At 37.3% G+C, this 70,584-nt stretch overlaps 6 protein-coding genes, 1 long non-coding RNA gene and 1 pseudogene across 8 annotated transcripts; 4 read left to right on the top strand and 4 right to left on the bottom strand.

Annotated features, from left to right (window-relative positions):
• Positions 1-4,978: 4,978 nt before the first annotated feature.
• Positions 4,979-11,858, bottom strand: LOC137739756 (plastidic glucose transporter 4). 2 transcript variants are annotated; one of them, XM_068479452.2, is made up of 14 exons: positions 11,544-11,858; positions 11,004-11,280; positions 9,727-9,841; positions 9,427-9,494; positions 8,943-9,075; positions 8,759-8,858; positions 8,553-8,665; positions 7,741-7,834; positions 7,415-7,568; positions 7,193-7,339; positions 7,006-7,079; positions 6,352-6,440; positions 6,138-6,252; positions 4,979-5,430 (listed from the first exon to the last, which is right to left on the bottom strand). In XM_068479452.2, exons 2-14 carry the CDS (start codon positions 11,272-11,274, stop codon positions 5,248-5,250), a joined length of 1,656 nt encoding a protein of 551 aa, XP_068335553.2. In that variant the 5' UTR covers positions 11,275-11,280; positions 11,544-11,858; the 3' UTR covers positions 4,979-5,247. The 2 variants fall into 2 exon arrangements, with proteins under 2 accessions (XP_068335553.2, XP_068335554.2); XM_068479453.2 differs by having other exon boundaries at positions 11,484-11,741.
• Positions 11,562-17,109, top strand: LOC137740732 (tryptophan synthase alpha chain-like; annotated as a pseudogene).
• A 2,776-nt stretch (positions 17,110-19,885) lies between these two features.
• LOC137741019 (loganic acid O-methyltransferase-like) lies at positions 19,886-21,776 on the bottom strand. Its single transcript, XM_068480828.2, has 3 exons — positions 21,550-21,776; positions 20,670-21,311; positions 19,886-20,410 (listed from the first exon to the last, which is right to left on the bottom strand). Exons 1-3 carry the CDS (start codon positions 21,634-21,636, stop codon positions 20,087-20,089), a joined length of 1,053 nt encoding a protein of 350 aa, XP_068336929.2. The 5' UTR covers positions 21,637-21,776; the 3' UTR covers positions 19,886-20,086.
• Positions 21,777-37,330: 15,554 nt separating this feature from the next.
• On the top strand, positions 37,331-40,232 carry LOC148694457 (uncharacterized). The gene is made up of 3 exons (XR_015967062.1): positions 37,331-38,275; positions 38,399-39,092; positions 39,533-40,232. It is a non-coding gene; the product is annotated as an uncharacterized LOC148694457 (long non-coding RNA).
• Positions 38,683-41,616, bottom strand: LOC137740731 (loganic acid O-methyltransferase). The gene is made up of 3 exons (XM_088700769.1): positions 40,401-41,616; positions 39,552-40,184; positions 38,683-39,216 (listed from the first exon to the last, which is right to left on the bottom strand). Exons 1-3 carry the CDS (start codon positions 40,485-40,487, stop codon positions 38,866-38,868), a joined length of 1,071 nt encoding a protein of 356 aa, XP_088556895.1. The 5' UTR covers positions 40,488-41,616; the 3' UTR covers positions 38,683-38,865.
• Positions 41,617-52,844: 11,228 nt separating this feature from the next.
• Positions 52,845-54,988, top strand: LOC148694456 (Peptidyl-tRNA hydrolase family protein). The gene is made up of 5 exons (XM_088700523.1): positions 52,845-53,001; positions 53,736-54,061; positions 54,165-54,284; positions 54,413-54,489; positions 54,667-54,988. The coding sequence occupies exons 2-5, from the start codon at positions 53,995-53,997 to the stop codon at positions 54,739-54,741; spliced, it is 339 nt and encodes a 112-aa protein (XP_088556649.1). The 5' UTR covers positions 52,845-53,001; positions 53,736-53,994; the 3' UTR covers positions 54,742-54,988.
• A 637-nt stretch (positions 54,989-55,625) lies between these two features.
• On the top strand, positions 55,626-56,649 carry LOC137738697 (uncharacterized). The gene has a single exon (XM_068478172.2). It carries the CDS (start codon positions 55,789-55,791, stop codon positions 56,467-56,469), a length of 681 nt encoding a protein of 226 aa, XP_068334273.1. The 5' UTR covers positions 55,626-55,788; the 3' UTR covers positions 56,470-56,649.
• A 1,227-nt stretch (positions 56,650-57,876) lies between these two features.
• LOC137740210 (uncharacterized) lies at positions 57,877-64,142 on the bottom strand. Its single transcript, XM_068480046.2, has 5 exons — positions 63,242-64,142; positions 63,063-63,127; positions 61,158-62,948; positions 58,912-59,023; positions 57,877-58,755 (listed from the first exon to the last, which is right to left on the bottom strand). The coding sequence occupies exons 1-5, from the start codon at positions 63,396-63,398 to the stop codon at positions 58,025-58,027; spliced, it is 2,856 nt and encodes a 951-aa protein (XP_068336147.2). The 5' UTR covers positions 63,399-64,142; the 3' UTR covers positions 57,877-58,024.
• Positions 64,143-70,584: the final 6,442 nt, after the last annotated feature.

The raw sequence follows: 70,584 nt of genomic DNA, 5'->3' as shown, positions 1-70,584 counted from the left end.
TCTTAAGTAAAAAGCTAGTATGTAATATCGTACTTGAAGGGCAGCTTGGAATTATGAAGAAAGATTGAGAGAAACCTTTGTTCTTCATTTGGAAAAGAAACGAACAAAAAAGAAGAAAATATTATTGAGAGCAACACTTGATTATAGCACAAGAAGTTTTTTAGTTAACAATTAGTTAGTCATATAAACCGAGAGTATTTGTGTCTATTTAAGTGGAATTTTAGATATATTTGAAAATTTTTATAAAAACTGATATTTTTGAAATTAAAGGTTAATTTTTTGTTATATTTGATAAATTTTTGTTTTTTTTTTAAGCTTCACAATGAGCTAGCAATAATATGGTTCAAATTCGTTTTTGACGAAAATCGAACCTAAAACCTCTAACTTACAAGTGAACAGGAATACTACTAGACCATAGTACTAAAAGACTATTCATAGATTTTATTTTGAGGTATTTGTTGGTTTGCCCCTGAACTTGTAGAGAGGTCAATTTCCCATAAAATTTTATAAATAACAAATCCCCCCCCCCCCCCAGCGTTAGATTTTAAAATTTTCATCCAATTTTCATCCATCCAATTTTTCATTTTTTTTACCCCATATAGTTGTCATGCGTTGTATGCGTGATCAAAATGGATGAAAAATTGGATGGATTTTTTTTAAATCTAACGTCAAGGGAAGAATTGGCTATTTATAAAAGTTCAGGTGTGAAATATCATCTATGGATTTCACTATTTAAAATTACATATTTCATATTCTTTGTTTCTACGCGTTTACAATTATGGCATATAGTTTTTTTTTTCAATAAGTAAAAGGACAAAAACGCCTTTAATGAATTAAACAGACTTTTCGAGGACATATTTAATTCCTATATGTTTTGTCACTTTTATTTACATATGTAGATAAAGTTCAACCTCACGAGTGCGTAGGCGAAAACAGTTCGATAAACGGAGCTATAACGAATGAGATATCAACGAGTAAAGATAGAGGCGAAATGGTCATTTAACCATTATCTGGAAGGCTCCAGATTTGCTGGAGCACTGATTTGGTGCCACATATGTGGCTAGGATGGATAGATGAGGAGAGAAATGAGGGAAATGAGGGAGAGAATGGCCAATCAGGAAATAAGGAAAGGAGGGAAGAGAGAATGAGGAGAACCAGCGGGATCCCCTTGACCCGATTTCCCTCTACGACCCAACCCGACTCCTACTCTTATTCTGATGCCTTTTTAGGTAGTTTTTCCTACGATTCACAGCCATCCACTACCTGGAAACAACTCAACATCAACCCCTCTTCCATATTCAACCAAAAATCGAAGAGATGGGCCTCGGTTGCATGATGAACCGCACTGGAGGGGTGCGGTGGTTCGTCATCGGCAATCCACCATTACTGAAGGTGATTCCTTCAATCATCACCACCAAAATACTCCTTTTGAGCCCATGAACAATCCCTAAACAAGTTTAGGGGCACGCGGAGCACCAGAGAGTACGAATTGAAATGTATCCATTTCAAGGGTTTCCAATGAATTAAGGAGATTTTAGGCGTTTTCCCGGCCAAATTGGACATTTACCCAGGTATCAAACTTATTCCTCTCTTCACGATCCTTATTTTGGTATAATTTGAGAATTTTTGGAGTTAGGTGAACTTTCCAGTAAGTTGGGGCGGCCAGCCGCCGCTTGTGGAGCCGCTGGCCCGAGGACCCACTTGACCCTTCTAGGCTAAATTTGATACCTCAATTCCATATGTGACATCCTATGGATGAAATCCCATCATTCAAACATAGTTTTGTTAAGGTTTGCCTCTTGATCATTATAACCATCAACGATTTGACCGTTCGATCGTCACCAAACTTTAATGTGTTATAGCACGTAATATTTGAGGACATTAGAAATTGACGGATTGGAAATCCATGGGTGGATGTTCCAGATCGAATTATGTAGGGTTGTGGACCTCATCGTTAACCAAGAGTTGACTTTTGGTCAACATGTTTCGAATCGTTCTTAAATACTAAAATTAGTACTATTGGGGACTAAGTGAAGTCTAGTGGGCCTACATTGGTTAGTGAATGGCTATAATATATGTGATGTGGTTATTACCTTGATTTCATATTTAGTATCCATGTGGATATTACTTGATTTTATAAATGTGATTTCTATTGAAATGTGATTTGTATATTTAGCCATCTATCTATGTTCATTAAATGTGATTTGACTTATGTGATGAAGATGTTTGTGAAATGTGATTTGAAGTGCTTATTGAATTGTTTGATGAAATGTGAGGGTTAGTAGTGAACCTTTAACCCTTTGTCATTGGGTTTGTTGCTTCGAAGCTTGTTACATATCTCGTTCCATTGTTTCATTTCTTGTATCGTTGAGTCATTCTAAATTGAGTAACTTGATTCATGTCTGGTTTCTTTGAGTTGTCGATATGTTTCTTGGACATCCGCTCAGTTCCGTTGAGTGGTCCGAAATTGGGTTCTGCTGGGGTTCCGTTGAGTGGTCCGGTTCCCCGCTCCTTCTGGATTCCGTTGAGTGGTCCGGAATCCCTCGTGCTTTGCGATTCCGTTGAGTGGTTCAGAATCATATCTTGCTTTGGATTTCATTGAGTGGTCCAATATCCATTGTACTCCGCGATTCCGTTGAGTGGTCTGGAATCGTATCCATTTGGATTCCGTTGAGAGGTCCAAAATCCCTTCTACTTTACGATTCCGTTAAGTGGTCCAGAATCGTATCCTGGTTTGGATTCCGTTGAGTGGTCCGAAATCCCAATTGGTATTTTGGTTCCATTGAGTGGTCTGGAACCTGATGTTGTTAGATTTCGTTGAGTGCTCCGAAATCACATAATTGACTTCGTTGATTCGTTGGATTCAGTCTAAATTGAGAAAAGCTTCAAAGATGTAGGTTTCGGCCAAACTGTGTTGTTCTAGCCCTGGATTTTGGTGTATTGTATGTGTTATTGACTAACATGATTGTGGAATGATGTTGGAAAACACATGTGTGTGTGAATGACAAGATGACAACTCTTGTTTGGCTTATGGTTGATGTGTAGTGTGGTACTCTATGTTTTCTGCTAGAAAGTGTTTTACGAAAAGTTCAGAGTTTAACAAATGGTGAACAACAAATGGCTTGATCCGTATTTAGGGTATATAGGCAGTCTAATGAGGAGGTTAGATGCAATCATAAAGTAAATGAAAAATTACTACATAATTGGACCTTGAGTGGTGTTTTGTCCATGTCTCAGAGGCGGGGCATGATAGATATATTGGTACATGGTGAAGTCATGTGTCAATCTTGGAAGTATGTCGGGATTGTGGCTTAACATCAGGGGGTAATCGGCTAAAATTAAAGTTCAAGGAGAAATTGGCTAATTATAAAAGCTCAAGAGGGTAATCGGCTAAAATTAAAATTTAAAGGAGAAATTGACAGCTTTTTACAAGTTTGAGGGGTAAACTGACAAATATGCCTTTTTGTTTTGTTATTTATTTATGTTTGGATTTTTTTTTAATTAATTTTTTATACAGCCATATATTTAAACTAAGCAAATAAATTGAAATCAAGCTTGTCATTCGTAAAATTCAAACATACCTCTCACTTACAAATGAATAATAATACAACTAGACCCTAATATTAAGTGACATGTTTTCAAATTGTTATTAGCAATCAAAATATAACAAATTTGCAGGTCTGGAAGATCGGATCACTCGACGGTCTTGATACAAAACTAGTTCACCCAATACACTCATGCTCGTATTTTGGCCCATCATTCACCCCCTAGACCCACCTTATGTGTCTTTAACCGAATAGTCACTTGGTCCGGTCGTTCTAAGTTTAAAGTATGTCCTCAAAGTAGTCTTCATTGTACGAACATCTACACCTTTATCGTCTAGGATTATCTTAGGTTGAATAACTTATTAGATTTTGTGAATCTTGAATGAAAAAAAATTAATGATAACTTACACATTGAATCACAAAATAAACTTATCCCTCGTCATTCAATACTAAGGGTCAGTTTGGGATTGTTGTGTTTTTATTTTTTAAGGTTATTTCTGCTGTACTTTAAGAATAATCATCGGAAAAATAAAACAGTTGAACGTTTGGTAAACTATATTTTTAAAAGTGATGTAATTTTATATAATGAAAAAATGGATATGGTAGTCAAGAGTGGTCGCAAATTTGGCAATGACAGCGGTGGTGAGGGTGGTGGTGGTGATGGTGGCAGCGACAGCAGCGGTGATGCATCGACAAAGGTGGGGGTGCGGTGGTGGTGTCAATAGTGGGGTGTGGTGGTTGGGGTGTAAAGGTAACAATGGTGGTAAGGGCAACTACAACGGTACTGGGAGTTGTAGTTGTGGTTGTGGTGGTGGCGGTTGCGGTTATGGTGGTGGTGGTGGTGGCGGTGGCGGTGGCGGCAATGATGGCGGTGGAGGTGGTAAAAAATGATGGCGGCGGCGGTAGTGGCAATGGTGGTGGTGCGGTTATGATGGTGGTGATGGTAGCAGTAGTGTTAGATTAGCTTTGTAATGGTAGATCATGGCGGTCATTTCGTTTACCAATGGGTAAAATGTGCGTAGAAGGTTACATAATGTCATTTAAAAAAATTAATGGGTGTATTACATGAATTGAAAATATTCGTTGAAGCCTCTGCTACTCTTGTTATGAAACCATGTTGCTTTTAAACTGGAGGTCATTGCTTTTAAAATAAACAAGATATTTTATTTTTATCCAACACTTTTTTATTGTTTAACTTTGAAGTGAAGCAATTTTTGGTAAAAAAATAAAAATTCCATATGGCCTCTCCTCATCCGATACGAAGACAAGCATTTCTATTACATGTTTTAAAGGTATGGGGTAAGGCTCTCCACAAACTTTTTTTTACTTCCCACATACTCACTCAATTTTTGACCGTCAGATCGAATGAATTGAAGAAAATCGAAGGACAAAAATTAAGAAGGATCTAAAAAATTGACAATTACGAACAAGAGTGTCAAAATTCCTGGTAGAAACTAACATATATTATTCACAATTTCACATAGCCCTCATCACCGAGGTGGTAGTGCATTACAGCTATGGAAATCCATGGACGCAACATTTTATCTGGTTACAATCAAGGTTCAGTCTCTAAATACAAGACTTCGAGGGGTGGGAATGAACTAGTCCGCATAGCATGAGAAGGAGGCGATGGTGTCTTTGTTTAGGCCAAAATCCGAAGCTGCTGGAGATTTTTTCTTGTCCGGTTTGAATCATATCATAATCAAGTGACAACGCTAAGAGCACGCTCTATTTCCTCCAGTGAACGCCCTTTTGTTTCAACGATATTACCAGCTATGTACACGACAGCCAGAAGACAGACGCCAGCGAATCCAAAATACACTCTGCCGATTCCAAACTTAGTTACAAAGCTCAAGAAATAGAGGCCTATGGCGAAGTTTGAAATCTGATGAAACATATAGACACTCAGTTAATATATGGGACAAGAGAGGTGAATCTATGAAGAATAAAAAGCACATCCAACATATTCTTGCGCAAACAAAATAATCAATGTGAGCATGATATACATCTTTTTATTTTTATTTTTTATTTTTTTATTTTTTTATTTTCGGTTGCATGATATCAGTTTCTTCATTCATTTTCATTCCGCTGAAAACACGTAAACGTTTACACACATGCAGATATGTACCTAGTATCTACACACAGATAGGCACAGATATATACATTCCCAATGAAGGTCTAGACAATAATAGTCATTTAAAAGCGAAGTCAGTATCCCTTTGCAATCAAGTTCTTTTGGTTTGGACAATTTAATTATCCAATAATTTGTCTTGCTTTCTCCATCTAAGTTATAAATAAAAGGCATGATGAGGTAATTAATTGAAAATCGTAGTCCATAGGGAATCAACTATTGCCAATAAGGTGTTGAAATAAACAAACAAACAAGACTTTCTTAATACCACTAAAAAAAAGGCGACCATAAGCCAACAAGGCTCCCCGCTTTGCAAGGGTCGCCCGCGGGCGTTTGGAACGTCCATCGTAATAACATATTTCCTAACACCAATGTATACACGAAAATTCCTATAGCCAATGAAACAAGAACACGTGTACAAAATAGTATTAAGTGAAATTTCAGTGTCTACAACCACTTACCCAGTGCATGCCCAATGACAAAGAAACTGCTTTTGCTCTGATTCTTGAAGCAAAAATCTCTGGTAGAAGAAGAGCAGGCACAGGGCCAGCGCCAAGTGCAAAGGACAACACATAGCTGGTAATACAAAATGAAAACCATGGTTAGATAGGAAATTAAATTTTAAACGGGAAAAGAGTACGGAGATCTATCTATTAGTGGAAGCCTTTAACTTACAGAAAAGTTCCAGTGACAGAAAGGGGGGCAGAATATGGATCCAGGGCCTTCCATGTAAAGGACAATGAAAGCAGCAACATCGAAGCAGCCTTAACAAATAAAAAATGAGTTCTCGGTATACATAAGAGAGAAACAAGGAACGTAATACCATTCATCATAGTTCAGTTAAAGCAGCATAGTAAAAGTGTTTTCTGAATATATTTGGACCATGAAAATCATTTTGTTGCAAACACCACCTACTGATGAAGCCACTTAAGTTCAGTTTAACAGGACATAGAGGAAAAATCACTTGTCCCATTTTCCCGTGAATTTTCCAAGTAAATAAAATTTCAAGGCCTCATGACATAACAGTGTGATCTCATTGCTATGTATGCAGACAATGAACGTGAAACTGAAGGGTACACACGTAGTGCACTTGGGTTAGTGCAGATTGCAGACAAAATACATATAATCATTTAAAAGTGATGCAATCAATGTGCTCTAATTGCAATCCTTCTACTTATCCGAATACAGAACCCTACAAGCCCCAGATACGTTCATAGCTTTCTTGCAGCCACTAGTCTCAAATTGCTAAAATGGTCTGGCTAGCCAACCCGCAATGTACCATTCATTTACGTCAAACAAAGAGAGAGACTGGTAATGAAATAACCCTACCATCCCACCGAAGCTTCCGAGTAGAAGACTTTTCCTGCCCTGTTTGTCCATCAATGAGGATGCAATAGCTGTGCCTGAAATGAGACAATTTTTGGTTCTTTGTCCGTCAAACAAAGAGAGAACATACCATGGCAAAAAATATATTTCTTTTTCCGAACTTCAAGAACAAAGATAGTAAGAGCCAAACCCAAGACATTTGCTATTCCAACCAGAGCACTTGCTGCAACGTCAGATGTAATGCCAGCACTGCGGAAGACAGAAGTAGAATAATAGACCGCAGCATTTATCCCAGCCATCTGTTGTAAGAAGAAAAGTGACACGCCCACACGAACAACTGCATAAAGACATGTCAGCAGAGAAAAAGAACGCATCACATCTCAAGCATCACTCCTGTGAAATTTAGGCAAACCTTTCCAATAGCGGCTACTAAACAAATCAAACCAGCCCGCTTCAGGTTCAACAGAACCTTGGGTTGCTGATCTCAAGTCATCCATGACCTCGGTAACTCTTTCTTTTCCAAATAGCGTTTTTATAGCTTTTTCAGCTTCAGAAAATTTTCCTTGCTGCAAAAAAAAAAAAAAAAAAAAAAAAAAAAAAAAAAAAAAAGATTAGCGTAGCATTTTCATTGACAATAATCATGAAAGGAAAATCAAATCAAACTAACAGCTAAAGAGAATGCAATGAAAAAGCAGTTATAAAATCTGTGCTGATGTTTGATCAAACTGTGTTGAAAACCTGGAAAAGCCATCTTGGACTTTCTGGTGAAACGACCATTCCTAATGCCAAAAGAACAGATGGTACTACTGCAATACCAAACATCGTTCTCCACCTGATAAAATAAATAACAGAGTATAAAGAGAAAGAAAGAGAGAGAGAGAGAGAGAGAGAGAGAGAACTGACATTTAAAGATCAAGAAGACTTATACTACTGCTCCCCATCAAAGAACAGTACTACCAAAGTTCATAAACAGGGTTTTATATATTCACTTTTTGCCAGTTGAAGGAACAATGATTTAGTATACACTGAAGATATTCGTCCTCTGCCAGGAGAATATCCTTCTGAGATCACAAGATTCTGAAAATGGAGTAAAGTAACTCAGATTGTGTCTAGAAAATTGCTGGATCAATCTGGCGAGGAAGTTATATTAGCCCCAGAAACATAAGATCAGAGTTGCCAACCAAATTTAAAAAATCCAACACGTTAGACTTTTATTTTAGCCCATTTGAATAAGAAGAATTTCCTATTTCTCTACTGGTTTCTGGCTTCAGCAAAGGGGCTCTTTACCAGAAAATTATATATCAGACTCAAATAACAGAGGATAAGTATCCAAATCTGAGCCTAATTAGCCAAGTTATCACCTAAGATTTGTACTGCCTCTCTTTCTTGATAATGTCAAATTTCATTCGGATATGAGCGACGTTTACGAATACATGTGCTTTAGCGTGAACATGCACGCGTGCGCACACAAACAACACATCCACATATGTCTGTGCCCACACATAAACAAAACCGCTAAAAAGAAAAGAAAAGATGCAATGATGAAATACCATAAGGGATTTGCTGCTAATGGTAATCCAGCCACCATTGCTACAAGAATCCCAATACATATAAAAAGCTGATTTATAGATCCAAGTGTACCACGAATTTCAGTTGGAGAGATCTGAACATTTAGAAAATATGGTTGGTAAGTGGTACATTTACAATGCCAAATGCCAACAGATTGAGGGTGGGAATATATAAACAAAAATAGTACCTCAGATATATAAAGTGGAACAATAGCAGATGTGATGCCAATTCCAATGCCAGCAAGTAAGCGGCCAACTATCATCGTTTGTACACTCTGGGCTGTGGCACTGAAATATTTAAGAAGTCTATTTATTAATTTCTAATATTCATATCACTGATCACAGCCTTATACTCGTTGGCAGTAGACAGACCACAAAAATGCTCCAATTGCTAGCGGAATTGCATTTAGTTGAAAAGTCTTAGTTCTGCCGAACTTGTCAGCCAATGATCCACCAGTTAATGATCCAACTGTGGCACCTGCTAGAAGTGTGCTAACCACCCACCCTGCAAAAAAAGATGTATATTGGTGTAACAATGAACTAAATAATCATGACAGAAAATAGCATAAGCAAAACAATCCCGAAATCTGTAGTTGAGGCGACATTATATGTGTTGCACTTAAGTTAATGCACCGAGTCTATAGCATAGCTAAAACAATTCATTTACAAAATGATGATAATACTAGATAACATATTCCTTTCTTAATTTGGAAATGTAGTCCTCAAGCAATAGGAAAATGTTGCAAATTTGTTTCGTGACACACTAAGATTTGATGACAAACAAGGAAACAAAAAGGTACCATTACTTGATTCAAGCTGTTATTCACATATTTAAACGACCAAATAGTGGACTTGCCTTGCAATACCGCATTTTCCGCAATACCAAGATCAATTGATAGGTACTCAAGAGCACCATTTACCACCCTGCAGAAAATACAGACAGATGCCACACTAAGCCTCAGACACTATCAAGTTATACGCTGATTTGCGGAACTACTGTAGAAAGAGAAATAACAAGACCTCCCAGGACTTGCAGATCATGTGACCGACTGAAAAACAATATCTTTACTTGATACAACCTAAATGACTCAGTAAGAATAGAGAAGTCCAGAACAAATCAAGGAATATGTCTTTTAGCAATCAAGTTAAACCGTACCCCAGATGATAACCAAACAAAATGGCTCCAAGACAAGCAACACCAACATACGGCAATACTGTTCCAGAAGACTTCCCCTGAGGCTTAGAGTGTATAAGATTCTCAACGTCCCCATCTGCATTTTATAATACTAGTAAGAACAATATAAATCAAATTTCAAAGCATACTGGCCGAGTTAGGTATTGGATCCGGTTATTGACCCCTAGAAAACTGATACATTCCAGGGATAATGCTAAAAATCCTAATTAAACATCATCAAAGAAGCATCCAGATTGACTAAATAATATTAGTTACATAGAGACAGTTCTATGATGTGGAAAATGAATTTTTCATGGAATGAGCATAAGCAATAGAACTACAGATTTAGAACTCAGTTTTTTTTATATAACTTTAGTAGACCAATCTCACGTAAATATATTAACCCAAGTGGCCAAAAATTTTATCCCTAGATTATTAAAGAATGAATTTAGACTATCTTTTTTAAAATTAATTTAAAAAAAAATAATTATGTAGACTATCCTAAATTAATTTTATGAACATTTTAACCAAAAAATATTTAAATTCCGATAAACATTGAAAAATCACTAAACCAACACATGAAACTCATGAAATACTATAGAAAAATATGAAACACATGATAGACATGTATAACACACAAGACACATGAGCAAACACATGGTTTTGGAAGATGGTAGAAAGAAAAATTGGAAGAATTGTAGGAGAAAATGAGTTTTGGGTGGATGTTTCAACAAATATATAGGTAATTATAGAGTTTTTTTTAGTGAATTTTGAGTTAAATAATGTTTTATAATTATTTTAACCTTTGAATTTAAATATGGGCTATTAGATCCTTTTTTTACTGTTAGATTTGATCATATTCAATCTCAATCTTTGAATTCAATAAATTTATAAATATAAAACAAAAATATTAACTAAATTAAATGTGGATTGTTGGATAACCAACATCTCATTTGAATGTGAGCCATTGATCAATCAAAAGAGTCGTTGAACTCAATTTTATTGGCAGACAAGTGGGAGACACATTCATGTGGGTGGGAGCTCCACCACTAATCTTGACCTAAATCCTAGCCTAAATTTGACCTTTTTTTTTTAGGTTTTAGGTTTTAATTAATGGTTTTTTTTGGGTTGATTGTGTTGGGTGAGTTTTACGCCTTGGGTTGGAGTTCGTCTCAAAAGATAGCATATACGCTAAAATGGTGATCAAAAGCAAAAACAATGCACATAAAAGCGAGAACGAATAAGCATGATTGACAAACCAGAAGCCTGAGCCTGGACTGATCTGGCTTTCAAAGTGGCCACGGAAATTCCATCAGACCCCATTGTAAGACCTGCAATCTTGGCTCCCGTCACCTGTGCCGCGGAAGGGAGGCTCAATCCACCACAGCAAGTTCTCCTCTCTGCAATAAACAGATTCCTCCGCCCTGTTCTTGTTCGGTTTCTCAATTCTCCAAAACCCAATACCCTTTTTTGGTTTTGCACGTCAAACCCCAACTTCCCATTTACTGAACCATAGGTTGACGCTTGCATTTTTACCTGGTAAATCGTGAGTGATTAATTACCCCATTGCCAAAAAGTCAATATAACCAATGCCCATTAAAATTTTACAGCAAAACACTCAAAATCCATATCAAATAACCTATTTCAGGGCAGAAATTATCAAAAGTACGCCAAAGTCATTGAAGAACAAGTAGAACAGAGCATAAAAAAAAAATTCAAGAAATCGATCAGAAACTAACCAATATTGCTGGTAAATGAATTGTACCAATGCCATTATTTGAATGATCTGTAATAATTACCAGATTGAAATCGAGCGTATGATGAGCAAAACCCAGAAAGCGATCGACGAATCTGTGATGCTCTGCTTTGAAACTGGGTTCTTTGTGAGAGAGTAGCGTGAAGTCGGCACACGGTGAATTGTAAAAAGGTGGTGGCACTATTTACGTACTAAGCAGTTTGCCACCAAAAACAACAAAGCGGGTGAAGAATTCAACACCGTTACACTACTTTCCCATTTCTGATATTTATTTATTTATTTTTTGTCTTTTCCCCTCAAATTTGGCAAGCTATTTCTTTTCAGTTCATAGTTGCTGAACTGATATTTTTTAGTATGTGGTTTGTATTTGTTGTCAGTATTTAATTGATATTGATCAATACATTGTTGATAATTGATTTTGACCTATTCAACGATTAAAATTTAATTTTAGATCGCTTTAGTCAACAGAAAAATGTATCATTTGTACTATATTATAATTGTATTTTGCACCCCTTGTAATTATTTCAGATCATATTATTATGAAATGTTAATTATATAGCAAAGTTCAGGGGACAACATAAATATATTATTGTACTATCTTCTTTAAAATATTGACATCAAATATAAAAATTATAAGCATATACAAGATAACACTTCTGAGATATTTTATACATTTTTTTTTTTCGCATGTCTTAGCAATTTAATTTAGGAAATTTCTGTTTTGAGTAATAGTTTGTGGAAGAAATGAGTTTGGTTTTTAATTTTAATTGGAGTTTGATTTTTTTATTTGTTTTTGGATGATAAGGAGGCGGGATTTCGGATCAGATTTGAGTGCGTAGGGATATCGCGGATTGTACGTGGAGCCAGAGGAGTAGCTTGTGGCATTCGTTATGTGGCCTTGTTCTCTCTCGTCTCCATCCCAACTAGGAAGTACACACAAGACGCATTCACTGATGCACAAAAGTAATTGTTTATGTGGGTTATATGATTATTACTTAAAACTCTTAAAATAAAGTTCAACGGAAGAAAATTTTATCGATAAAATAAAAGAAGTTACATTAGTTAGGGATGACATAAACACATAAACCTAACTCCTTATAATACAAAAAAAAAAATGATTTTAAAAATACATAAAAAAAGAAGGGGACATAAACATGGGAGTTTTAACGAAAAGCCCATGGTACTGTTCACTTTAACGAAAAACCACATTTTTATACTAAAAAGTCAATCCTGGTACTATTTACTTTATCCTTTATTTTGTCATTATCATTAAAACTCAAAGTTTTCAAGTCATTTTCATTAGTTTTTCTTAAACATTACCCTTCTATAAACGAAAAACAATAAAGATACAAGGAAAAGAGGTTTGCCATGGAACCTAACCCCTTTGTAGCAAAAACCTAAAGGTCTGAATTTGCAAAACATATCAAACAACATCACATGATTACGATAAAAAAGAAAGTGAGACAAATCTGTATGGCAAGGTGTACATTAATTGGGAAGTAGAAACCATGAAAGACAACATACTCTGAAAACAAAGTTGAGCCACCAACAGAGGAGAATCATGCCGTACCAAAGTTGGAGAAGATAAGCCTATATTAGCAAACTTGTCTGCATCAACATTTCCTTCGCAATATATGTGAGAGGTGTAGAAAGTCATCTTCCAAATACAGTCCAAACAAATGAATCATTGTGTACAAAGAGGCCACGGAAGACCAAAATCAATCCATTGAAGAGCAGAAATAATACTGGAAAAGTCATTTTTCAACCAAAGACAATGTCAAGCGGCTTTACTTTCAATCCAAAGCATTTTTGTTTTTTAAATTTTGTCAACAAACAATTTTAGTCGAAACTGAAGTGTTTTTTACTTCATAAAAAAACGTTTTTAACTCTTTGAAAAGTACATTTAAACGAGCTATATAATCAAAATTTTGAAGCTTTTTAACTCTTTGAAAAGTGCATTCAAACGAGTTATACGGTCAATGGCTACTTCTCTCAGTATATTACTGTTGTTACTGGCTTCCAACTTAAGAATCCTCAAAACGCATTCCATCTCCGTTCTCATCTTCATACATGTACCCTTTCAACCCAAAAAAGACTTGTAACCCCAATGGCTGCTCTCACCATTACTTACCCCTACCACCGACATCTCACACACATTTAGAAAACTCAAGGACCAAGGCAAAGTGGCATTTACCCCTACATCACCGCCGGTGATCCTGATCTTTCAACCACGGCTCAAGCTTTGAAGATGCTCGATTCGTGTGGATCAAACATGATTGAATTAGGCGTGATGCTCGATTCGTGTAGATCAAACGTGATTGGATTAGGAGTGCCATACTCGGATCCAGTACTCGATGGTCCAGTTATTGAGGCTTCAGCTACTCGTTCAGTCGTTCCTTTGCAAGGGGGACGAATTTCAACGCAATTATGTCAATGTTGAAGGAGGTGGTGCCACAATTGTCCTGTCCCATTGTTCTATTTTCGTACCTCAACCCAATTCTTAAGCATGGTGTTGAAAAGTTCATGTATGGATGTTGGGGTGTTGTGCCTTGGCCCGTTCGTTAGTGCGGAACCGAGATTCAGATTACAACCTCACCAAAATCACACACAGTTGAACAAAATAAAATACAAGAAATAAAGACACCGAGAAATTTACGAGGTTCGGCAAAAACCTGCCTACGTCCTCGGAGAGATATTGCTCTTCACTGAGAAAAACAGTACAAGTTACACATGAGTTAAATCGACATAACCCAATCCCATATCCCTTGTACACCCACTCACAGAATTTTCCCAAGAGCCTCACTCTACCCCAAGAGTTCTTTCACAAGAGATCTTTCACTCTAACTCTCTTGATTTCTCTCACCCTTACCCATGGTAGAGCCAAATGCTCTCACCATCTCTTTGGATGCTTTACATCTCTTCATCCCTCTACAACTCTCTCTTCACCCGTGCCCTTTCTTATGCCAAATAATTATGGTTTTGAAAAAGCCACAAAACATGGCTTTGAAAAAGCCACAAAACATGGAGCAATTTAAGCCACAAAACAAGCCACAAAACAAGGAAACATAATCCTCATCATGATGTTCCCTCATCACTATTGTTTTGTTTCCTAGCCTAATTTGGCCACTATCCAACAATCTCCACCTTGGCCAAATTGTATCAAAGTCCATTGGCCTTACGTACCAGCATGCACACTCTGAATCCACCTCGTTGGTCCTGTTCCGATTCAGTTACTGCCAATGCATGTGCAGCTGCTGCAAGCTAAAAATCACCATTTAGCTTCAGACAGGATCTCAACACATCCTCGTCTCCTCCAGCAGGTTTTCCTCCTCTTCATTGTCTGCAACCTGGAAACTCGTCAGCGCGCCTATTTCCAGCAACAACCCATCGAGCCAGACAAAATTCCCACACTTCCTCCTACCTCAGGACCTTCTCATCACCTGTGAATCCCATAGCTCCACCTACTGCAAAACCCCTGCAACACTTGAGACTAAACATCACCAGGAGAAGTGTTGCTTCAAGTACCTAGAGGGCATACTCAAAGTCTTCCACCACAAACTTGCTAACCCGGCCTTGCACCCGTAGCACTGTGGACCCTTGCCTCCAGAACCGGATCCGAACCTGCTGTCTCTCTCAGATCCTCTTTCCAATTTTCTTCCACGATTTCAACCTTGAATAGCTTAAGCAGTCTTGTTCCCACCATCATCCATGGTCTCTTGTGTGTATCATTCCACACCAAAGAAGCTTGCACCTGCTCCAAACTTACTGTTTCTTTTCTTGCAGTAAAGTTTCACAAGGTTCTCGTACAAATCTGAAAGTGAGGTAAGAAGAAAGAGGTCTTTGTCTTCTTCCTCAACATCAACTTTCGCAGTTGATCCAAGCATCCCTAAACACGGCTTCCATTTCTTCAGGCTTCCATTACTCTCCTTTACCAAGAGCAAAACCGCCTCTCCCTTTAAACTGCTCAACTGAAAATTCCATGGTGAACAACAAATCTGGACCTCCCACGAACCAAAGCCCCCAACGATGCTCTGATACCAATTGTTGTGCCTTGGCCCTTTCGTTAGTGTGGAACCGAGATTCAGATTACAACCTCACCAAAATCACACACAGTTGAACAAAATAAAATACAAGAAATAAAGACACCGAGAAATTTACGAGGTTCGGCAAAAACCTGCCTACGTCCTCGGAGAGATATTGCTCTTCACTGAGAAAAACAGTACAAGTTACACATGAGTTAAATCGACATAACCCAATCCCATATCCCTTGTACACCCACTCACAGAATTTTCCCAAGAGCCTCACTCTACCCCAAGAGTTCTTTCACAAGAGATCTTTCACTCTAGCTCTCTTGATTTCTCTCACCCTTACCCATGGTAGAGCCAAATGCTCTCACCATCTCTTTGGATGCTTTACATCTCTTCATCCCTCTACAACTCTCTCTTCACCCGTGCCCCTTCTTATGCCAAATAATTATGGCTTTGAAAAAGCCACAAAACATGGAGCAATTTAAGCCACAAAACAAGCCACAAAACAAGGAAACATAATCCTCATCATGATGTTCCCTCATCACTATTGTTTTGTTTCCTAGCCTAATTTGGTCACTATCCAACATGGGGTGCATGGGCTTGTGGTTGCAGACGCTCCATTTGAAGCAACAAAAAGTTTGAGAAACGAAGCTGTGAAAAATAAGATCGAATTGGCACTAATAACTACACCTACTACTCCAACGGATAGAATGAAGGACATTGTTGAAGCTTCAGAAGGGTTTGTATTGTTGAGAGTTGTTGATAAGTCTGGTTGTTCTCTTTGTTATAGGACTCAACCACTTAGTTTGTTTTGGTTTTAAATGAATTCCTATTATCTAGGAAGACTTGTTCTACGTAGACTATTTCCTCATGCACGTTATCACTTTCTGAGTAGTGTGGATCGTGGACTGTTTTTAGGGTTTCATTACTTCTTTAAGGCTATATAATAGCCAAACTTTCCTTTCAATAAATAAGTCATTCCTCCAGATTGTTTGAGTTATTTGTAGTATTACTTTGACTTATTTGCAGTATTACTCTTTGTATATTTGTTCTTGTTCCTAACAGTTGTCCTACATCGATGAGGGACAAGGTTTGCTATGTGCTTATTTTGGGATACTCCCCATATTGCCAATTGGTTTTATAGTGGAACCCCGATTTCATTATGGTATCAGAGTGGGTTGTCCTCATGTGAAGCCAAACGGCCACGCGCACTTCACGTCACCCAGTTGTAGTTCATGTGTAGGCTTAAAAATCCACCACACGTGTGGGGGCGTGTTGAGAGTTGTCCTACATCGGTGAGGGACAAGGTTTGCTATGTGCTTGTCTTGAGCTACTCCCCATATTGCCAATTGGTTTTATGATGGAACCCTGATTTCATCATGTATACCTTGTAAGTTGTAAGCTCCATCGGAGTTACTGGTGCACGTGAATCGGTGAATGAACAAGTTCCAACCCCATTAAGGAAATTAGAGAGGCAACAAACAAGCCTGTGGCATTGGCTTTGGGCTGTCAAAGCCTGAACATGTGAAGAAAGTAGCTGAGTGGGGGCTGCTGGTGTTATTGTTGGTAGTGCCATTGTGAAGGTGTTGGCCGAAGCTAAATCTCCCTAGGAAGTGTTGGAAGAACTTGAAACTTTCATCAAATCTGCATTATTGTAGTGTACGGGTATTTTTGGTATTTTATGTCTTCAATTTTTCTTGTAAGATAAGGATTTATGTTGCTTGCCTATCAGGTTAGGTTAATTCTTTACTTTTTTATGTACATAAGATGTGTATCCTTCTTGGTAATTTATTTTATTTTATTTTATTTTTAATGTGGAGGAAATGAGAATATAGGAGGAAACAAAAGTTTTTTAACGAGAAAAATGAATTTCCTCTAAACATATGTGAGGACATATCGTCGTTGATAATTTAATTTTCTCACTGCTGTTTGTTAGGGGGTCTGCTCATATTACGGTTGATTATTTTCTCAGTGAATTTTCCTTGCTTAAGAAGTACTCACTAAAATACTTATTAATTTGTTGGTGTGTGTGTAACAACACTTTAAGGGCAGTCTGAGATTTGATTCTACTGTCGTTAAAACAATTAATTAAGCCTTAACTTTTTATCTTCTGATTAGCCACCTTAATTTTTTTGTTGGGTAAATAACTAACCACGTATTTGGCTGATACCACAGTTCATGTAATCAAACCCAAGTAAATATAAAATGAAACCTCCAATCTGAAACGATACAACACAGGCCAGGAGTTCTAGTTAGGGAGTTTAACAGGATAATTTTGTGAACGCATTCGCCTTGCGTTTAAGCACAACAAAAAAGATAACCGACTTCTTTGACTCAAATATTGAGATTTGCTCTTCAATTTTTTGCTGATACAAGCCGAAGAGTTCATCTAAGATTTCTTCTCCAAATTGTTGCTTGATGAGTCCCTCTGTGGCAGCTCTCATCGTGGATGCACTACGTTTTGCTATAGAGAGAGCGCCATGTTCCGGGACATGATAAACTAGGGTTTCCAAAGCCTCTATGCTGAAGCATCCATTTCGTTCTACAATGACTTCCAGTTCTTGAGGAGAAACGCAGTATGAAGGGATGTTAAATGAATCTACCTTCTCTTCACTAACTACTCCCTGTTTGAAGGAACAACACCATATTATAGCCCAAATGCCCTCCAATATAACAAGATAAAAACACAATCTTAATTATATAGCCATCTATATAGAATTAAGACACATATCAGTTTAGTTAGCACAAATTAACCAAATTTGTTCTTCCGATTATAACAGATAAATAATTAGAGTTTACATAACAAAGTATGATATATTATTGTGATGTAGTTAATTTAACTACAATATCAAACATGGTAGTGATGTATGAGTATTGGTTACCTTCCTAGCCATGTGTAGGAGTTTGAGACCCTCTTGTTCTACATTGGTCAACAATATTTTTTCATTAGCCTTTATATAGGCTTATTCCTTTTTCTTAGTAATTAGAACTTTGATCATTTAGAAATGGATTGAAGGCTTGGGTCTTATGGTTGTGTGGATTAAGCTTGATGATTATACTATAATATTAATATTAATTAATAAGAAAATCCCAAAAGGGAAGGAGGAGATCCGGATTGGGTGAGAAGAGAAGGGGACAAGAATCCCAAGTGGGTCCTATGGTTCGCAAATTAATAACATAAAAGATGAATACTAAATATCCGACAAAAGAAGTATAATAAAAGTGGGATGGAGTTTCACATTAATATCTGTTTGTGTTCCCTCTCTGTTTTATTTCTTTTAACTAACCATGATAATGAAACTCAAATTATTATTGGTTAATTCATGATCAATTGGCATTTAAAATAAATTAAAAGTCCTTGTCCTCAAGGCATATAAAATAACTCATTATGGACTTAACCCCTCCATAAACAATCTGTTGATTAAGAAGCTCATATAAATTGTGGCACAAGTAAACAACTCAAACACCTAAACCAATCTACAATCTGTTGGTCTTGGCCAGCAGTGGCACGCTCGGCACTCTATTAGCTTTATAAGAGAGCCTGAGAGCCTAGCAAAGGCCCCACAATATCAGGCCGGACACATATGCTTATCAAACAATTCTTTAGCTGCTTCTACATATCCATATTTCACGTAACCATTATTCATTATTGTTGCAGAAAACAACAACATTGTTCGATTCCTGACCATCGTCTAGGTCTTCCACGAGCCCAAAAGATTAGTTCCGGTTCAAAAAAACCAAAGTTTCTGTTTATTATACACTTGCTGCTCCAGCTCTCCAAATCCGTTTCTATGCCTTTATATACACTGATAAGTTCCGAATCGCTCTGAAGCCTGATGATGATAACACTCTGTTTGGACCCGTTCTGAAACCATATGTTCTTTAGCTGCTTCTACGTATCCATATTTCACGTAACCATCATTCATCATGCTGCAGTAAACAACATTGTTCGTTCTTCACCCTCATCTAGCTCGTATGTAGTCAAACTAAGATAAAAGTGGTGTTTAAATAGAACTACTACAGATTCCTAATCAACCGTAATTATTGTAAACATTGTAACTTAAATCGTGCAATTTTAATTTGAAGAGACTACTTTTAAACATGTGGAACCATATTTTTGTAGGACAATTTGGAACTACATCTTCAACCCATTGCATTCCAGGTTCTTATCCTCTTCCCTCCCCTGACATAAACAAGATTTGTCCCTTTTGTTTTTTCATTAGTTTTTTGTTGGACACATCATGGAACTCATGAGTGGGTTTCATTTGTGCATTAGTGACGGATTTTTTTGACGATTTTGCAATAAGAATCAAAGTGAATGCAAAATGTATAAAGATCAAACGGGCAAGGTGCGTCATATTTTCAAAGGGCAATGTGAGATATAATCATATTGCGAGGGGACATTATGACACTTGCAGACACACTGTCGAGTATAGGTAGCTAATATCTTTCCATTGTTATACAGAGTGAAGCTCACTTAAAATCTACTCTTCAATACCAAATAACCAACAAACAGATAGTTTCAGGAATACAAACAAATAAACAATGAATGTTCTAATCAATTTGTGTTGCGTTTAAGCACAACAAAAAGAACAACTGCCTTCTTTGACTCAGCTATTGACATTTGCTCTTCAAGTTTCTGGTGATACAAGCTGAAGAGATCATCTAAGATTTCTTCTCCAAATTGTTGCTTGATCAGTCCCTCTGTGAAAGCTCTCATAGCAGGAGCACTGGGAGCGCCACTCAATACATGCTGAGGTAAGGTTTCCAATATCTCTATGCTAAAGCATCCATTTCGTTCCACAATGACTTCCAGTTCTTGGGGAGACACGAAGTAGGAAGGGATGTTAAATGAATCTACTTTTTCTTCACTAATTACCCCCTATATATATAAACGAAAAACATATAGTATTAATCATGCACCCATAAATATCTAAGATACGATCTTCTGAAATACTGCACAAAGCAACAATACTTGCAACATCAAATATGTGACATAAAACTCTCCAGTTACTTTGACATTGATCAATTTTTAAAACATTCAAAATCCGTTAAAATACTTCTGCTCAGAAAGAGAAAAAGCTTCTAACGAAACGAATTTAATAGACCGGTGTGTATGAAGGTTGATGAATATTGCTTACCTTCCTAGCCATCTCCAGGAGGCTAGATCCAAAAATGTTAAAACCCACAATTTCAATACAGTTAAGAGGGCGTCCTAATAGGTTAAGCACAATCAGTCCTCGATGGACAGTCTCTAGTGCTCTGGCACGGAGGAAACACTCCATGTCCTCGGCATATTGAGCTTGATATGCCTTCAATACTTCGTCTTGGTTATTTGAGTAGTGGATTCGTCCTTTATTCCAAGCACGACTGTTTTTGTCCATTACATCTTTTGGTACTCTAGAAAGCCAATGAAGGGCTAATGAAGAGTGAAAAATGTTAATGGAAGCCTTGGGAAACAAGCGACCGTGGAAAGAACCTGGCACACCCGCTGCATAATAGTTCCTGTTCTGAGGGAGGGAATTGAAGAGTATGTTAAAATCATTTAGGGTTTTATCACTGAAGAAAACTTGAAATTCGGGGATTTCAGAACTCGGCCCTCCGCTTTGATACTCAAATTTCACAGCTTCAAGTATATTTTCAACAGAAAAAAATGTATTAGGCCCAACCGAACAACCCAAATCTGCAATATGGAAGCTGTTGAATGGTAAAAAGATGTCCAATTCAAGATTTTCTTTAATAGCCTTGCTTAGAAGTTCTTTGGTAGCATCAACAACTACTCTCTGCAAAAGCACAAATCACATTACAGTGCTAATATAGTTCAGATTTTGCTACTTTCTTGGAATTTCCTAATTACAACAGAAAGGACTACAAAAGAAGTTTTTCACTTTTCCAAGTTAAGTGATGAAGAAAACATATCGTAAGAATTTCCAAGTAGTAAAGGTTACAATAGCCTGAATAAAAAGAAAAAAAAAAAAAAAAAAAAAAACAGAAGATTTTTCATTCATCAATTAGCAGAACCTGTTCTGTAGAGTTCTTGGCATAGCTGTTGGGGCCATCTCCACTATTCATTGGATATGCCTCAGAAACATTACTGGAATCCTCCATTGTACCTGCCCTCTCTCTCTATTTGTCTTCTCTCTCTCTATTTGTTTATATGGGGGCTGTGGGTGGTATCTGGGAGTCACTCCACAAATATAATCCAAAGACAAGAAGAAGAGAATAATGGGGAAAAGTCATTCATAGTTGGTAAAGATGCCGTTTCTGATCAGTTAGTACAAAATAATATAAAAAATATATTAGATGGAAGAACCACATGTATCATGAGTAGGGAGTATCACAGGTATATTAAAATTTGGCTGACCAAATTTCAGCCGAAAATTCAAAATAATTTAGAAAACCCCACAATTTGGACTGAAGCACCAGTACCGAAATACCTAAAAAATTTCAAAAAAAAAAAAAAAAAAAAAAAAAGAAGTAATGAATTAGATGATCATCAGCCTGTAAGCACCTATATTTGTAGAGGCTGCTGTTTCTCTTCGCATGGTGTACATCCATTCGGCAGCACTCTTTTAAATCAGCCACAATTCTTCATTAGACCATCTCCAATGGTGATCTAAAATCTAAAAATATTTAGCCCAGAAAATTTAGGTTTTAGCCCAGAAACAACTTTTCTGCTCCAACATTTTTGGCCTAAAATTTTAGTCCGAGGTTATCAAACAATGAATTACGGCTTTTTTTTTTTTTAAATTAACTTTTTAAAAAAAAAATTATGTAGACTATCCTAAATTAATTATATGAACATTTTAACCTAAAAATATTTAAATTCCAATAAATTTTGAAAAATCACTAAATCAATACATGAAAATCATGATAAACCACATAAACTTAATACAAACGACATTTAATAAACCATATAAACTTAATACAAATGACAATTAATAAACCACATAAACTTAATAATGATATCCACCATCTTGACTTGGTGATGGACTTGGGTGATAGTTTTTTTTTTTTTTTTTTAAAAAAAAATTATTTTAGCCGTTGGATTTAAATTTGGATCGTTAGATTTTTTTTTTTTTTTTTTTTACCGTTATATTTCATTACATTCGATCTAAGCCGTAGGATTCAATAAATGTATAAATATAAAACAAAAAATAATAATAATTTGAACCTAGATCGTTGGATTAACCAACGGCCCATTTAAATGGAGCCATTGGATGAAGAAAAATAGCCATTGGGCTGCTTATGGATTTGACACCGGGGGAACAACCCCACGTGGGTATGCTTTCCTGGTGGGAAAGGCCTAGCACGTGGGCGCTAGGCGAGTCATGAATTGGGCAGTGGGCTTCACAACCCGTTTTCAACCTCATTTGTTGGGGTCCACTTTACTTTGTGGCCTAAATTTGGGTTGGTATTTGGGTTGATTTTAGGTTTTAGGTTAGTTTTAGGTCATGGGTTGGAGTAGGTTTTGGGGGGGAAAAAAGAGGAATTTTAGGTTATAAGCCATTATTGGAGTTGGTCTTAGGATTTGTCAACTTTCTGTAAATTATAATGGCCATCAGTTTGAGTTAGATGCAATATCAATGGCTATTAAGTATTTAATTATTGAAAGGCATCAATTTTTAAGACACAACTTGTCAATTATATAGAAACGGTGGCTTCTGTACAGTTTGAATGCAGATGAATTCAACCGTTCCAAACTACTGAACTATAAGCTTTGCAGCTGCAAGGATTAAATATGGTACAATTCGTAAACCTAAGGAGTAAATATGGTACAGTTTGAATGCAGATGAAATTTTGTGTATATACTACAATTCGTAAACCTAAGGAGTAAATATGGTACAAACCACAAATAAACATACATGAAATCTCAATTATTGGACCTATTTCAATAAAGTGGACTAATTCTACTAATCTGTCACAAAATTAGATCTATATCAAGTTATCCCTTGTTTGTAATGGTTGGTCACAATGAAAACAATGAAATGGTGTTTATTGTGCCACCTGTTTAATTTGATGTATTGTTTAAGTTGCCCATGTGCAACTCACGTTTCTAGTTGTTCGCTGAGGTGTGAGCTAGCAACGGCCATAGTTGCTCACACACTCTTCATGCTTCATTATACTCAAACCACAAGGAATCCAACGAAGATTTCTCAGTGACATTTCCACTTTGATTCCTTCTTCTTCTTCGATTTTCTCTCTGCAACTCAGAGATCAAATTCTCTTTGATTTTCAGCTGCTAATGATAGTTAAAACAAACATTATACAACCTCAAAATCCCCTAACACAAACTGCAGATCACACTGTTTCATAATGCTTCCGCCGCCTTCGTTTCTCATTCATTCATCACGAATTTCTACATCCCACTTTATGTTATGAAAGTCTTTTAACATTAAGATTGTCACACCCCGATCCCAAGATACGTTCAGGATCGACATGTGACGTCACCATCTACTTGTGCATCCACCATGCCTCGCCTCCGAAACATGGACATGACACAACTCAAGGTCCAATGTCGTAGTAACCTTTTGTTTACTTTATGGCTGCATCTAACCTTTGTATTAGACTGCCTACGTACCCTCAAACAGGATCAAGCCATTCTTAGTTCACCGAATCATGCCTTCAGTTATGGCAATGCATGATATGAATTCCAGTGATACAAGTAAGTTCAATAGAATATATATATATATATATATATATATGCATACAGTATCCTTAATAAGAAACAATTCCATCCCTTCAGGTTTTATACATTATTCGTTCCAACTTCAGACGTGTGCAACAGGTCTATAATCTTAAACAAATGGAGACCTTAAATAGATATTTCATACATAGGACAATTACCATATATGCTTTTTCAACATTTATACCCAAAAGGTCAAATTGTTTCATATGTTAAAATAGGCATCTATAAAGTTCGGAAAGCATTGGCTTGTCCAGGGCATATAATCTAATACTGCATAAAAGTAGTAAGAAGTAAAATATATGTTAACAACCTGCTCGAGTCCACTACTATAGAAAGCTCTATAAAAGACCAGAAGTAATATTTAGTATAAACAGTCGTATAGCTTCAGTCTTATTCTCCAATTTAAAGTCTAAAAGTCATGCATCCTTGCGGATATACATATGTATATAGACCACCAGAAGAGGACCTAATGAGTTCTACAAACGAAATATAGAGTAGCTATGGAAAGACTACAGAAAATATGAGAATCTTTACCGATAATTAGCATGTCATATATGGGTTTGGCAAATGAAATCATGCTTTCGTCTGATGGTTTGGATCAACCTCAATCCCTTTCTTCTAATCTGGTTGCAGACAAGGAGGAATGAAGCAGATTTCCTATCTTTCCTACTAGGATGAAAACTGAACCTAAAAACAGCCTCTATTGCTCAAAGGCATAGAGGGAAACTAACAGAAAAAGGAAACGGAGGAGCTCTGCTATAACTTGTTATTCAATCTCATCTCTGATACACACACACACACACATACCTTTCTCTCTCTCTCTCTCTTCTTTGCACCTTGAGAATTTTTTATATGAAAGATGCATATGAAAGAGTTCAACTAACAGCCGAGATATGCAGAATAACATTTTACAACCCCCCTTGTGCTATCAATAAAAGAAACAAATGCCAGTGTAGACAATCAGACACATTTGCTTGCCATTCTTCCTCCCATCAAGTAAAAAGAGAAAATAAGTATATAAACAATGTAAATCAATTCACTGCCCATATGTGTGTTCATACCAGGGAGAAAATAACCATTGCGCTACAGCAATAACCTTAAGGCTAATCAATAGAACTAGTATCGTCTAGCTACATTGTACCACATGTTAACAGATCTAACAAGCATTATGCACACGTATAGCAGAATACCATAAGCCTGTGCACACGTAGTATCAGCCTTCCAATATCCTAAATCAACGCAATCTACCAAATCTAACCAAAGTATAGTATGAACTTGAAATGCAGATTAATCCTGGTGAGAATTGCCAGTACAAAACCAAACTAAGACTTCGATAAACACACATTAAACTAATTCGAAGTCAAAAAGTGTCGAACATTCAAATTTCAGACTATCATTAGAGGGCATAGAGTACAAACTAAGAGATTCACTAACTGGCGTGCAACCACCATTTATTCACTAGTATTAAACTAAACTCACCACATCCGGAAATAACCAATTACCCAAATCGACAAAATAACAAGAAATATTTCTTGACGAGGAGGAAGATTCCCTTTTATTCCCTTGAGCTTTCCAACATTTTCCTCCCCTTCTTTTTTTCCCCCCTCTTGGCACCTGATGGCGTGATTCCCCAATTCCTTCTCCTGCCTTCCAGGAGCCTCCTCATCTTTCGTTTTCTCCTTTTTCATTTTTCTCCCTTTTTTTCATATTTATAATATTAATATTTTTTTTAGTACATCGATATTTTTATATTAAAAGATGAGAAGTTTGGCAAAACCACTCAATGGGCAGCCTAATACAGCCTAATTTCGTATCGAATCCTCCCTCTTAAAATTCCGAAGGTAGGTATCCAATTAACCAACTAGAATATTATCAAATGCATATATAATTGTTTATTGAGTTAATCACTTTGATCAAATCTCCAATGATCACCTTTTAGCATTAAAACATTATACAATGAGTTAAATAATACTACTTACATAAAGGGTTTCACAATACTTGTCACAAGCTCAAAGGTCAATCAAAGCCAACTCTTCCCTTTCTAGGGTATCTTGATCATTTTATAATAAATGGATTATTTCACACGGAAAAGTAGGGATGGGTTATAACAAAGATGGTACCAGAGCCAGTGACCAAACCAAGTTCCCTTGCACCTTCGAAATTTTTTAGGATAAAGTACAAAAAACTATCTCAACTATTGGTGTTACGATACTTTCATACCTTATCTTTTAAAATTGATAATGTCATACCTCATCTTACGAATTTGTGTCAATGTCATACCTTCCGTTAGCTTGGCCGTTTATTTCTCAGTTAAATGCTGATGTGTCTTGATCTAGGATCCATTTTTTATTAAAAATTTATTAAAAACTAAAAAAAATCATTTAATATTTTTTAAATATTAAAATAATAAAAAAAAGTTATTTGAAAAAAAAAAAAAAATAAACCAACATTACAACATCAATCCTCCCTTCCCCGCTTCTCTATCTTCTCCCCATCTTCATCTTCTTTCCCCTTTCTGCAATTGCAACCCAAAAAAAAAAAAAAGAAGAGAGAAAAAAAAAAAAAATCAATTTGTTTTCCCCGTTCCCCACCCCCTCTTCTCCCCGCACCCACTCTCCGCACCCACCCTTTGCACCCAACCTCTCACCCATTACCTGCAACCCATAAAATAAAAAATAAATAAAATAAAAAAACCCATATCCGAACGAACTGGGTTTTGTTTTTTTGTTTTTTTGTTTTTTCTTTCTTCCTTCTCTCTTCTTCTTCTTGTTTTTCTTTTGCGCAGGGTGGGTGGGTATTTGGGGTTGGGGGGGGGGGGGGGGGGACGAGAGTTTCCCTTTTTTTTTTTTTCCTTCTTCCTCCTTCGGGTTGGGTTGGGGTTGGTATTTTTTTTTTTTTTTTTTTCGCTTCCTTCTCTCTTCTTCTTCTTGTTTTTCTTTTGCAGGTGGGTTTTTTTCTTTTTTTTTGGGGGGGGGGGGGGGGGGGGGACGAGAGTTTCTCAATTTTTTTTTTTTCCTTCTTCTTCTTTCTTCTTCTTCTTCTTCTTCTTCTTCTTCTTCCTCCTTCGGGTTGGGTTGGGGTTGGTTTTTTTTTTCTTTCCTTCATCTTCCTCCTCCTTCTTTTTGGGTTGCAGGGGGTTGGGTTTGTGGTGGGGGAAGGGGGGACAAACTGGGTTTGGTTTGGGGGTTTTTTTTCTTTTCCTCTTCTTCTTCCTGGATTGCAGGAAGATGGTGAAGAGAGAGAGGGACGAAAAGGAGAGGTTTATTTTTTATTTTTTTATGTATTTTTTTATTATTTTAATATTTAAATAATATTAAATGATTTTTTTTTGTTTTTAATAATATTTTATTAGTTTTTTTAATAAAAAATGGGTCCCGGATCAAGCCACGTCATCATTTAATTGAGAAATAAACGGCCAAGCTAACGGAAGGTATGACATTGACACAAATTCGTAAGATGAGGTATGACATTGTCAATTTTAAAAGATGAGGTATGAAAGTGTCGTAACGCCAATAGTTGAGGTAGTTTTTTGTACTTTACCCAATTTTTTATCTTCTTCTTTGATTTTTGTTTGGTCTGCGACTTGTGACTGATGTGTCCATAGTTTAATATATTTTCAATGATCATTTCTCATAATTTTTGTAGTTACAAATAGGTTAAATGCACTAAATTTCTTTGTTTTAATTTAATGGCACCCGATGTCGGAGTTACATGAAAGAGAAAAACGAGCTTTAGGAGTGCCTAGAGTAATTTCTAGGTGCAACAGGATTTGATGATTCGAGTCCATACGACATGGCAACAATATTGAAATTGTGCTGTAGCAATGCAAAAAAAAAAAAAAAAAAAAAAAAAAATCGGTTTTAGAGAATTTAATAAAATGGAAAAGCTGTCAAAATTTTCTAGGAGAGGTCTATTTACTAGTTGTTATTAGTTTACCTTTTTTTTTATTTTCAGTAAGACCCAAGTCCATTAGGTCAGGAATTTTGATTGGACTTTCCAAAGCGAACCTTGCCACTGGAATTCATTCTCCTTGTGAGATTATGCAGCCACCAATTGAGCAACCCAAATCTGCAATATCTAAAGTGTTGGAATGTAAAAAGATGTCCACGTAAAGCTTTTCTTTAAAGGGGTAGAAGTTCTTTGGAAGCATCAGCAACTACTTTCTACAAAAACACAGAAAGGAAAAAGAAAAATAAAACAATTATAGTGCACCCACAAATCACATTGAAATGCGAATGGGATCCCATTAGGTCTAAGGAGATCAGTGTGAACACGAATTTTCCTGAAACAAGAATACGTGTACAAAACATATTTTTTGTTTTAATGATTTTGGGGTTACAATCTCTTTGTAATTTGATCCTCTGATTCTATCTTCGTAGGGTGTAGGTTTGTGGATGAGTTGTTGATTCAAAAGGCCGTCGGGGCTTGATCTAGGGATGAACAGTTGATGAATGGATCTTCGAGGGCCGTTGGACTTGATCTCGAAGAATGGGTATATGGGTTTGTTGATTTTTTGTTAATCTAAAGGGCCGTTGGGGCTTGATCTTAGGATGAACAGATGATGAACGATGAACACTTTCTTCAAGGGCCGTCAGGGGCTTGATCTCGAAGGTTGAGGGAAGTTTCTTCAAGGACCGTCGGGACTTGATCTTGAAGGAGGATTTGACGAAGAACGAAGAGAGTTTTACTAATTCTTCGGGATTTGCTTGAGAGCTTTAGAGTTTCAAAGCTTCAAGGTTTTGGTGTGATGTAAATTCCTCCCTTTTTCTCTTGATGGAGAAGCCTATTTATAGGCTTTGAGAGTGAATCACCACCATCAATTTTTTTTGGTGAAGTGAGTGGATGTTGTAGGTGAAATAAGTGGAGTTGGTAGGTGAAGTAAGTGTGTGATGTAGGTGAAATGAATGGAGTTTGTAGGTGAAATGAATGTGTGATGTAGGTGAAATGAATAAATGTTGTAATTATAATGCATCGGTTAACATTTATTTCATTGAAATTTCGGTGTCTACAATCAGGTTTTGCAACTTTCTTGGAATTTCCAAATTTAACATAACCAAAAAAAAAAAAAATTAGATTTACAAGTTGATCCAATCACGAAAACATCGTAAGAACTTTCTAATAGTAAAGGCTACAATAGTCTAGGAAAAAAAATATGTTTTCATTAATTAGCAGAACCTGTTGTATAGAGTTCTGGGCATAACTGTTGGGGCCATCTCCACCAGTCATTGGATATGCTTCAAAAACATTGCTAAAATCCTCCGCTGCTACCATCTCTTATACCAAAGAGAAAACTCTTCTCAATAACTCCACCCCCTCCCCCCCCTGAACACAGCTTACAACTTTCATCGTACTGTGCTATCCAAAGAACAACTCTTCTCAAAATCTCAAAAGGAAAGGTGCTGAGTTGGAATCCCATTCTAACTAAGGATTCTTGTGGTTCTGGAGGATCTAGCTAGAGGAGAACCAGGAACGGAGAGCTTTCCCCCCCTTTTCCACCCGACTCTTTAGTCTTAAGAATGCTGGTTTTAAGAATGAGTGATTGCCCTTCTCCGACCCTTACTGCCCAACCTGAAAACGAACAGCTAATGTGGTCCACTTATTGAATAGGGTTCTATGGTCGGTCCGCGACCCTTAGATGCCTAAGTCGTCCTTGGGGTGATCTCGTAATTCCTACGGGATGGAGACGATGGGGTCGGTCCATGGATTTTTCTTCCTTTTGCCACATTTCACTCAAAGGGTTGAAGGGAGATAGTGCATCAAGCTGTTCGCAAGGGCTAACTTGATCCTCTTCCCCAGGGATCCCAGATGAGGGAACCCTAGGAAAACCGCCGACTCCAACTATTGTCCATGTACGATCCATACTAGATCTAATCAACTGCCCATCCTACCTCCTCTACGTTCTTGACAACCCATCTTTGTCTCAATAGAGTCTTTTAGTGGCATGTTTCAGTCCTCTTCCCCATTACTTAGAAAAAGTGAGCCACCGGTTCAGGTACAAGATAATATCATTACCGCCTGGACAATTAGACATCCAACCCGTAATCGTAACGACCCAATTGCATGAGTGAAGCTTTACCAACTGAGCTATATCCCCCCGAGCCAAGTGGAGCATGCATGAAGGAGTCAAATCCTTCTTCTATCTTTTCCTTGGCGCAGCTGGGCCATCCTGGACTTGAACTAGAAACCTCGCCTGTGAAGTAAATCATCGCACCTACGGTCCTACCAATTGGGAGAGAATCAATAGATTCCTTTTTAGGAGCGATTCATCCTTCCCGAATGCAGCATACAACTCTCCATTGTACTGCGCTCTCCAAGTGTGCTTGTTCTTCCCTTCTTCCTTACCATGGCAAGTTTTTGTGAAATAACTCCGATGAGAATAAAAAAGAAGGCGTTAAGAGACCCTCCTAGCCCAACCCTAGACAATTTAAGATCCTTTTTCAAACCTGCTCCCATTTCCAGTCAAGAGATAGATAAATAGACACATCTCATTGCACTGATCGGGGGAGTTCGTAGTGACTGAAGGGGTTGAAGACCAAGAAGTGGGTTATTTATTAGCCAAGCATTTTTCTTGAGATTTTAAGGGCCTTGTGTAGAATTTAAAATGAGTACGCTTAGATGACAATACTACAAGAAAAAAAAAATCTAGGCCTAACATTTTTTAATAAATAACCTTACCATGATTGGAGTTAGGATTCCAAAAAAATCTAGCTAATACATGATATTGAGCGTTCTTAGTCGATTTAAGAATTAGGGTTCCTACTGCCACTTCCCATAGCAAAAGGTCAAGAGGAAGAAGAGTTGATATTTTTCTTCTTTTAGGAGGGAGAAGAAGAGAATGTATACAGTTGAAACATGGGTGGATTTTCATTTGGCTACTGGGTAAGGTTTTCTAATAAAGTGACGTTGTTTTGAAGTCTCTGTGTTGAATGAATATGTGAATCTATAAACCATCAAAAAATACAAAAGAGAACTACCTGTCTTGATATTTTGTTCAGCTTTTGTCAGTTCCCCGAGTCAAATATGCCCGAATCAACCTTGCTAAAAGCCAAATTAGAACATTTTCCAAAAGCTAAACATGTATTATAGATGCCGATTTAGAGCTTTCTTAAATGGGTACACATTTAGAAAGTTAAAAACTTGAGGAGGAAGGCTGTAGAATTAGACTCCCTTGTATTGATGTTTGGTAAATGTTACAATAAATAAGGTTATAATAATCCCTATTTAGATAAGAATTATGTACTAATTATAATGAGAACATACATACCTATAATATAGTGAGAATCACGGAAGATGATTTCAGATTAGTTAACTTCAATCAGAACCCACACCATCCCAGCCCCCCACCCACCCCCCTCCCCCGGCGCGCCCGGGGGGGGCATGCCCGCACACTAAACAAGCTAGATCAGTCAAGTGTGGAACATAGTAGGAGATGACGAGGTTGATAGAAAGCTTTGATGAGAAGATCAACAAGTTGAACAAGATCGGCGGAAGAGACGTTAGCACACTTTGTGACTGCCTAGAGCTGTTTTTTTATGAACAAAGTGATAATCAAATTTAATATGATGAGTGTGAACATGATTAGCAGCTAAATACGTGGCACTAGGATTGTCACAGTGAAGCATGACAAGAAAAGAAAGACGAACACCAAGCTTACCAAGTAAAAAAGCAAAGCCAAGTCGTTTCAGCACAGGCATGAGCTACAGGTGCTTAAATTCGGTATTAGAGCAAGACACCATAGGCTGCTTTTTAGAACTCCAGAAAATAAGATTGGAGCCATGATAGATTAAATGGCCAAGGTTGATCGTTGTGTGCCAGAACACCCCACCCAATCATCATCGGAATAAGCAGACAAAGTAGCGAAAGAAACTTTGTAGGAGAAGATGAAGACCGTAATCAAGAGTACCTTTGACATAACGTAAAATGTGCTTAACAACAACCAAGTGGGTAGTGTGGGAAGAACTCATGTGCCAAGCAACGGTGTTGATAGCTGTCACATCCCAGTCTTGACTTCGCCATAGCACAATATTGTTCGCTTTGGGTCACATCCTCACTGTTTTGTTTCTAGGAACTCACGAGCAACTTCGTAGTGGGTCACTCATCATCGGATTGCTTTCGCTCAAACTCGTTTAAGTTCGGAGTTCCGATAGAACTCGAAGCCAGTGAGTTCTCAAAAGGCCTCGTGCTATATGGAGGTAGGCATGTATATATAAGGCACATCACCTCCTCTCTGTTGATCGATGTGAGATGTTACAATCCACCCCCCTCAGGGGCCCTGCGTCCTTGTCGGCACACTCGCACCACACGGTAGAGTGGCTTTGATACCATTCAATCACATCCCAGTCTCAACTCTGCCATATCACAATATTGTCCGCTTTGGACCACGCCCTCACGGTTTTGTTTCTGTGAACTCATGAGCAACTTTGCAATGGGTCACCCATCTTGGGATTGCTTTCGCCCAAACTCTCTTAACTTCGGAGTTCTGATGGAACCCGAAACCAATGAGTTGCCAAAAGGCCTTGTGCTATATGGAGGTGGGCATGTACATATAAGGCACATCACCCCCTATTCGTTGGTCAATGTGGGATGTTACAATAGCAAAAACAATATTAGGACAAGTGAGAGTTAGGTATTGAAGAAAACCAACTCGCGATACACCGTTGGAGAGGCAAGCAAGAAAAACCATGACTAGCAGTGAAAGAAACCTTGGCAGCAAGAGGCGTGGAGGTGGGTTTGCAGGAGACCATATCAACGTTCCATATCTGAGGGTAGTTTGACACTTTATTGTAACTCAGTGCATTAGGCCATACATTTCCTTCATTGTGAATTGTTGTAGGATACAGAATTTCGTTTATATGCCGCCACTGGGATGGTTTTAAAGATATTTTCCATTACCTTTAAGGTGCTACTAAAATTAGGCTTATTTTATCTGTATGCATCTCAGAATGCCTCGCACCCCTCAGTATCAAGAATGATACTTGTCTTGTTGATTATGCTAACACGAGTTCGTTATCAAACTCACGCAAGACGTATTCTCAAATGGGGTTTATGTCTTTACTATCAGGAATACTGTAATAACTTAGAGGTCTACAACACAGACCTTATTTTGTGGGGGATTAGTAAGAATATATTTTCTTCGTGAGTAACCTTCAATTTGAACAAAATAAAAAATTTGTCATTCATTTTTTCCTTTAGAATGTCTTTAATATAGTGAATTGTCAATACCCAAGCCAATCTCTCTATCAAATGAGGCCTATTAGTTTGATAATTAGAATATCATCATAAGGACCAAAATCAATTAAAGCCACTTGACAAAAACAAGTACATCCTAATATTTATCTTTTCTTCAGATATAATTATTTAAAGAAATATTTATCCCTTAAACTTTTTCATGACACATGGGATGTTAAAACAGACTCTTGACTAAGCAAATGCATATGAAAGACAAACTTATCTTGTGCATATTATTTATGGTGTATCATGTGTTTCTTCAAATAGCTGCTACTAGCCTGCCAATTAGGATGACCAACAATTTTAGTTTTTTTAGTTTCCATATGCTTATCAAACAATTCTTTAGCCGCTTTTACATATCCATATTTCATGTAACCATTCTTCAATGTGTTGCAATTGTTGGGAAGTTTGTACTAATAATATAAAGAATTTGATATAGGACATACCTTGTGGAATTAACAAATTATGGATCACCATCTCGTTCCTACGAACCGTTGCATGAACCACAAAGTAGAGCACCATCCAAGGGAGGATTCGGTTGCATCTAGCTCCGTTAGATTGCCTACGTACCTTATGCCAATGCACAGATTGCCTACGTACCTTATGCCAATGCACAGATTGCCTACGTACCTTATGCCAATGCACATGGATCAAACTGCCGTTGTTCTTAGTAGCCTCCTAATCCTAGGTCCAAGGTGATACCCTAAAGGCTAAACTAAGAGAGAAAAAAATTACTAAGAGTGGAGAGCATTATCTCTCCTCTAAGAGAATTGTTTTTGTTGGTTGTATTTTCTCCTTTCCCAAAGCCCTCTTTATATAATGGCTAGGATGGAAGAGAGAAAGGGAAATGATCAATGTGGGAAAAATACCACACGATAACACACCCTATACTGGGTGTATAAATCCTACATCTCCCACTCACCCATATAGGGTGTTGGTATCATCTCAATTAGCTCATCTAATTCTTATCCATTATAGTTTACCTCCTCATACAGGATATGGGACGCGCGACCTTGCAAGAATGAATGTACATATCTAGGAGCTCTATCATTAAGCTATCACCAAACTTAACAAGAGTGCATCACTCGGAAGTTCATCGCTTTATACCCCAGACAGTTCATCATGCACCAAACTTGACGTTCTTTATCCCTCGTTACGATATAAAATGAAATGTCATGTTCAACAAGTATCATGTATTCATGTCTTACGTTTGATAACTAATATCAAATAGATGTTGGCTAGCTAATAATCACATGACATAGTGTTTCATTAAACTATCTTCCCTAAGCTCTCATGTCAATCTAATTTAGTTTAACTTCTTGCCTAGACACGCCTCTTGGGACAATTACTAACTTGATCGTCTTAGATAAACGTGCTAAAGTAGCGATCATCAAACCTCCTCTTTCTGACATAGAATTTAGTTCAAATGGTATAAGGGTAGGATCACATAGATCTAGTGGCTCACACAATGACTTGAAATATGGATCAATTTGTCATTCCCATTGTCGGCCGCAACTAGCACATATAGTATGAAATGTATGCTATGGTGTATTCTCAATTTAATGAGTGTGTCACATGCCATTGGACATACACCATACGGATCTTAGTCTAAGAGCTACACTAACGCCTAACTTAAGCATCTAGCCTAATCACCCCTCTCGGCGCCTACCTAGTTACTCACATCCAGCTTGATAAGCTTTAACATGGATTTCATATGGAAAAATCTCCATGTTCGACCTTTGCTAGGTCTCATCTTAGATACTTCTAAGGCGACAAATACGTATAGTGTATGTTTTGTACATGAAATCATACACATGTTTGGTCTCGCACTTAAATGCATTTCAAACATATATGTCTCATCTTGCTTGCTACCTCAGGGCTAGGGCGAATCGTTTCGTGTGAGTGAAACTGATTCTAGCTTGGTGAGACTAAAAAAAAAAATGTTCATCATAACGTTCTCTGAAAAAACGTTAATTCTAATGAGTCTCTTGTAGCTTTTATACCTAGGTATGTGACATATCACCACTATCGCTAGGGCTACATCTTTGAGACTCCTCACTTTGTGCAATTGCAAGTAATCATGAACAAATTTGGGTTCCCTCAACTTAGGGACTTCTTTTGGATATATATATCATATCAGACTCACTTAAAATCTCTCTTGTTAATGCAAAATACTTCCAAAATAATTCCATAAGGAGCACCTATGTTTTCAAAAGTAGGTGGGTTCTTTCAATTCCATATAAGGTAAATGCAAGTATATTTTCATCACTCTATTGAGAACATATTTCAACCATGTGTAAACTTGGAATTTCTTGTACCTTGAACAATCATTTTTTTCCACGAAGGATCTTATGTCAACCCTATGATGATATAAGAACCAAAATGATGTTTTATGGACATCGAAAATCCTTTTACTGCTCTAAGTTTAGCAATGACTTATGATTACTTCAAAATGGCTTGGTTAGGATAATCAGCCACTTATCCACACACGTGTGTCATACATGCTGCTACTTAATTAACACGTAGACAAACAGAGTCATACATGGCATCCCACGATTAAGGCACGTATTAGCTCTTTTACTATCTAGATATAGACACGTGGGTCATACATGCCGCCTTACAATTGGTGCACATATGATTTCTTTTATCGTCTAGACGCACATTTTAAGACAATGGTTAACACTATTCTTCATTTCATACTCTAGGAAGGTTTGGTCTAGAATCACACGGCACTCTATCTCTTCTAAGATGTCTTGAGTTTCAGTATAGCCCAAATGGCAACCGCAGAGCTTCTATACGTTAATCTTTAGCAAATCAACTAAGAAGCATCTAAGAGTATCACTGAAACATCTCTAGCATGTCAAAAATGCTATGTGTGTCACACCACAATTATGGAGACAATCTATTTTTCAATAAAGACATCAATTGCCAACACTCATGGAAAGACAACACCTTGGTCTCTAAGTCTTCAAGTAAAATAACAACGGCTAGAAGGACTTCCAAATGTCAACACAAATAAAGACACTTGTCTAGAAGTCAATAGTGTGTGAACCCAATTCTCTTTTCAGATTGAGAATTTTTCACTTAGGCTAGGTCACGGGAAAAAATAAGTCACGTCTGACCCCACCTTGGGAATACATCTCATACTTTCCATCTCCTATTGAAAAATCATTTCTTTTATAAAAAGAAAAATTTTCAATTTCGCTTGTTAATGAAAAATTTGTCTGTGAGGAGCATCTTTTTTAGTGATTTAACAAAGCGGAGTAACATTCCTCACCATCTAGGGAGAATGTCTTTAAGACCTAATAGCCTTTTCGCGATGTGCTAGGATCCTAAATTCAACGATCCACAAATGTCAACCACTTTACTAGTTCAACTACTAAGTGGGATTATGAACCTTCTAAGACCACTCTTATTTTTAATAAGTTTCAATTCACATTTTTTATGACTTTTATCACAAGTCACTCAATTTATTGACTATATCATATTCACAACCTATATTGTTTTGTGAAAACTTTGTTCCTCTCAAATAACTGCAATCGTATGATTCCATTAGTTGTACTCCCAATGCTGTTTAGTACATTTTCTTCAATTGTACTTCCCTAAGGTGCAAGATTCCTTGTAGTTTAATGGTACACTTCCTTTAGTTACACTCCCACTAAACTTACAACCTTTTGTACTTAAGCTAGCGTTGTAGCTTAGAGATTGCTTCTAGACTAGTGGTACCCTTCCATTATTAGTACTCCCACTAGGCCCAGCAACCTATTGATTCCTCCAATTATTCGGTCATGCGCTACTTGTTGAATACAAAGAACCAAATGCATTTTGATCACACAGAAGAGTTTGGAGAAAGCATACTTATTGTCTATTGATGGATTCCCCAAAGAAGAAGAGTTTGAAGAAAGCATACCTACTGATGGATTCGGAGACTTGGAGTTCTGTTTTAGCCAATGCAAGGAAGCAAATGGCTGCTGCTGTCAATTTGTAAGAAAAAAATGAATAGGGTTTCTTCGAAATTTGAGTTATTGAACCATCTATCCTGGCCTTTCAGCTCCCCAACATTCCATCATTGATTGACAGGATTGAATTTTTTTGAATAAAGATGTTGGTGACCTTTGAAGTCTCCTAGAATCAATTGATAAAGTCGCTGGAGAAAAAAATAAAAGAATATTTATATTTATTTCATTAAAGAATGCAAACCCCGGTTTTGGATACGGGTTCGGAGTGGATACCTAATAACAATAATGGAATCCTAAACCGAACCATTTACTCGATCGTTATCTATAGCCGTAAAATACCTAAAATTTAATCCCCGAAATCATTCTGTTTGGATTGGTTACTTACGGCATCGGATTTGACGGGTTAAATTGTCATCCCTATTCCTCTCTTGTAGCCTTCCTCCTCATCTTCTTTCCATCCCTCCCGACTGCACCCAGCCAGCAGGCAGCAGCACAGAGGATGGGGGCATCTAGTCCGTGCCGTATTGGAATTTTCTCGAGATTTTACTCGCTTTTTGGCAGAAAATGTCTCGAGTTGAGCAGCGATGGGAGTATCTAGTCCGTGCCGTGTTGAGTAGGGAAAGGATGGGGGCTGATGCGTATGGCCGGCATGCTACTGGAAATGTTCATTCCTCACTTGCAAACAATAGGGATATTGATGAAATTCTGAGAGCTGCTGATGAAATCCAAGACGAAGATCCCAATATTTCCAGAATCTGTATGTTACCCACTTCTTTGACAATGCTCGACTCTGAACCCTTTGACAATCCCACTGATATCCTTGAGCTTCGTTTTTGGGCCTCTTACTAAGGTCAAACATTAGCCAGAACAGGTAAATATTTTTCATAATCAATGTCCATGGTTTCCTCCCTCCCTCCCTCCCTCTTTTCCTCCCTCCCACAGTACATTTTTATTGTGTGACTTTCATTTTTCGTGTGGAGGGTGCAATTTCCAGTAATGACGCAACTGATACTCGAGCATTTGAGTTATCTCCTGAAGCACGTGAAGAAACATCTAAAGGAAGAAAGGGGGCAAAGGAGAAGAGGAAGAGGTAACTAAAATTGGCAAGAAAAAGTGGGGTGGGTTGCCACCAATCCCCACCCAAAAGCAGAGTCGGCGGCAAGTGAGAGCAGCAAAATGGTGAAACATTCAAAATATATAGATCAAACAGGCAAGGTATGTCATATTTTAAAAGGGCAATGTGAGATTGAATCATACTGTGAGGGGACATTATGACAATTCAAACATTAATTTTTTGGTGATGCTCTTTCAACATTTGCAGATACGCTCTCTAATGTAGGTAAATAGTATCCTTTTATTGTTATACAGAGGGTAACTCACTTAAAATCTACTCTTCAATATTACATAACTAACAAACAGAAAGTTTCAGGAATACAAACAAATAAACCATGCATGTTCAAATCAATTTGTCTTGCGTTTAAGCACAACAAAAAGGACAAATGGCGTCTTTGACTCATATATTGAGATTTGCTCTTCGATTTTCTGCTGATACAAGCTGAAGAGATCATCTAAGATTTCTTCTCCAAAATGTTGCTTGATCAGTCCCTCTATGGCAGCTCTCAGGGTAGATGCAGCAACTTTAGCTATAGCAGAAGCACTGAGAGCGCCATGTTTCACGACATGCTGAGGTAAGGTTTCCAACCTCTCTATACTAAAGCATCCATTTCGTTCCACAATGACTTCCAGTTCTTGGGGAGACACGAAGTAGCAAGGGATGTTAAATGAATCTACTGTTTCTTCACTAATTACCCCCTATATATAAACGAAAAACATATATTAATTACGCACCTATCTAAATCTAAGATACGGCCTTCTGAAATGCTGTATAAAGCAACAATACTTGCAATATCAAATAGGTGACAGAAAACTCTGCAGTTACTTTGACATTCATCGATTTTTATACATAGATAGGAATTATTTTAGTATTGTCACAACTACTATTTATTATTTATGTTATTTTGATGCACATTCACCTTGAAGATGAAACATTGAAAATCCGTTAGAATACCTATACACAGAAAGAAAAAAAGCTTATAAAGAAACCAATTTAATAGACCGGTGTATGCAGGTTGATGAATATTGCTTACCTTCCCAGCCATCTCCAGGAAGCAAGATCCTAAAATGTCAAAACCCACAATTTCAACAAAGGGACGAGGGAGTCCTAAAAGGTTAAGCACCATCAATCCTCGATGCACAGTCTCTAGTGCTCTTGCGCGGAGGAAACACTCCATGTCCTCAGCATATTGAGCTTGATATGCCTTGAATACTTCGTCTTGGTTATTTGAGTAGTGGATTCGTCCTTTATTCCAAGCACGACTGTTTTTGTCCATTACATCTTTTGGTACTCTAGAAAGCCAATGAAGGGCAAATGAAGAGTGAAAAAGGTTAACGGAAGCCTTGGGAAATAAGCGACCATAGAAAGAACCTGGCACACCCACTGCATAGTAGTTCCTGTTCTGAGGGAGGGATTTGAAGAGTGTGTTAAAATCATTTAGGGTATGGTCATTGAAGAAAACTTGAAATTCGGGGATTTCAGAACTCGGCCCTCGGCTTTGATACTCAAATATCACAGCTTCAAGAATATTTTCAACAGAAAAAAATGTATTAGGCCCAACCGAACAACCCAGATCTGCAATATGGAAGGTGTTGAATGGTTCCAGGTCAAGCTTTTCTTTTGTAGCCTTGCGTAGAAGTTCTTTGGTAGCATCAACAACTACTTTCTGCAAAAGCACAAATCACATTACAATGCTAATATAGTTCAGATTTTGCAACTTTCTTGGAATTTCAAAAGATTAACAGAAAGGATGATGAAAGAAGAAGTTTTTCACTTTTCCAAGTTAACTAATGAAGATAACATATGGTAAGAATTTCCTAGTAAAAGCTACAATAGCCTGAAAAAAAAGAAAAAAAAATTAGTTCTCATCAATTAGCAGTACCTGTTCTATAGAGTTTTTGGCGTAGCTGTTGGGGCCATCTCCACCTTTCATTGGATATTCCTCGGAAACATTACTGGAATGCTCCATTGCAGCTGCAATCTCTCTCTCTCTCTCTCTGTGTTTGTTTATCTGAGGGTTGTGGATGGTGTGTGGGAGCAAGGCGTCTCCGAGATTTTAGAGGCTTGTGCGAAATTTGTAAAAATACCCCTTCTTAAGATAGTTTTTTAAAAAAAGGGATAATATATTGATATTAAAAAAACAATCAGTTAAATCAAAACAAATTTTAGCACTCACTGATTGTAAGTTTACAAATATCATTAATTAAGTAAAAAAAGTTACAAATATAACTTTCACTAAATAACCAAAAACAGTTCATTCTTAAACAACCAAACATGAAAAAAAAAAACTTCAAAACTCTAACTTTGAAGTTTCACTTAAACATATAATTATTATATAATAAAACTGAACAAAAAAATTTGTTTTTAGGGTGTTATTGCTGGCACACAAAATATTTTATTGTACTTCAAATTTTTAATATTTAAAAAGGAAAAAAAAATTTCTGATCAAAAAAAAAAAGGAAAAGAATTACTCTTATAATAGGTGCACGATGAGATTTTAAAGTGCTATCAAAGCAAAATTTTTTAAATATAGAATATTATTACATAATATTAGATGGCAAAAATTTTAAAGACCCTTTCAAATTCAAAGACCTTATACGATTGCACTTTTTGTTCCCCTCAACGCGCCCTGTGTATGAGAGTCACTCCACAACTATCTTGCTGGGGAAAATAATTAAATTACATGGAAGAACCACGAGTATCATAGTATAGTAAAAATAAGGCTGACCAAATTTCAGCCCAAAATCCAAAATAAAAAAAACTCAACAATAAGGCTCACCCAAAACAAATGATCAAATCAGCTTTTGAGTCCCACTAATAATAAAGGCTGCTATTTCTCTTTGAATGGTGTACATGCATTCGGCAGCACCCCTTCAAATCAGCCACAACCCTTCATCAAGAGTGGTCAACTTTCTGTACGTTGCAATGGCCTGACTTAGATGCAATATCAATTATTTAATTATAGAAAGGCATCATTTATAGGACACAACTTTTCAATTATATACAAGAGTCTAAATCTTCTGCACCCATGGCCTCTCCGTGGACTACCTCATTGCTTGACATCTGTCCCCAAACTTAATCTCATCCGACTCTGTTAACTATTAATTAAAAAAAAAAAAAATTGATATAAGTCTAATTTTTTATTCAACAGTAAGAATAGTTCAATTTATTAAAATAAGTCCAATTCATTAAATTTAATTATTTTATTATCAATAATTATCTATTCAATGATAAGATTTATTATGAAAATCAAATTTCTTCCTAATTATCTCCTTGATTATTTATTTTTTGTTATTTCTTGTTCCTGCTTTAAATCCCATTTATAGATTTTATTTTTAATTTTTATAACCAACCTATACCACAAGTTAATTATTTTTATGTATCTATATGACATATTCTTTTTTCTAATCAACATGTCACATATTAATGTATCTTGTTTGTAGGTATATTATGTTTTTTCCCTACCTTTTAGTTAGGTTTCATATCTCGCCTACATGTATAATATACATTCATATATTTATTACTTGAGTTAATGTAGAATGTTTTGTAGATAATTTATGTTAGTATATTAGTTTTTTTTTTTTTTTGTTATAAAATATTAATTAGATTTTTTGGAGTTGAAAAATGCATAATATTTTAATTGATTTTTATTATTTAAAAAAAATATAAAATGAGTATAAAAGAAATAAAAACATGTACTTAGATAACTGGACTCACTCCTAAAAACCATCTATGTTTTTGGATCTAGTTCTAAAAGGCCCTTAACAAATAAAAAAAATAAGGTCAGTGGTCACCAACACACCCAACCCCGACAACAACCCATCGACCGGCAATGCCCTCCCCTTTGTCAACCAAGATTCCACTTTCTCGCACTCCATCATTGGTTTGGGGTGTTGAGGTAAAAAAAATAAGGGTAAATCTCATATTTACTATCCTTAAATTTCGTGGTTTTCAACATTTGGTACATGAAGTTTTTTTCGTCCAAAGTCATACTAAAGTGTTAATTTTGGGACAGTCTCATACATTCGTTAGTCTGGCTGTTAAGTTTCTCGTTAATTGATGATACGGTGTCCATGTGGACAATGACTAGACGACACATGTCATTAAGGGGGTCCACGTGGAAATTAAAATTTTTAAAAAATAAATAAAAGGATTAAAAATTTAGAAAAATTAAAAAAAAAAAAAAGCAAAGTAAAAATCAACCATAGGGATTTGAGCCTTGCCTTTTCCCCCACCTGAACGACCCCTTTTCTTCCTCTTATTTTTGAGAGCCACCAAAGCCAACTTCCAAAATCTCTTTTCCCAAATCAGCACCACCGCCTGGGTTCTCTCTCTTTCTTCTATGTCGACAACAACAACAAGGAAGCAGAATCGAACTCCTCCCTCTTTTTGGTCAACAGCAACGAGAAAAAGGCAGCGTCATCGTACATGGATGCCATTTATGTTGTGGTACGCCCAATCAGTCCACAAACAGAGAAAACAGAAATGTAACAAAATTGTGCAGAAATTATAAAAGAGAGGAGAAGAGGCAGAAGAAAAGAGGAAAGGCAATTTTCATTCATCATACCCTTTTTAGAATACAACACATTATTTAAATACATCTAAAAGAGGGAACCCTAACATCAATAGGCTGGGCTTTGGACAAAACTTAGTTGAAGGCTAACAAGTGTAGGCTGGGGTCAAGAGTTGAAAGGCCCAACGATATGGTCCTAACACCCCCTGCGCACGCGCGCCAGCGCTCTTAAGACGAGACCTATCCTTTGAAACTCAGGATAACGAGCAATGATGTCGTTGGCTTCCTCCCAGGTTGCATCTTCTGTCGGCAGACCTACCCATTTGATTAACCACTTTGTCACTGCAGTATTCTTTTTCTTGAACATGCCCCTGTCCAATATTTGTTCAGGCTGCCAATGAAGGAAACCTTTGGGGTCGAATGGTGGAAGGGCAGGACCTGGAAAGGCCACCAGAACCCACTGATTTGGTGGTAGCTCATAGTAGTCTAGATACCTTTCTGCCATGGCTAACCAACCATAAGGATCATCCCCATTAAAACGAGGTAATTCCATTTTAATGGGTTTGAAATCAGAGTGCTGAGGAAATGTTGTGGTGGGGAAGGGTGGGTTAGGTTGAGTGGGATTCGGTGTGGGGGAGGGAATTATATGGAAGGATGAGGGTTGGGAAGGATTTGGGGAAAGGGTTTTGGGGGAAGAAAATAAGAAGATGATGCGGGTTGATGTTGTGAATAGGTTGGGCAGCTGTTGATGGTGGTGGGTGATGGAGTGGTGCAGGTAGTAGATAAATAAGGGGAAAATAGGCTAGATGTGGGGAGGGAGGGTTAGAAGGACCCAAGCCTGAGTATACACTTGGGGGAGGGGTAAACAAGGAACAAAATGAGGGTGTGGAAATGGGTGTGGAAGGACGGGTCATCACCGGGGTTGGGGTCAGTGGAGCAGTGGTGGGTTAGGGAGGCTGGGGTGGTGATGGGTGGGTTGATTTCAGAAGACGAAGTTCGTCGAGCATTAACAATTGAAACGCTGCAAATGAGACGTTTGCAGTGTTCATCTGATCGAACGATTTCTGGAGGGTTGATTGTTGTGTCTCAAGGGATGCAATGGAATCACCGAAACCCTCCATCTGGGCGTAAAGGTGTTCTTGGCGAGCATCCATAGTGGCGACAACTGCATCTGGGTCTGAGGAAGAAGCTGACTTGGTGTTTTTTCCCATCAATCGACGGGCTCTGATACCAATTGGTACGCCCAATCGGTCCACACACAAAGAAAACAGAAGTGTAACAAGATTGTGCAAAAATTATAAAAGAAAAGAGAACAGAGGAAATGCAATTTTCATTCATCATACCCTTTTCAGAATACAACACATTATTTAAATACATCTGAAAGAGGGAACCCTAGCATCAATAGGCTGGGCCTTAGACAAAACTTAGTTGAAGGCTAACAAGTGTAGGATGGGGTCAAGAGTTGAAAGGCTCAACGATATGGTCCTAACATGTTGCCATATGCTTATATCCAGAAACCATTCATGCAAGAAATTGTGTGCTCAAATCGACCTTGCAACCCATAAACCATCGACTCCTATTTTTCATCAATGTTTATATTCACCCTCAAATCTTAAAACCCATCTGTCCCTATTCGAACCCCACTTCAAATCCGACGACTTGTCACCGTTAGAATACCTTCTGTTTCCCAAGTAGCTCTCTGAAAATTTAAAAGGCTAGGGTTTGAAATTTTGGGGGGTTTTGGTGCGATGAAGAAGCTAAACCTATAGCCGAAGAAGGAAACAGGTCATCCAATCCGGCGTCGATCTTCCTACGAGCCCCTAAAGGTCATTCAATGGGTTCAGCTATTTGGGGAAGATCGTAATGGGTACATAGGGTAGAGGGGGTGGAAGATGGTTTTGAGGGCATGGATGAATTGGTAGAATCGGTCAGCGAAGAAGAAGGTTCCGTGGGAATGAATTTAGGTATTTTTTTCCTTTCATTTTTTCATTTTTTTTTTTAATTTTTTTTTTTTTAATTTTTAATTTTTCTAAATTTTTAATCCTTTTATTTATTTTTTTTAAATTAATTTCCATGTGGATCCCTTAATGACATGTAGCGCCTAGTCATTGTCCATATGGGTGCCACATCATCAGTTAACGGAAGACTTAACAGCCAGACTAACGGATGTATAAGATTGTCTTAAAATTAACACTTTAAATATAACTTTGGGATGAAAAAAACTTCATGTACTAAATGTTGAAAATCACAAATTTTAAGGGTAATAAATTGAGATTTACCCAAAAATAATAATAATAATAATAATAATAATACGTTAAAAAAAAATTTGAAGGAACGTATACTTTATTCAAAGAAAGTAGAGATGTCAGTGGTAAAATAAACCAACGGTGGAGATTAACCAAAGGACAAATCCAAGCCATTCATTATATTAATAAATAATTTTTTTTTTATTATTGATGATGGAGAAAGGGTAGTCGCTTCACAGCACACAAACCCTCATTCTACTTCTCCATCTCAAAGTAAAATGGGAAAAAGATGCCCAGCAATAGCTAACGATGGTAGCTAACAAAACCAGGAGACTGCCTTTGTTTTCCTCGACATACAGTACCCCTCTCTCCGCTTCTCTCTCTCACTAAGTCTCACATCAGTGTCCTAAATCAACACCACTACCGCATGGGTTCTCTCTCTTTCTTCTCTGTCGACAACAACAACGACGCATCCATCATGGCGACTTCAAAACAGAGAATAAAGCCATTGCCCTCTGGAAATCTGCCCCGCCTCCGTCTTCTCCACCGATGGAGATATCGAACTAGTGTATAAAGCCGTAGGCCTCTGGAGATCCGGGACCTACACCCACAGCCGCACTCACTGGAGCCTGGGAATTTCACAGCGTACTCCTTCCTCTTCTTCACCGATAGAGATATTTGCAGCACCGTCGCCGTCAAGAAAGGGAAGTACCGGGCACCACCTCTAGCCCAGCAAGAAGCAGCAGCCATCCTTGCCTCTATCAACTCCTCCAGCTACAGAATACTCCTTATGTTGGAAGCTAAACAGCTTCTGAAGTCAAGGGATCGAAGGCAGTAAGGAGCTCCCGAGCATGGGTGCCATCTGCATCGAAGAAGAAGAAATGAAGGGTTTAATCCCAACGGCTAGTTTTTTTATTTATTTAAATGTATGTGTGAGTGTGTGAGTGACAAATGTACACTCCAAATTAAATACTTCAAACCCAAATGAAGGGCTAGAATTAAATTTGGAGAAGTAAGGTAGAAATACTTGTTTAAGTCTCTTGTCAATCACCCTTTAAAAGAGTATGGGTCATGGCAATGCACCATACCCCTCAATCACTCCTCTACTTAATGAAATTATGGCTGTTGCATTCATATAGCCTTGAAGCCGTCAGAAACATCTCCAAAAATTCTCTTCATCCTCTGCCATTCTAACCCTAAGAAACCCAACCAAAACAATAAGCAAACAAACTTTATCATGGCTTCAGAGCCTAGTTTCTGATCTTACAACTTTCTAGGCGTAATCTGTGCAAGTCAAGATCTTTCGAAGTACAGTTGGGGCAGTTGTTTATCACACAGACACTGATTTCTCCCAATTGCATTATGTAGAACACTCTATGGTGGATCATGTGGAACACTCTCAGCATCTTACTAAACTTCAACAACATGACTTACATGCATTATTGGAGGAAATTGAGGTATTGTTTTCAACCCCTAGCACTTTACCTCCAAGTAGAATTCATGATCACAAAATTCCCTTAATGGAGGGTAGCAAACCTCCAAATAATTGGCCTTATAGATATGGTTATGTGCAGAAAACTGTGATTGAGAAACGTGTTCAAGAATTACTACAAGTAGGTTTTATAAGAGTTAGTAATAGCCCTTATTCATCTCCTATCATTTTAGTGAGGAAAAAAAAGGGAACTTGTAGGATGTGTATGGATTATAGAGGTCTTAATTTGATCAATATAAACAACAAATTCCCAATTCCTTTTGTTGATGAGCTTTTGGATGAATTGTTTGGTGCTCATTACTTTTCTAAGTTGGATTTAAGAGCTGGTTACCATCAAATAAGGATGCACCCAGATGATGTAGAGAAGACAACTTTTAGAGCATATGATAGTCACTATTAATATTGGCCTCAGAAAGTTCATACTAGTATTTTTTTTTTTTTTTATGATATATTGTGTATAGTTCAAGTTGGTAATCTCATATGCAATACTTGAGATTAGTGTTTGAAATTCGACAAAGTCACAGTTTGTTTGTCAATAAGTCTAAATGTGCATTTGGAAAAAATTAAGAGGAGTATTTGGGACATATTGTGTCCAAGGAAGGTGTGGTTGCAGATCCTACAAAACTGGATTCAATTGCCAAGTGGCCTATTCCTAATTCTATTAAAGCTCTGAGAGGATTTTTGTGTTTAACAGGGTATTACAAAAAATTCATTTCCTAATTTGGCAAGATCATTGGTCTTTGACTGCTTTAGCCAAGAAATCCAATTTTAAATGGAATGATGAAGCACAAAGCATTTCATACTCTTAAAGAAGCCATGTTGTTTCCACAAGTCTTGGCTTTACCTGATTTTAGCAAACCTTTCATTATTGAAAGTGATGCTTTTGGGCAAGGTATAGGTGTGGTGCTACAACAAGAGGGCAAGCCTTTTGCTTTCACAAACAAGGCACTGAGTCCAAGGAATCAAGCTCTCTCAGCTTATGAAAGAGAGATGCTAGCTATCATTCATGTAATTCACAAATGGCAATCTTATCTGGTAGGTAATCATTTTATAATTCAAACTGATCATCACATATTGAAATATTTTTTGCAAGGAAGAGCTCATACCCCTTTCCAACAGAAATGGATGACAAGCTCATGGGATTCGATTATGAAATTCAATATAGACAAAGGTGTGACAATCAAGATGTTAATGCTTTGTCTAGAAGTCCATTAGTGACTGATCTCTCTTTAATTCAGGATTGTAATGAATTGGAGTGTGTGGCTACATCCTATCCTTATTCAACTTGGATTGATGAACTCAGAAGATATAGTGAGAAAGATACATGGATCATAGAGAAAAATTAGAAGGTGATGACAACTTCATCTAAGTCAACACCAATTAGGAATCTCAAGTTTCAAGTTGATAATGAGTTTTTAAAGTACAAAGGTCGAATTGTTCTTACTCCAGTCAGTTCTTGGAAAGCAAAAGTATTTGAGGAGCATCATGCTTCCCCAATTGCTGGACATGAAGGATTCTTGAAAACTTATAAAAGAATCTCGAGATCTTTTTACTATGAAGGCATGAAAAAGGACATTAAAGATATGGTAGCTTCTTGCACAGTTGTCAACAGCACAAGTATGAAACACTATCTCCCTCTAGTTATCTTCAACATTTATCTATTCCTTCCATGGTATGGACTGATATCTCAATGTACTTCATTGTTGGACTTCCCCCATGCAACGGCAAAACTGTATTTGGGTGGTTATGGATCGATTATCAAAGTACGCACATTTCTTGGCATTGTCTCATCCATTTACAGCTTATATGATTGCTCAACTCTTTGTTGACAATATTTTTAAGTTACATGGAATGCCAAACTCCATTTTCAGTCATAGGGATCCCATATTTTTGAGCAAGTTTTGAAAGGAGTTCTTTGCCTTACAAAGATCAGCTTTATGTTACAGTTCTCATTATCATCCACAAACAAATGGGCAATCTGAAGTGTTGAATCGATGTTTGGAAACCTATCTTAGGTGTTTTTGTAGCTTGCAACCTAAGAAGTAGGCTTTATGGCTACCATGGGCTAAATGAAGCTACAACACTAGTTATCACACCATCACCAAACTAACACCCTATGAAATAGTGTATGGTCAACCACCTCCAATTGTCTCTTCTTATGAATCTAGTACACCCAAGGTGGAATCTGTGGAACAATGTTTACATGAAAGAAACAAAATGTTATCCTTATTAAAATCAACCTTGGAAGCTGCTCAGTGTCGAATGCAAGTTCAATATAATAAGAAAAGAAGAGAAAGGAGTTTTGAAGTAGGAGATTGAGTTAATTTGAGGTTAGTTCCTTATCAATATATGTCATGGGCTCCACATTCTTTCCACAAGCTCTAACCTCGATTTTATGGTCTATTTCAAGTATTGGCAAAAGTAGGTCCAGTAGCTTATAAGATGAAGCTTCCAGTTACATCTAAACTAAATCCAGTCTTTCATGTATCTTGTTTGAAGAAGCATTTGGGTACTCAAGTTCAACCAACTATGCCCTTGTCAATTATCACTGATGCAGGAATATTGCAAGAGGTCCCAATTGCTATTTTGGATCACAAAATGGTTTTTAAAAAAAGGTCATCTTGCTGCTACAAAAGTGTTGGTGCAATGGTAGAATCATGCTAAGGAGGACTCTACTTGGGAGCTCTATCAAGACTTGAAGTCCAAATTTCCAGAAGTAGCTCATATGTGATAGTCTCTATTTCATGTTTTTTTTCTGTTGTTTTTCATATCAGTAAACAATTTCATTTGTTTCCTGTTTTTCTTAGTAATAAGTTGGCTTTCAGGGGGGGTTATTGTTAGTATACCAACTGGTATCATCTCAATGTGCCAAATGTACTGTCAAGAAGGCAGAATATTAGCTGATATGATTATTTGTTAAAAGTTGTTGGGAGGTAGCTTAGCCCTAGTTTGGCATTGAGGTGCTTAAAAATAATAATATTAAATAAAATATCACAATAATAATATAGTATTATACCCTTTTTTGTCATTTCACACAGTCACAACTGTTTTACATAAGAGTTTACCAAACACTATGATGCTTTATTTCATAGCTGTTCATTCTCATAGCACAACAGAATCAGTTTTTTTTTTCTTCAAAGCATGGCAATACCAAACCAGGCCTTACTAAGTAAGCTATGGAAGTTACTATATAAAGAAATTGTTGTAATAATTAGGTAGTTAATTAGTTATGTTGTAATTGTTGATTGGTTTATATGATACATTACTATACAATTGTGAAGAAGTATAGAAAGCTTCTAATATGTGGTGGTGATTGTTGGTTTTAATCTTAGCTTAGGGTTTGTGAGGTGGAAAAAAAAAAAAAAAAAAAAAAAAAAAAACACTATCTCAAGTTCGGGGTTGGGTACTAAGATAAAAGCGGTGTTTAAATTTAAAAACTGTACTAATTCCAATAAACCGTAATTAATGGAAACATTGTAACTTTTCTTATATCATGCAATTTTTGAAATTGAAACTTTTAATTCATGTGGAACCATATTATTTGTAAGACAATTTGGAACTACAGCTTCAACTCACTGTGTTCCAGGTTCTTACCTTCTTCCCTCCCCTTATGATAGATTAGAGTTAGTAATATCGCTTGTACACTACAAGAAATGCATTCATTATCTAAATATGTGAAACTGTCTCCAGTTTTCTTTATAGGGACGGAAGCATGCCTTTAATCAATAGAGACGATGCAGCTACAAATCGGTGATCAGTCTGTTTCAATAGTGTGGCTATTGATGTTTATGGAAAAACAAGATTCGTCTCTGAGTTTTTACATTAAGTTTTTTATTGGACAAAAAAATACAATATACAACTAACAAACAGATAGTTTCAGGAATACAAACAATGCATGTTCAAATCAATTTGTCATTCGTTTAAGCACAACGAAAAGGACATATGGTATCTTTGACTCATATATTGAGATTTGCTATTCAAGTTTCTCCTGATACAAGCTGAAGAGACAATCTAAGATTTCTTCTCCAAATTTTTTTTGATGAGTCCCTCTGTGACAGCTCTCAAGGTAGATGTGGCAACACTAGTACAAAAACATATTTGCGCGACGACAAATTGCGCGACGAAGCAAATTGCATCGCGCAAAGTATGTTTGCGCAATGGTGACAAGAAAATGCCACGCAAAGGCATTTTGCCCAACGGAACTTTACACTATAAAGACCGTCGTCGCGTAAAACAACTTCGCGCGATGAAGGAACACCTTCATCTTTGTTGCGCAATGCTGGGAAAAAAAGCGGTAAAAATCTTGGTTTGGCGTCGAAGGCTTGCGCGATGCACATGCCGCGTCGTACAAACGTCCTTTGCGCGACGTAGGTGTGCATTCGTTGTGCAAAATAGCTTTGCATGACGTAGGTGCACTTCGTCGCTCCAAGTAAGTAGTATAACATAAGATTTGTGGTATCCACTTGTGTAAATATTTTAAATTGATGATCGAATTAGTTCATTGTATTCATATATGATCAAGGAGTGTAGCTGTAAAAAAATCATCAAAATCAGAATTAAAACTACCGTTAAATCGTGATTTTTTGTTTATAACCGTCGAAAAGTTTTTTCCCGTTACTTGATATTTGAATGTCTGTTTGTTGCGATTTTTGGTGTATGTGGTCTCAAAGTATATACAAACAAGTTTGACAATTCGATCATTGAAACTAATTTCGTAGAATGCGTATCCCATCAAAACAATAGATTCACTAACACTTGAAGTTTATTTATATTTCCATCAAGTGTAACATAAGATTTTCTGGTATCCACTAGTATAAATATTTTAAATTGAAAATCGAATTCACTTATTGTATTCATATAGGATCAAGAAGTGTAGCTGTAAAAAAATCATCAAAATCGAAGTTAAAACTATTGTTAAACCGTGATTTTTTGTTTATAACCGTCGAAAAGTTTTGTCCCGTTACTTGATCTCTGAATGTTTGTTTTTGACGATTGTCGGCGTATAGGGGGGAGAATATAGATTTCTCTCTACAATTCTACAAACACATCTCTCTCCCAATCTCTTTCCTTGCCGTCGGCCCCCTTCCCTTTGTCAGATACAATAGGCTACAACATGTAGATGATTCACTTAAGAACCATAATTTTGACAATGTTAATCAAATGAATATATTAATTAGTAGTCACATAGACATTCCTCTAAAAAGTATAAACGTTAAGTTTTTTTAAGAATACCAAACTTCACAAAAATGATATTATTTCCATCTACTTGAACTATCACTTGTACTTGTACCATCTCTCTAATAGAGAAAGGAATCACATGCATACCTCTATCAGAGAGTTGTCGTTAAACACCAAAACACTGGCCCCACCAACTCGCATGACCAACACCACACCGCAGCTTACATGGCCACCATCACTCACAAACAGATCGCATGCTAGGACACGTCTATAATTGGCTAATTAATTGCATTCATGTTCATATTTGGATGAGTTTTCTAAGTTCCAAATGAATGATGCCAAGTTATTAGGGAAAGTACCACAAAATATGAACAATGTTAATGTGAACGACATTGTAACTTGTTTATATCGATAAATTATGAACGACATTAATATTATCTATTATCTAAAATGATGTGGTTGTCGATATTTTTTGGGACCTTTTACCTTTTAAAATTCTGCCCCTCCCCCTACCAATTCTTAGCTTCGCCACTGATGTCACAAACCCTTACCCAAATTTTTATTCAACGTTACCAAAAAGATTCCAACAACATGATCAATATAATCTCTTATTTCTACTGTAATGAATTGAAATATAATATCCAAGTAAGACTATTGATGATAAACAAGTTGATAATTATGATCCATTATAGGTAAATTTTGATATATTATGAATTCGATTTATTTTAATGTTAATTACTTAAAATTAATCTTTCTCGACAAATATCTGACTCCGCTAATACATTAGAGAAAACTCGCTCGATTTGTACTTACACCATATAATATCCGTGAGGACTACTAGAGGCCCAACCCATCAATGAGCTGGTGCATTGGGCCATCCCAAAGTGAAGTTTTGCTGGTATTTTTATTTTTCTCCGTCTCTGAAGCGCCTCCCTCTGTCTGCAAACCATAAACGACTTCCGAGCCCTGGACGAGAAGCACCTCCTTCCCTCTGCAACTTGCTCGCATTCATATACCCCCAACTTCAAATTCAACCTCCAAAATTTTCAGCCGGGTTCGTTATCTATCTTTTTCGTGATTTCATTCATTCTTTCTACTTTTCTTTGCACTTATTTATCATATCCTCTGTTATTTCCCGGCTTATCGTTTTTTTTTTTTTTTGGGAGTGTACATATTTTCTGCTTAAAATTTTGTCTGTAAAGATACAATATTACAGGAAACAAAACAAATAATCTTAAAATTTGGCCAACTCAGGCATTAAAAACGTTAAAACTTATAACAGCTCTGAGAAAGCTCAGAGCTCAGCCGTGAATGCTTCGAAACTAAGAAAACTTACAGAGAGAATTAGGAGAGAGAAAGTACGTATTTGATTATGTTGAAAGATTATTACAATACTGTTCACACTCACTGTTTATACTTACTAGTTTGCTTAATGACTAAGCTAACCATCTAACTAACTACCGTTCTAGGATTGTGACACTTGTCCCAACAAGATCATTTCATACAATAAACTCACGTAGCTACACATCACTCGATAGAAACTTGGCAAGTTTTTATATTACAGGCGATGTTACTAATCTAAGCTATGTTAAGAGAAGGGCGAATGTTTGAACTCGAAACACAGTGGGTTGAAAATGAATGCCATATTCACTAGGGCAATTCATCACCTGCCGAAACTTGGCCCAGTTAATGAAGTGCTAAGTGGCACTAGTTCAGAGTTTAAAAAATGAAGTTAAGTGGGTATTGATTCAAGCCCGTTGCCAACCATTTTGTGTTTTGTGTATTTAGGTCAATGTGGTATGCTGTCTCTCCCCAAAATATTGCATATCGTATTCGACAAGACCTCGTAGCCCTCGTTCTCTAAGGAAGTGTCCGGTTTCCACAAGTTTTCGTGTGAACGCTTCCCTACCCGATAATACCAATGGCGCAAAAGTGGAGTACACGCCTTGGCTGTCTGTAGGATTGGGTAACCCTGGCGACAAGTACCATGGGACTAGGCACAATGTAGTATTCCGCCTTTATAAACTAATGTAATTGTTTCGGTTGAATGGTTTTTCATTACCCTTTTTTCGTGTGGTTACTGTACACCAGATTGGTTTCGAGATGGTTGATAGGTGCGTCTTCACTGGTATTTTAAGTGCTTCAATTCTTGTTTTTCAGCTCCACATTCTCTTGTGTTGTGGTGTTCATTCAGATTTCTTTGCGGGATCGGTACAGGTTCCATCGGAGAAGTACCAATTTTGCTGGTGAAGCCTCAAGCCTACATGAATTATAGCGGAGAATCGGTTTGTTCTCTACATGAAATATGGGTTGGTATTTTATCCACCAGAAAATCAGGTTGGCTTGTTTTCAAGTCTAAAACAAAACTAACGCAACTCGTACTGCCCCTAGTACGAGTTTCAATACAAAAGGTCTATTGCTTGCCTTAGTGGAAAATCAAAAAGATATTCGAATTACGTTTTCAGGCATCGGAAATCCACCGGGAACTGTGGACATGGAAGCCTATCTTCTACAGAGATTCAGTACGGTCGAGAGACATCAGGTATATGGTAGTTTCAAAATATTTACGTCTTTGTCTCCAAATAATTGGTTGCATCCGCGTGATGCGTGTACAAATGTTCAAGCATACAAAATTTACGGTGCCTGTTCATTTCAACGGGTGTGCATTTCGACCTTTGATCTTAAAGGTGTGACCAATATCTGCTATATATGTGGACAGATTGATGCAGCACTGGATCAAGGGGTTGAAATGCCCTGGTGCTCAAAGGATTTGACCAGACCATCACTAGTTTAAATTTGAGGCAGAAATACAAATACCACAAAGTGTAATTTGCACAAATCCTTTTGTGTGTGACATATTTCTTTCGAAACAGTTCTGTAATTTGCACAATATTAATGCCATGGCACCTTAGATATATGAAGAGCTAACAATATATGCCAAAATTGTAATTGATCTATTGCCCTCTTAAAATAGAGAGATTAATGGCTCGTTTGATACACATGATTGGATTGGAATAAAGAACTCTCAAATTCAAAGTATATTGAAGACGGAAGTGATTGGTTTTTCATCGCGAGGGAATTAGAAGAGGATTAGCTATCCCTACTAATCCAACCATTTTAAGAAAGATTGGAATGAATAAGTTTTCTTCTTGAGTAATTTATTCTTTAGGTACTCATAATTTTATATTTTCTCCGTTCATCCTATCTTTAATTTAATAAGTTATTTATTATAATCCAATTATATATACCAAACAAGTACTTAAATGCACATTTTTAGAATACCAATGTATGAAAGTCTATTAATATAAGCAAATCTCATCTTGTTGGCCAAAAGATAAAGTGACTCATCTTGCCTTCTTGACCGATGTTTCGAGCCCCATTTTACCCCCTCCGTCAAGTTTATCATTAGCTCTGTTAAGTACGCTGACATAGCATAATTAGAATCAAATATTTGAATTATTAGCCACTTTTTCCCGTAATTAATTTTTAGTTACGCAGCCGCTGACACAGCACAAGGAAAAAATATCAGACGGCTCTAAAAAGTCAGTCAAATCAGACCGTCGATAGGGTATCCAAAGCGATTCAAAATTCAGAACGTTGGAAGCAAGAAAAAGAGCAAGCAAAATGGTAACACAGAGTCTCTTTTTCCATTTTTCGACCGTTGCAAATCCAAAACCTTTAATTGCAAACTAAGTAAAACCCAATTCACAAACTACATACGCCATTATTATATCACCCCAAAACGACCGAATTTCAGATTCTAGAGAGAGAAAGATTGAGATTTTAGAGAGAGAAGAAGGAAGAAGAAAACAAAACGCAGCTGACCTCGAATTCTTCAACAATGGCAGAGACTAACGGCTCTCTGCAACAAACCCACCTACAAAACCCAGCTTTTCAGTCACTATTCCAAGCCCTCGACCCCATCGCTCTCATTCTCTCACAGAATCCTAACCCAGATCAGCATCCAGTCCCCCTGAGGTTCGTCACCGAGAGCTATTCCATGGAGAGAGGACCCAGATACAGAGCCTACACGGAACTCAGAGAATCGCGGCTAAGGAGGAAGTACATGAGCCCAGAGGAGTCCGAAGAACCCGAATCGAAACCGACCCCATTGAAGAAACAAGTCAAATTTCAGACCCATCTGACCGATTCGCGAAAAGGGTCTTCCGTTCTTGCTCAATCGGTGCCTGATTTCTCAGCCGTGTTGCGGAAAGAGAACCGCAAGCCGCCGTCGAGGCTTCCGTCGATGCAGGAGATGACTCCGCCGGCAAAGTGTTGGGCGAAAGCGGCGGACGGGGTTCTGTCGAATTCAAGAGGGAGTAAATCAGCGATCGCGGGAGAGAAAAGGTACAACAATGGTGGAGGCGTCATGGGGAGGAAGAGCTACGCGAGTATGGAGGAGTTGAAGGGGCTGTCGTCCGCCGCCGCTAATGCTATTAGCGGCGAAAACAGGGGCGGAAGGAATGCCAACGGCAATGGCAGAGCAATGCCAAAGACTGTTTTGGGGTACAGACAGTTCTGAAAGTTTGGTGCTTTTGGGGGGTCTTCTTTGCTGAATATGTTGTTTGTGGTTTCATGGCCTGGGAATTCGAATACCACTTAAAATTCATTTGTTTTTTTTTTTTTTATTTGTTTCGGAATGTAACCAGTAAATGATAAAGTTTGATGAATTCAACTCCTGGATGTACTTTTTTCCCCTTGATTTGTTGTTTGTGCAAATCCTCTGTTCCAATTGAAGATGATTGATCAAATCATGGTAGTAAAAATTTTGATCTGATCGGTCCAGATATCTACTTGAATGGAACTTTTACTTGTAACTGCTCTTACCACTTTTGCTTTTTGATGGAATGCAAAAGCTTAGAGGTACCACTTGGCCATTTTCTCTTAAAATTATCCGAGGGTTATGGGTTTTCACTTGGATAGAACTTGACTGCTGAAAAATCAGCAGTTTCTGTTGCTAGCCAATCACAGATGAATACGTGTCCAATCTGTGATTAAAAAATCAAATTATTTGGACAGACACATGTCTATTTGTGATTGGCCAGCAGCAAGAGTTGCTGCTGATTTTTTCAGCAGCCTAGTTTTGTTCTTTATCCTTCTTGACATTGTTTTTCATATGAACAGAACTTGACTGCTAAAAAATAACCAATAGCTCATGATGATGGCCAATCATGGATGGACACATGTCCAAGTAATTGACTTTTTAATCATAGATTAGGCACGTGTCCATCTGTAATTGGTTAGCAGCAGGAACTGCTACTGAAACCAAGTTCTGTCCAAGAATAAATAGTGTCATTGTTTAAAATAAATAACAGGAATTAAAAATATTCTAAAGGCTCAACTTTGCTTTTTTATTAAAATAACTTTTAAAAACAGCTTACAGCCCGTTTTCAAAGATGATATCTGGAGACCATTGCTTTTAAAGTAAGCAGTATATTTTATTTTTACCACACTTTTTTAACTGCTTAACTTTAAAGTTAATTAGTTTTTAGTGAAAAAAAAAAAATAATACCAAACCGGACTTAAATTGTGTTTGTAGAAGAAAAGAAAAAAGTGAAGCTTAAAAAAGCAGCTTCATGAGTCTAAAATTGCTACAAACAGAAAAAGCTCTGCTCATGCTTCGCAAAAAAGCACGACTCATGCTTCGCAAAAAAGCACTTTTCATAGAAGGTCAGGTGAACATAATGAAACTTTCATTTTCACAATAATACCCCACCTTTTTATCTTTTTGCTAAAACCACTTTTAGGACTATAGTTTATCAAACATTTATCTACTCTCTTTTTCGGCTATTTATTATATCAGCAGTTGGATTGATAAGGTTGACCAACTTTTATCCAACTCAATTTTACTTGACACTCAAAAGCGGGAAAATAAAAAAAAAGTGCAAAATTCTAGCACATACAAACTGGTAAAACCTGATAACTGATCTTAAACTAAACCGTAAGCCTTCCATTGCTTTGTACAAAAGAATACATTTGCTTGGTTTAACACACAGAACTTAACACGTGACATGGCTGATCTATGATCATACGAACTCAAAAATAAAAAAAATGGTAGCTAGGGTTTTACATGAATTTCAAAAGGAATCCAGCAGCCTGCACTCGCAGAGGTCGATCACAACTTCATTAACCAAACTTTGAAGAATGTCTCCGTCAATTTCAGAACCGACCTCAAACGCTTCGATATTAAAATCCATCCACTTCCCCAGGGAATGACTCATATCCCATTCTATCAACTCATCAGGAATCATTCCAGCCAAATCCGTCCATTTCTGAATCTCCTCCCGAACCTCTTGAATCATCAACTTGTGGTTCATGCCTGCGGGGAGTTTTTTCCAAAATCTGAATCCGGAGTTGCAGTATCGGTCATATTTTGATTCCAAGTACTCAATGACAAAGTCAAATAGGAATTCAGTAAGTTCTTTGACGCCCCTGAAACTACTATACACATGGAATTTCGTCATCATGGTGCCAGCAATAGTTTCCAGATCAAGAAGCAAGGGACTGATGAAAAGACCTTCCATTATGTTCCCCTTATTGTGAAGAGTCACATCTCCAAACAACAGTTCAGCATTCAAGATAACTTCATTTGCATTGGTAAGCTTGCCTCCACTCAATCTTTCCCCACCAGCATTGATGCTATGCAACATTCTCGATACATTGCTGAAAAGAGCAGTTATCATCTCACCGCCAGTCTTACTTTTGTCCACTGAAGTGGCAGAGTCTACAATGTCAGCAGTAGCATCATGTCCAAGTTGCAACTGATCAGCAGAGTAATCCATAGAGTGAGGGTAGAAGGACCTATGCCCTGGAATCAGAAGCAAGACGAAGATAAAATCACATTTCAAGGATCTTATCAAAACAAAACAAATCACTATCCGAGTACTCTACCATCTCGGTTTAGAAAACGAAATTATGTATCTGTTTTTGCATAGCAGTTTCTACTATTACTCAAGTACTCTACCTGAGCTATCATCCAGACTACCAGAAGAAAATGAAGCTTCAAGAACCGACCCAGGGCTCAAATGATGACCATCATGAAAGATTCCAACTGATCTATCTATCTTTCCACAAGCCTGATGAGGAACAACAGAAGCTAAATGAGTCAAGAAATGTACCAATACACCTTTTTATAAAACACAAGAAAGATCTGAAGTTAGGCACAATGCAAGCTCATTAACTGAGATTAACAATAATTCCTACTTTTACAAGAGAAGTTGGCGATGAGGATTAAATCATTAAAGGACAGTGTGTATAAACAACTAATTTTGCATGCCAATGCTAATCGAGTATTAACATCTACGGTATTTCTGCAGAAATTTTAACCTGTAAAAGTTGCAGGAGATGCAAATAGAAAGCATACAGGGAAATGATTGAATAGAGATGCTAACTAGAGTAATACTGAGAATTTTCATCATGTAATATTAAAGTCTAGGTATCCCCTTGTTCGTCTTCCTAACCTTTCTTTCCATTCTCCCTTCATACTCCCTATTGGTTCAGCGTCTCCTTAATATTATTTTTCCTAATAGGGTAATACATACACAAGATATGGCAGTAAACATGCTCCTGACAACCAACTCATGAATGCACGTCCTTTGAAGTTGATAACTTCTTCACTTGCTTATAGGTTACCAAGAGTCACTTTCTGAATATAACAACCAAGGGGTTGCCCCTGGTTTATCAACACAACAACAACAACAAAGCCTTTTCCCACTAAGCGGGGTCGGCTATATGAATCCTAGAACGCCATTGCGCTCGGTTCTGTGCCATGTCTTCTGTTAGATCCAAGTACTCCAAGTCTATTCGTAGAGTCTCTTCCAAAGTCTTCCTAGGTCCTCTACCCCTTCGGCGCTGAACCTTTGTCTCGTAATTGCATCTTATAACTGGAGCGTCAGTAGGTCTTCATTTCACATGTCCAAACCACCGTAACTGGTTTATCAATGTAATATGAAATTCTTGTTCATAGTATTTTTAAGCAAAGCGTGAGGAAACTAAATCAATAGATCATGCAGCATGCTTTGTTGAATTAGCTTTCCCAAGACCTGAATTCTTCTCCATTCCACTCATCTAATTACCACTAACATGGTGCACATGCACAGACAACCTCCATTATGTAGATGCCAAAGTAATTACTGTTGTCAGATTGGCGTATGCATGGACAAAAGCCCTCCATGGCACATGAATTGATATTTGATAAACAGAATCCACAGGCAGATTCCTCATAATTAAGAAAGAGTAGCCATTCTACTTCACATTTCTGACGCATTAGTATAACTCAAACTACCCAGGTGGAAGCACTATGCGAGTACTTAGAAAGCTCAAGAAAGTCTAATGAAAATCCACCCAGCAACAATGATGTATCCATTTTATTTTAGTCATCCCAGGTCAGAACAGTTTCTGTTTTGTATCCGCAATACACAGAAATGCAACCTCCTACTATAAAAAACAAGAATAAAGTTTTTAAAATTAAAATTAAATAAAATTGGAAGTTCTGTTTTGGCCCCCATTTACGATTACATGAACATCCAATCTCATTAACAGGTGGAATAACTGTGTATGAAACTTCAATTTACATGAGGTTACAAATATCTAAGCTCATTTAATGTAGGTCAGCACTAAAATAAAGAATACTTTCCATATCTTTTTTAGTATCCCCAAAATTGAAATCAAAACTATTTTATGATGCATGGGACACATATAATCTGGGATTAAACAGCGATGCAACCTAAGATGACTAAACCATACAAACACCAAAAGTGCTCAACTATCATCCATGAGAAATCTTCCATGTATTGGCCAACTCTAATGGACAGTTATATATGTCATACATCAGTTACCACTTTAATTAACCTAGTACTGTAGTGCTTGTTTCAAATTAAGAACTTCAGTAATACATCTAAAACGCATCATATTCGACAAATACTAGTACCAAAAGGTTTGAATCATAATATGAGAAATAAACCACCAAACCAGTTATCAAATACATAAAACAGGGAAACCTATAACTGTAGTCATTAAGTTATTTTCTATTTAAAATTCTCGGGTTTCATAATGTCAGTAAAACCCCTAATATCATCTCTCAAAGTAGTCAAATTCATTCCAACTAGTTCCCAGACCCAAATAGTCACACTTCCAACATATTCTTCTTGGTATAAACAGTATAGGTAATGCTTTGTCAATAAAAACAGTTGAATAGACAAAGACACTTACAGGTGATGCTATATCTGTATTGGCCATCTGTCCGTCATGAGAAGAAAGAGAATGATCTGCAGACAAGGCAGATATTAGCTCTTGGAGAATCATAGCAGTGGACCTCTTGGATGAAGCACCTGTTGCCATGTCTTCATCTTCTTGACAAGCAAGCTCCCTCAGTTTTTGTTCCAGAAAGGCACCAACAACATCTCCACTCAATGGTAATGGTTCTTGGGGAGGTGCCTTTATGCAATTGTCTGTGTTTGTACCTTGCATTCCTGCAGGGTTTCCAGTCCTGTTCCCGATAGGGGAATTAAATGTGAATGAAATAACATCAGTGCCCCTATTTCCATTTGCTCTGTTACCTTCTCTCTGACCTGCTAATTTATTCCTAGCAGAAGTGTGGTTCATAAAATGAACACCATTTCCTAATCTTTTTCCAGTTGGCACATCAAACTGATAATTCCCCCGTCTTGTGGAAGTTGAACTAACAAAACCAGTACTTTCAACTTGGCCACTACCATTGATAATCCTCCTTTTCCGTATTGTGGTCCTTAGCTGTGATGGGTAATCATCTTTTCCAGTAAAAGCTTCCTTCTCTGTGTCAAACTTAAAATCGTTCATTTTGGTAGGCACCCTTGGTCGGGAACGACCACTCAGATTTCGGTTCAAGGCAACAAAGTCTTTGGTCCCTGTAACAGCATTGGCAGCAGATGAGGCTCTTCTTCCATCAAGACTATTTAGTTTGGATCTGGATGGAATCCTTTCTCTTCCTAGTGACATTCGATACTGCATCTGAGACCTATTCTTTGAGGTAATCGAAGATGCTTCTCCCTTCTGAGGTTTGCATGGTTGACTTGACGACAACTGCCATAAAGCTAGACCTTCTGGTGGTAGAGACTTCCCTTCTGTGACAGGTTCACCAAGGGATCGTATTCCCTTTTGACCAGAAACTGATACAGGTTGGTTCCGAGTTCCCCGAGAAATTGCATCCTTTTCTTTCCCAAAGGAGGATATGGATGACTTTGGCTTACTTTGTTCTACTACCATCGAGGAGCCATTGACAATGTTTGAAGCAAAGGATGGGAAAGCAGGTTGTTGTGCCTCCACCTTTGACGATGATTCCACAACATCTACTAAACTACCACAGCTTTTGCAAGAAGTTTGGCCTATCAGAGAATTGGACGCACCAGCATTATAACATGCATGCTTAGAAATCTCTGGTGATTGAACTGTTGCTCCATCTTCCACAACCTCACGCACCGGAGGATATTGAAACGAAGGCGAGTAAGTGATGGCACCTTTTGCTCTATTCGTAGACTGCAGTCCAGGTTCTAAAATTCTAGTAGCAGCACCAATCAACCGAGAGGTTCGCGAAGCATTCTTCCCAGAGGAAATCCTCGGACTCTTCACTGGAGAAGCAAGCTTTGGGTGATGCTTTCTCGAGCACGACAAAACACTCTTAATTTGAAGTGCCTCAGCTCCAAACCTAGTCACTGTCCTCTTCTCATACGGTCCCATTTTCTGCAGCTTCTGAGGCCTTGCTTCAGACTTTCCATTTTGTGTCTCCAAATTCAGTTCTTCTCTATCATTACCACTACAGTTATTCACAATTGTCTTCTCTCCACTGTCACTAACATCAGCAAATGAACCTTTCATCGGCTTCTCTGGCGCGGCAGGCATGGATTCAAGACCCATAAGCCTAGCAACCAAACTCGGAGCACACAGTTCATGCTTGTGCTCATAATCAACACTTTGATTCACGTTTTTCTTCGCATTTGGGAAACCCCCACTGTTTTCATCAGCAATCTATCATTCAAATACACACAGCATTCCCAACAAAAAAAGAGAATTAAAACAATCAAACCCACCAAGAAAAGTACAAAAAAAATCTAAATTTATAAGCCACAATAAGATGCATACCAATTGTAGCTTGGAAGTCGGCATTTTTTCATCTCTGAACTTCTTGGAAACCTTGTTTGCTCGAGCTGATCCATCAAATTAACACAAACAAAAATGTCACCAAACTTTTTATATTTCTAATTATGTTTTTAATTAAAAAGGAAATAAAAGGAAGCTTTTATAGAAGATAAATGACTGACATGGAGGAAGCAATTTCTTGGAGAAGAGCTTCTTCTTGGCGAACCGGCGGTTCCAGTCAAGAAGCTGGAAGAAAATGCCAACGCAACCACCCGGCCTATGAGTCTTCTTCTCTGCTATCACCAAAGACGACGCCGTTTTCCCTGCAGAATCATTCATTTTTCTTCCCCACCACTAATGAAAACCTCAAAGCTCCTTTTCTTTCAAAACCCAAAAACCTCAACCTCTTCCCAAAAAGTGAAGAGCTTTTGAACCAAAAAAACTCAAATCTCCATGAAATCTACCAAGCCCAGTCCCCATTTCACCAAAAAAGGACTCACATTTCCTCCAAACCCCCAATTTTTGTTTCTGAAAACATCCAAAAACATACCAGAAAACACACAGTCCGTACAATAACTACACACCTTTAAGCGACTACAGAACAAACAGACGCGCAGCAACTCTCTCTCTCTCTCTCCTGCAAGTGCAGAGCAACAAATGCAACCTTTCACTGCAAAGACGACGACGTCTGACGCAATGTCCCTTTTTTGCACGCAATGGATAGAGAAAAGCAGCAGCTGAGAGAGAGCCTGAAGAGATTCAGATTGACGGTGAGGATGACGACGATGGAATAACGACCACGAAAAGCGCCGATCGAGAGAAAAGGAAATCTGCAAACGACACGTCGTATGTTCTCGGGAAGCCCTAGAGATCGAAAACCAGGTGGAGAAGCTCGAGGAGGCTCCTCTCTGCCATTTTCACTGCGAAAAGAGACTTCGGCTTTTGTCAGTGACAGTGGCGTGTGCGCAGGATAAGAGGAGGACGACAACTGTACACCCCAAGCGCACTGTAGCTTGCACTGCTGGTCAAACATAACAGAAGAGCGGGAATAATAAAATATTGTGAATATGTGGGGGTTGTAATATAATAATGGTATTGTTTGGGGGGTTTTGGGGAATAGAATAGGGACAAAATTGGAAGTAGGAGAACTGGGGATTTCGTTGGGTCTACGTCTGACTGCTGTCCGCCACACAGGGAGCCCGTGATTTAAACTTTCTAAAAATCGATACTCTCAATGCATCTTTTACTCGCTGCCGGGAGCGTCCAATCCTACTCGCCGCAGATAATGTCAAAATATTATGAAAATATTATGTACCTAAAAAGATTGGACTTGTTGAGAGTACTGCTGATAATTTTAAACAGATAAAATACGGCAATATTGCCATTTTGTATTACGAGTTCGTAGGATGTCTCATCATTTGTAAATAAAAGTTTTTAGATTTAAATCTCACGAATTCGATACTAGATTAGGTTACACATTATGTGGTTTAATCGAATTGTCTCCTTTCTTAGTTTTAAAATATATCTTGTACCAAAAAAAAAAAAAAAAGGGGCAATGTTTATGTAAGGGGTGGTTAGAGTTAGGGCTGGGCAAACGAGTAGAAGAACTGCGAGTCGAGACAGGTAATCTAGGTTTCGGGCAGGTACGGGCTAGTTCTAAAAATTGTAGTGAGAAAAGAGCCCAGGCCAAGCCTAGCCTCTGTCAATTACAGGGCGGGTCGGCTCCATATAATTAAAACAAACAGGTACCCAGACCGACCTGTTTCTAATTATAATGAACGGGCGAGATTGAATGATAACTTATCATCCAATGTCAACCGTTAGTTTCAACCCTAGCCAATTCCTCCCGAGTTCCAGAATCACTCTCAGACTCTCAGTCCCTCGACTCCAACTCTCAATCGTCCCCCTCCTCACAGTGCTCACTAGCCTCACCTCACAGAAATCACTCAGCCCATCACTGCCGTCGCGACCAACACAACGGCACCACCCATCTAGCCATCCTCCTCGATGACATCCTATAAAACCCAGGCCATCACTGCATCACCCCCGCCGTCGTGGCCACCATCACCCCATCACCGTCAAGACACTGCTACCAGCCATCATCCCTATAAAATTTAGGTAATTTTGAATTAGGATTTTATTATTAATGTGAATTTCTGGTGTAGGGATTTAAGGGTTTTTAAAATTAGAATTTGTAGATTGATGATTGATCTGTTACCACCATTTACGATTTTCTTAAAATTTACAATCGGATTACTGTGTTTCATATTTTGTTTTATATACTGTTTCTCCAATGTTTTTTTTTTCCCATGTATTAATATTGGATTCCTTCATTTTGATTATTAGGCAAAGATCCCTGATATTGAATTCGCCCATCCAATTCACTCAAGATCACCTTTTTAGAGGTTGGTGGTGACAATCACTGATTTTTCTTTATAGAACTTGTCATTGTATGTATGGTTTCAGTTGATGGTTTTAGTTTTAGAATTGGATCTCTCTCTCTCTCTCTCTCTCTCTCTCTCCCTCTCTCTCTCTCTCTCTCTAACTTCCTCTTCAGCTCATGTATCATGGGTGGTCTGACTTTTACAAACTATGCCTACTTATCAGGAATGTTCTTTTGAAAACTTCACATTTCATTACTTGTCGAGCCTTCAGATATTTTGGCTTCTTAAGTTATAAACCTTGCAATATGTATAGATATCTTAGAGTAAAGTCACCATCTTATTCACGGTTGATCAGGTTTTAGAAGCATAACATCTTCCTATATCGTCATGAATCCACATTAGGCGATTTCGTTATCTATTCTTTCTAAATTGCTTGATAAATGCTAATTTAAGACAAAATTATCTGATACATGCTAACTTGGACAAGCCAAAGACATAACAAATTTTAGGTTCCTTGAAGGAAGCAGCAAAAATCTTCATTCCAAGTACATGTAGCATGGTTTCTATCTTCTCTGTCTCAACCTCTAGTTTGGTAAACCAAAAAATTCGGAAATGTGTGTAAACTTATAGTTTGCTTCTCTCCTTATCCTCCTTCAGCTATGTCTTGTATTGATTCTGATTCCTAATCATTCTGCAATTGCAATTGGATCAACTGTATACTCTGCCCAAGCTATAACGATACAAGAAGAAGAAGGTTTTAGGTAAGCTCGACTTTGCTTTCTTTTCTCTATTTTTCTTTACATATTCAATGAGAAATGTTGTTGGAACTTGGACGTTGGATGTGGTTTTAGATGTTAATTCGGAATTTATTGTGGATGCCATGTTTATGTTATTATGGATTATTTGATTTTGGACTTCAAAATTTGGATGTCTTGGATTCTCGGATATTTTGTATGTTGATTTGATCTTTAGATGTCTCTCGGATGTTATTTTGAATGTCTCGGATTTAATGATTCGAACGTTGTTGGACGATTTAATGTTGTTATTTTGGATGTATTGTTAATCTATGGACTTGGATGTTGGACTTTGTAATATTTGGATTGGATGTGAATCTGTGCAGGGAGGGAATTTGCGCAAACTGTAAAATCTGCACATTGCACTGGTAGTGAACCTGTGCTGGGAGAATCTATGCAAATTTTTGGTTTTTTTTTTCTTTTATCTTTTTCACACAAAAAAAAAAAAAAAAAAAACCAAAAGACCCATGGACCGAACCAAACCAACTCGTTTTAACAGGGTCGGGTTAAGTCTGGTTCCTATATTAGACAATGTTGTCCCCGGCGCGACTCAACCTTTCTCTTTTAAATCTTGGTCCGGTCTGGTCCCTTCAAAATTGAGCCCGGTACGGCCCGTGCCTAGCCTTAGTTAGAGTTTTTTTTTTTTTTTTTTTTTTTCAACTTATAAAGTCTGTTTGGTGGGTTGGAAATGATTGGGCTTTAGGGATGGAATTAGATTGGCAAAGACTTATAAGACAAAACTTGGAGCTCATGTATAAAGGTAGGTTAGATAACCTACTTTATTGTGGACTCATAACTCATCATGTTCAGTCCTATCCATCTCACATTTGACACAACAAACAATGAACTTGACTCAAATTCATTTTAATTGATTACAACATATCACATTCAGCCCGCCAAACTGGGCCAGAGTCTCGAGTTTAAGTCTTTTTTTGTTAAATTATAGTGTCTCAAGTTTAAGTATTTTTTACTTTTTATTTTTGGATAAACAAAGTAAATTTCATTTAATAAGAAAGCTAATACAAGGTAATGACAACTCCAAAAGAGAATCCAAAATGGCCAAGCAAAAGCCTAACTCCATAACGAAAACTACAATGAGAAGGGCCCAAAGTGAGCAGCCCATAGCATCAAGCTTTGTCTTATAAGTCTAGACAACCACCTCCACCAAAACAGCCGCACCACCACCGCAGATCCGTCACCACCACCCAGAAGAAGAAGGGCCAAAGAACCAAATGGATGAACGGAAAATAGGGGTAGGCAATCTACCCGCACTGAGAGCGCTCCCATAATCCTACCAAATAGTGCAAAATGCACTTTAAATGCTACGAACCACCAAAGTACGCCTTCGAATGAGATCCTAGGAGAAGGCACTCAATGAAATGAGAATCAAGGGTAAATGGTAGAAGATTCACGGTGAGGATCGATGTTTGGAGAGGAACAAGGCAAAGAAAACAGATCTGAGATAAACTAAGGGAAGACTGAGACCAAGCTCAGAGCAACTTGAGACACAAAATGCTCAAAAAGAAAACAACTGAAAGCTAAATGCAAAAACAGATAATCTAAATCTCCAATGGTGGTTTGGAGAGGAAAAACCGTGGTGGAGTTAGAGGAAAAGGGAGAGATGGGGAAATTCGAAGGAAAGAGATGGAGAGAAGGGGAGAAAGTAAGGAAACAAGGGTGGAAAATGAGAAGAGGAAGAAGGGCAAAAAATCAGGGAGAGATGGGAGATAGTGATGAAATAGAGGGTGGAAGAAAGGGGAAGAAGGGGGAAGGCGAGGAAGGAAGGGCTGGGCTGCCACCGACTCCAAGCCAGAGCAAGAGGTCGATGGTAAAGAGGGTTTCAGAGGTTTGGGCGCTTTGGGGGAGGGAGAGGGCATATAGTCATAGGCAGAAGAAAAGTTTTACTTTTGATTAAGTCCTTTTTCTGTAAATTGTAATTATCACTTGTTTTCAGAAGGAAAAATTGTGTCCGTTTATTAGTATGATCATTGATCATTTCTATCAAAACGCGTATGTCCATTCTTTTTTTTTTTTTTTTTTTTCCCAAACTTAGATGGTTTTTATATGTTATTAGCAAGTGTAAGTTTAGTGTCTCTTACGCGTCCCAAAAAAAGAAGTATAAACATCTACATAGTAAAGTTTGCCATATATTATATTTACCAAAAAAAAGTTTGCCATATATATACATTCATATAAACTAGGTTTTTGCTTTAACTAGATTTGTTTAAATGGGTTGCAAGTTTTCAAATAATTTTTGGTTTTAACTATTAATTTCTAATAATTTTTTCAGTTTTTTTTTTTTTTTTTAACAAACAATATTATCTACCCTAAGGGAGATGAGATGGGCTTAGCCTCACAATAGACTAATAATAAAGTGGTTCAAATTTGTCTTTGGCGAGGAATCCAAAACCCTCTCACTTACAAGCGAAGAGGAATACACTAGATCATAGTAATATCTTTTTGGTTTAGAATTTTTGTTCTCAATTGATTTCAATATTATTAATTGAGCTTTGTGGTCTTAATTAAATTAGCCAAATATACTAGTGTGGCAGAACAAGTGAAATTTATGGTCATTTAGAGGATTATATAAGACGTTTTTTTTTTTTTTTTTTTTTTTTTTTTAATAGGAAAATTAATAAAAAATGATTTTAAAACATTAACCAAAAACGTAATAATTTTATGTAATGATAGGAACAAAAAAGACCAATAAAAAACGCATACACACGCTGCGGCTTTTATACATGAGCCTGGAGTAAGCCTAATTTATTAAGCGATTCCGAGCACAAGAAGGTCCACAGCCATTCATTATTTACAATATATATTTTTATTTGTAAAATATTTAAACTGCAGGTTGACCATATGCATGACAATAATTCAGTCCAATCTATATGCATGTCAATATTTAAACTGCATGTTTTCAAGTGTGGTTTTTGACATGATTCACGAGAAGGATGTTGCAATTTGAAATGTAATGACTTTGTGGGTACAATTGAATCAAGAACATCTCTGCATATTTCACTGCTTCAACATGGGATGTAACCGACAAAGCATAAACAAGCTGGTTTTTTGCTGGGAGATTTAAAAAATAATCAGTGTTCAATTTAAGCTTTATCGATGGTACTAGTGTTCAGTTTAAAAAATAATGATAGTACTAGTGTTCAATTTTAGAAATAGTCAGTGTTCAAGAAATAGTGATATTACTAGTGTTCAGTTTAAGAAATAGTGATAATACCCGTATTCAGTTCTGGAAATAATCAGTGTTCAGTTTTAAGAAATAGTGATAGCACTAGTGTTCAGTTTAAGAAGTAGTCAGTGTTCAATTCTAGAAATAGTCAGTGTTCAATTTAACAAATAGTGATATTACCAATGTTCAGTTTAAGAAATAGTAAATAGTGGTATTATTAGTGTTCAGTTTAAGAAATAGTGATAATACTCATATTCAATTCTAGAAATAATCAGTGTTTACTTTTAAGAAATACTGATAGTACTAGTGTTCAGTTTAAAAAATAGTCAGTGTTCAATTTAAGAAATAATCAGTCTTTAGTTCTAGAAATAGTCAGTGTTCAATTTAGAAAATAGTGTGTGTGTGATGAGACACGTGGGACCTCAAACTTAGTTTTTGGGTTTTTTTTTTTTTGTTTTTTTTGTTTTTTTGTTTTTTTTTTTTTTGTCATCTTTATTAAAGTTGAAGTCGTTTACATTAACTCTTAAAAAGAAAAGTCATTTTCATTTTCATTTAGCTTGCAAACTTTATCTACCAATTTAGTTTCCTAGCATTACCCTTTCATTAAAGCTTTCCTTTTTTGTATGTCCATGTAACTTGATATTAATTTTTTTTTTTTAATGAAATCAATTATTTCTACTAGATTTCTTGAAATATAAACTTTACCTTAGGTTGTGTGGATTTTTTTGTACATACAACAATGCATTTTCATTCAAGGGTGGGGAATGTATTGGTATCAACATTGGCATTCAGAAAATATGAACATAAGACCTCTCACTTACAAGTGAAAAGAAATGCCACATGGACCATAATATACGGGACATTATGTGAATTTAATTAACTCCATGAAGTAGGCGTTAAGTTTGCTTATCTGCAAAATAATACATTAATTATGTACTCCCTCCAAGCTCTCTCCACGTCGATATTCATACTCTGGTTTTCCCATCACCGATCTTCATCCGATTAGAATTCACGAAACTTAGAACTCAGACCTCTCAACCTACAACTCTCGACTCGATTTGCCCCCTCCCCGCCACCCATAAAGTAAAAATTAGAGTTTCATTATCCTTTTAAAAGAGAGTTTCACTATTCTAGTAAGCATGGTTCGTGCCAAAATAGTAAAG

Source organism: Pyrus communis, chromosome 9 (genome assembly GCF_041283825.1).
Source record: "Pyrus communis isolate YQ-2024b chromosome 9, ASM4128382v1, whole genome shotgun sequence".
NCBI classification, from domain to species: domain Eukaryota; kingdom Viridiplantae; phylum Streptophyta; class Magnoliopsida; order Rosales; family Rosaceae; genus Pyrus; species Pyrus communis.
This window is presented reverse-complemented; position numbering and strand designations above follow the sequence as displayed.

What these genes read in the sequence shown, in the direction of transcription:
- LOC137739756 (XM_068479452.2), bottom strand. Translation starts at nt 11,274, where the DNA reads ATGCAAGCGTCAACCTATGGTTCAGTAAATGGGAAGTTGGGGTTTGAC. An exon ending in TTGTTTGGTTATCATCTGGG is followed by an intron (nt 9,495 to 9,726) that starts GTACGGTTTAAC and finishes TATTTTCTGCAG; the next exon opens with GGTGGTAAATGGTGCTCTTG. An exon ending in TGTCATTGGGCATGCACTGG is followed by an intron (nt 5,431 to 6,137) that starts GTAAGTGGTTGT and finishes ATGTTTCATCAG; the next exon opens with ATTTCAAACTTCGCCATAGG.
- LOC137741019 (XM_068480828.2), bottom strand. Translation starts at nt 21,636, where the DNA reads ATGGAGGATTCCAGTAATGTTTCTGAGGCATATCCAATGAATAGTGGA. An exon ending in CCAAGAACTCTACAGAACAG is followed by an intron (nt 21,312 to 21,549) that starts GTTCTGCTAATT and finishes GTGCTTTTGCAG; the next exon opens with AGAGTAGTTGTTGATGCTAC. An exon ending in TCCTGGAGATGGCTAGGAAG is followed by an intron (nt 20,411 to 20,669) that starts GTAAGCAATATT and finishes TTATATATATAG; the next exon opens with GGGGTAATTAGTGAAGAAAA.
- LOC137740731 (XM_088700769.1), bottom strand. Translation starts at nt 40,487, where the DNA reads ATGGAGCATTCCAGTAATGTTTCCGAGGAATATCCAATGAAAGGTGGA. An exon ending in CCAAAAACTCTATAGAACAG is followed by an intron (nt 40,185 to 40,400) that starts GTACTGCTAATT and finishes GTGCTTTTGCAG; the next exon opens with AAAGTAGTTGTTGATGCTAC. An exon ending in TCCTGGAGATGGCTGGGAAG is followed by an intron (nt 39,217 to 39,551) that starts GTAAGCAATATT and finishes GTTTATATATAG; the next exon opens with GGGGTAATTAGTGAAGAAAC.
- LOC148694456 (XM_088700523.1), top strand. Translation starts at nt 53,995, where the DNA reads ATGGTTTTTCATTACCCTTTTTTCGTGTGGTTACTGTACACCAGATTG. An exon ending in TTTATCCACCAGAAAATCAG is followed by an intron (nt 54,285 to 54,412) that starts GTTGGCTTGTTT and finishes TTACGTTTTCAG; the next exon opens with GCATCGGAAATCCACCGGGA. An exon ending in GTACGGTCGAGAGACATCAG is followed by an intron (nt 54,490 to 54,666) that starts GTATATGGTAGT and finishes ATATGTGGACAG; the next exon opens with ATTGATGCAGCACTGGATCA.
- LOC137738697 (XM_068478172.2), top strand. Translation starts at nt 55,789, where the DNA reads ATGGCAGAGACTAACGGCTCTCTGCAACAAACCCACCTACAAAACCCA.
- LOC137740210 (XM_068480046.2), bottom strand. Translation starts at nt 63,398, where the DNA reads ATGAATGATTCTGCAGGGAAAACGGCGTCGTCTTTGGTGATAGCAGAG. An exon ending in ATACAGATATAGCATCACCT is followed by an intron (nt 59,024 to 61,157) that starts GTAAGTGTCTTT and finishes GTTCCTCATCAG; the next exon opens with GCTTGTGGAAAGATAGATAG. An exon ending in TAGTCTGGATGATAGCTCAG is followed by an intron (nt 58,756 to 58,911) that starts GTAGAGTACTTG and finishes TTCTGATTCCAG; the next exon opens with GGCATAGGTCCTTCTACCCT.